Below are 53451 nucleotides of genomic sequence, written 5' to 3' on the forward strand. Positions count from 1 at the left end.
AAAGTTTAAGAAGCTCTATCTTAGAGAATACTTTCAACAACAAGCAATGACAAGGAGAAAAATGAGGAGGATGCAGAGCTTAGAAAAGTTACTTTTGAAGTACAACTCTAAGCTGGCTGTGTATTCTGAGTGTTATAGTTCAAAACATTTTTTCAAGCCTTGCAGACTAGGGATCTGAAGGGATTGGCAATATGCAAGGCCAGCCCCAGTCTTTAAGCACATACCTGCTTTTATCTTTGGTGACTTTGAGCTACATAAATCTTGAATAGAATGTTTTATTTTTTCCTGCCAGATCAATGATGAATGATGGCAATATTGAATTTACACGGGAACTAGAAATTGAGATTTCAAGAGAAGAATAGGACATTCAGTTGTAGAGAATGTCACAGTTCTCTTTTAAAAAAATCAAGAAGCCAATATTGTATAAGTGGCTTATAAAGGATTAATATATGCAGATACCTTACTGTGTTAATCTACTTACAAATGTTTTGCATAAAACTCTGCACATTGCTACTTGTGGAAAAATCTTGACTGACTCCAGTAGGCTCACTACATTTATCAAAATCCTGACTTCAGTTGGATTATGATGGTCACAGTTTCTCAATGAAGAAATGGCTCCATTTTTTTGTACCAGAGGATGTTGTGTATGTTTAGCCACAAAATACAGGAAACACCTCACTTTTGAGGTAGATGCTAAATAGCTCCTTGAAGCTCAACTAGGACATTAAAACAACTACTATATTTTTTCATTTCTAAGATGCAGTCTCTACCACCAACTCAATATAAACATCTTTAAAGATGGGATGTGTCTATGGCTGGATCTACATTGCCAAATAATTAAAAAGTAACCTTTCCAGGCTCTGAGGCTAATATCAACTTTTCAAGTCCTGTCTAAACAATCTGCCGAATGTACTTTACTGGAAGATGAAGATTAGAATAATCCAGTTCTAATGTATTACCAAAATGCAGGAAGAGACATCTTTTCACTCTTCTCTCCACATAAATCCTGTGAAAGTATCTTCCTGTTTTCATTTTGAGATTTCAGTGCTTAAGATCCCAAACTGCATGCAATAAAAGGAATCCTACTTTCAGACAAACTGGAAAGCAAATGTTTACCTTGCTTCCATATAGTACCAAGATAGCCACATTGAAAGTACCAATGGACACAAGAAAGCCTGTTTTATTACATTGTCTTGTGGTTAATGAGTTCGGGAAAGGACATCCCACTTCTGTCCATTGGGAACAGGTGCTTCCATTTAGCTGCATTTATTATTAGGACCATTCCCTTGTTTATGCCAGCCCAATAAACACCATAGAGCAAAGTGTTCAACTGTGCATGATTCTTAAGTGGACTGTTATTCTGGTCGGCATAGAAAAGTGGCCTGTTTCCAACATAAAATAGAAAGTATGGTATGTATAATCCATAGCCCATTCAATCCTTCTCATGTTTTCAATAAATATTTATACTTCCACTTAAGGGCCATATCCACTGGATTCACAATACCTGTTCAAATTACTTTTCCTAGTCAAGCACCCAGGTAAGAGGGTCACTCCCCTGTTGCTGTGACAAAACAGAATAGCCACAGCAGCAGGTGATTCATAGAAAATAAATTGAGTTCTCCCTATGCACTTGAAATTGCAAGGATGTGTGAATGGCATTCATGATTCTGCCTTGCATTATGCTTTCAAATTTTTCCAAGCATCAATCAGTTATAGTAGAATATTCAATATTCTGCTATAATATTTTTAATATTTGTATATTTCTAAATTGTATACTGATGCTTTTATATCAAGCTGCTTTGAGTCTCCTTTGGGAAGTTAAAGTGGAGTATAAATAATAATAATAATAATAATAATAATAATAATAATAATAATAATAATAATAATATAATCATGATTACTTCTAACTCTGAGATGTTCAAAGAACTAGGCACATTTCCATATTATTTTTGCAAATCAGCACATAATGAGGATTAGAAGAATGCAGCTGGCCAAGTTAAGGATTTGCTGAAGTCAGCGGTTTAGTGCTAGCCCAAAGTGTACCCTAGATATTTACAAAAATATTATCTGCAGGAAGAAATAAAGCTCCCATGGAATCTTGCACTGGCTTTCTAAGGTCCATGGCAAGTAGTTATAAAGAAGTACAACAGACAGCTTTTTAAAATAGAAAAATATACATTACATAAATTGGTTAATTTTTACTCTTAGAATCCACCAGCTCCTAGTAGCCACAGGATGTTGTTACAGATCCAGTGAGGGGTAAAAGTGGCTTCAGACATGATAGAATGTGAGAAAGGTGCCAGGAAATGGAACACCCATTATGCCGTCACATCCAGGCACCTTTTAAAGCTTTAAGATGTGCTTCTTCCTTTGCCCAGGTGAACTGCGGGCAGAGGCGGTCCAACCATAAGGCGAAATAGGCATTTGCCTGTGGCGTCATCGTCCCGGGGGCACCATCGTCCTGGGAGGAGGGCACCACTCTCCACCTCCTTCTCTTTCGGGCCTTCCAGCGGCCGCGCTGGGCCTTCCGGCCGGCGCACACCCACCTTCGCACCACGCAAGCCCACCTTTGGGGTCTTCAGAGATTGTGAGGTCTGTAGGAACTTGGAAGATAGGTATGTGGGGTTTATATATCTGTAGAAGGTCCAGGGTGGGAGAAAGAACTTTTCTTTGAAGCAGGTGTGAATGTTGTAATTAATCACCTTGATTAGCATTTAATGGCCCTGTGGCTTCAAGACCTGGCTTCTTCTTGCCTGGGAGAATCTTTTTTTGGGAGGAGTTAGCTGTCCCTGATTGTTTACTGTCTGGATTTCTTCTGTTTTCAGAGTGTTGTTCTTTATTTATTGTCCTGATTTTAGAGTGTTTTTTAATACTGAGGGCTATCTGGGTTATCTAAGTCCACACTGCCCTATATCCCTGTTCAATGTTTAGTGTTAAATTTGCAAATATAGTAATTCCTACATAACATTACCATGTATTGAACTGCTTTTTCTATTGATTTGTTGTAAAACATGATGTTTTGGTGCTTAATTTTTAAAATCATAATGTAATTTGATGTTTTATAGGCTTTTCCTTTATACTTCCTTATTATCCAACATTTTCGCTTATCCAACGCTTTTATTTTTCAGTGATTGGTTTGGGGGGGCACCAAAATTCTGTTCGCCTACACTTGAAAAATACCTAGGGCCGGCTCTGACTGCGGGGGCCTTATTTAGAAGCTCTGGAAATCCCAGTAACCAAAGGCACTTCAAGTTGAACAATCAAACAAAATTTTATTTTCACAAAGTCCTTGGCAGACTTGGCACACGTAATTAAGGTTGCAAATATAAACAGTCACCTTATAAAACCTTGCAGATGTTCCTTTCTTGCTTTTCCCCTTTAGTTGCTGGGTTAACTTCCACCAAAGGCAAAGAGATCCTGAGATCCTCTTTACCCTAGCCCTGAGCTGCTATCAAAAAGGTCTATAACTATCTAAGCTCAAAGCTAGTTTTTGAGGCAAAGTTGGTAGGGCTTCTTCCAGTGGCAAAGAAATCTGGAGATGTTCTCTGCCCCAGTGCTAAGCTACTATTTTTAGAAAGAACAGGTCTTTCCCTATCTATGCTCGGCACTGGTTTTAAAGGCAGGTCAGTACCTACGATGGCCTTGTCAGAGTTGGCCTGGCTTGGCCACACAAGCACATCTAAGTTGTTTCTTCTTCGGACTAGAAGGCAGACAAGGCTTCTCAAAATGGAGCCTTCTTTCCCCAGGAAAAGGGGCGGTATCCAGAACAAAAGCATACATTTGCAGGCTGCCAGCAGCAAAGCTTTGCAAACAGGCTACAAACTCTGCTAATGGCTAAACTATCATGTTGCTGCAGAATCTGCAACAGCCCTGGAATAAATGCAAACAGGTGCTATTCCTGCAACTATGGGCAACTTGTAAAATCAAAACCCTGGGAGACGGAACACTCATATTGTATGCTCCTACACATTGTACTTCCATGTACTTCAGTATCTCTATCAATAGATTCTCATACCTTATAGCAGACAGATGCATATGTTTTCCACGAATGGACAATATGAGATATGTGAAGGTTCAATGTCATACAATATGGGAAATGCAGATGAATTGTGTGACACTTAAGCTTTTGGGTTTTCTTTGAATCCTCAACAGCTAACGAGACCATAAGGGGCAAAAAAACAAAACCAAAAAAACTGGCATTGCTTCTCAAAGCTAAAAAAAATTGACCATTTTGTCTAAGAAATATCTTACAAAGAAGTTGGGAATAGTAAGTACCTAGAAGACAGGTTTAGTATCAACATCTGTATAGACGCAAGGCCGCTAGGAACTCAGAGGGGCCACAGCTTTGGACGTTCACCTCCCATGTGTCTTTTCCTCATTTTTTGCTTTTTTGAAGTTTGTTCAGCATTTTTATGGAGGCATAAAGAATCGTACAATCATGGAATCATAGAGTCATATAGTTGGAAGAGACCACAAAGGCCATCCAGGAAAATACAATCAAAGCATTCTCCTTTTCATTGAGTTGGAGAGAGTCAAGGGAGCCCCCTTTGCCTTGCTGATTGGTAAGCTGGCTGCTTGGCTCCCTACCACTTTGGTCACCTATCTCTGAGTCCTCTTCATAGAAAGAAAAGCAGCAGTACGGTGGGAGGAGGGGAGGTCCAACCGACAGATTTGGTTATGGGACCCTAAATAGGGTCAAGACCCCCTTTGCTATAAGGAAGCAAGGTCAGAAATGACAGAGAGGTGCTCTTGTCCTCTGCCTCTGGGAGAAAGTGCAAGTTGACAACAGGTGGAGAAGCCATCAGAAAGCCAATGGAAAAAATGGAAGGAGGTAGAAATATTCAGAGAGCAAAACCTTAAAATCATGTCTATGGGCCTTTAAAACATGAAACTGCCCGCTGCTTTAAATGATTTAGCAGAATCTTCCACATTTTGTTGGTGTCCAGATATATCAGATTATAGCACACATATGTTCAGAGATTTTATTTGAAATACCCTCATGTATAAGTCTAGAAATGTTATTTAAAAAACCAACCCAAAAAACCTGGGTTGACTTATTGAGAGGTCAATGTGAGTTCTGTACTTTAAACAAAAAGGAACCATCCCATTCTCTGAATAGAATGATGAAAAACAAGAGCTTTAAAATGAATTACTGTAGCTTTGTATTGTAGAGTTATTAATTTTATTAAAGATTAATGTATGTATGTATAGGTAAAGGTAAAGGTTTTCCCCTGACGATAAGTGAACGACTCTGGGGGTTGGTGCTCATCTCCATTTCTAAGCCGAAGAGCCAGCATTGTCCATAGACACTTCCAAGGTCATGTGGCTGGCATGACTGCATGGAGCGCCGTTACCTTCCCGCTGGAGCGGTACCTATTGATCTACTCACATTTGCATGTTTTCGAACTGCTAGGTTGGCAAGAGCTGGGGCTAACAGCGGGCGCTCATTCTGCTCCTGGGATTTGAACCTGGCACCTTTTGGTCTGCAAGTTCAGTAGCTCAGCACTTTAACGCATTGTGCCACCAGGGGCCCGTATGTATGTATGTATGTATGTATGTATGTAATTGTTGTTCAAGTATGTTTATGTGTATTTATGTATGTATTAGTATATTAGTACTGTTGTTTCTTATGTTTTTCTCTGTTAAAAATTTGAATAAAAATAAATAAATAAAATAAATATTGCCATACCTGGTGCTACACTGATGCACATAACGTATTTAATACCAAGGACATTTAAAAATGTAAAAGTGGTCAAATTTAATATGACCTCTTTCCCCATAATTAATCAAAATATACTGTTACTCCCTATCCAGTATTCTGTTTTGCCATCTTTATTGACCTTATTAATCAAGTAAGACTCATTCATTCTGATAAAAAGGTAGAGGGTGATTCATTAGTGGAGATTCAGTGGATTCTGGCCCTAAAGGTTGCTAAATTGGCAATTTTCTCCCAAAGGCTATGTCACAAAGTAGCTTTTTTTTGACAGCCAAAAACAAAACTATGAATTTTTATTATCAGCCAGGTTCCTCTGCGTAAGATGTTTCTGCCACTAACTGGGGAGCAACATTGTTGTTACAAAGTACTGGATTAATGCACATACTTCATATTTTGGTGACAGATGTAGCAATTCCAGGTCCCTGATCTGCTCAGTTCTCAGGTCAGCTAAGGCCTGAGGGTCTGTCAAAAGGGAACCAAGTCACAGGTGCAGCAACATAATGGTTTATTGATTGTATAAAAATATTAATGGAGATGTAGCAATAAGGGAAAGAAAGCTTGTTTTTTTTAAGCTGATGGAAACTGGTCTTTATTGCAGTTGACCATCACCAATGCCCAGGCACAATGAATTCAATTGAATTCCTGGGCTGGACTATGACTAAGGACATCTCCTGAGGACCTGGCCTGATTTTTTCCTATGCTTTTTTCCTTCTCTCTCTCTCCATTGTTCTGAAAAATGCAGACACTTTTACAGGCAAAGGGGAGGAAAATCACTTAATTTTAACAAAGGAATAGCTTACCAGGCATACCAAGATAGAAACATTCCTACCACTCTCTGCAGCTTGAGCTGATATTTTACAGCTGGAATTGATCTGCTATAGAAATTGGAACTACAGGCAGTCCACAAGTTACAAACAAGATTGTTTCTGTAGGTTTATTCTTAAGTTGAATTTACATGTAAGTCAGAACAAGTACATTTTTAAGCATAACTCCAGTCATACATACACATACACACACACACACACACATACACACACACACACAACCTTTGGATAGCATAGGGAAGGATTAACACCCTGTGGTGATTGTTTTGCTGTCTGTGCCCCTACTCAGAAGATTTCATCTCACTTTCTGTCCCTGTAATAATTGGATTTTGAAAAAATTGGCTTGTTGAGGAAACAAGAATTGGTGAAAAAACTTCAGTGGAGACACCTTTCCTCCATGATAACTCTTTCAGGGGTGAATTTCCCATCCTACGGGTAGATTTCTCTCATGTCCTGTTGTCTCAGCTCTGTTCTTTAACTATGAGTTGTTTGTAAATCTCAAGTTTATAATTAAGGGGCTGCCTATACTCAAAACTGCATCATCATCATTATTATTTACTCAAGGCTTGCTTTATTGATGGTAAGGTCCAGTTACCATGTTGTACTCCCAATGTAAAGGTAAAGGTTTCCCCTTGACATTAAGTCCAGTCGGGTCTGACTCTGGGGGATGGTCCAACGGGCAGCAGCCAGGCTGCTCACCAGAGCGGCATACAGGGATCACATAACTCCCCTGTTGCATCAGCTCCACTGGCTGCCAGTCTGCTTCCAAGCAGAATTCAAAGTGCCGGCTTTAGCCTATAGAGCCCTAAACGGTTCCGGCCCAGCTTGCGTGCCCGAACATATCTCCCTCTATGAACCATCTTGGAGATTAAGATCATCTGGGGAAGCCCTGATCTCAGTCCTGCCTGCTTCTCAAGCTCGGCTGCCAGGGTCGAGAAACAGGGCCTTCTCCGTGGTGGCCCCGTGGCTGTGGAATTCCCTCCCTAATGACATTAGAACAGCCCCCTCCTTCCTAGCCTTCAGAGGGAAAATAAAAACCTGGCTTTGGTATCAAGCTTTTAGAGAATAGCTTAGTGCAATAATGGATTCAGCACATGTGCAATGATTATGGAATGGCCTCAGACTATGATTTTTGGATGACGTGATTTTAATATTGAATGTAATGTTTTTAAATATTAATATGTATGAATTTTAATTCATAGAATCATAGAATAGTAGAGTTGGAAGAGACCTCATGGGTCATCCAGTCCAACCCCCCGCCAAGAAGCAGGAAATCGCATTCAAAGCACCCCTGACAGATGGCCATCCAGCCTCTGTTTAAAAGCTTCCAAAGAAGGAGCCTCCACCACAGTCCGGGGGAGAGAGTTCCACTGCCGAACAGCCCTCACAGTGAGGAAGTTCTTCCTGATGTTCAGGTGGAATCTCCTTTCCTATAGTTTGAAGCCATTGTTCCGCGTCCTAGTCTGGAGGGCAGCAGAAAACAAGCTTGCTCCCTCCTCCCTATGACTTCTCCTCACATATTTGTACATGGCTATCATGTCTCCTCTTAGCCTTCTCTTCTGCAGGCTAAACATGCTCAGTTCTTTAAGCCTCTCCTCATAGGGCTTGTTCTCCAGACCCTTGATCATTTTAGTCGCCCTCCTCTGGACGCTTTCCAGCTTGTCAACATCTCCCTTCAACTGTGGTGCCCAGAATTAGACGCAGTATTCCAGGTGTGGTCTGACCAAGGCAGAATAGAGGGGGAGCATGACTTCCCTGGATCTAGACGCTATACCCCTTTTGATGCAGGCCAAAATCCCGTTGGCTTTCTTAGCAGCTGCATCACATTGCTGGCTCATGTTTAACTTGTTGTCCACAAGGACTCCAAGATCTTTTTCACATGTACTGCTATCTAGCCAGGCGTCCCCCATTCTGTATCTTTGCATTCCATTTTTTCTGCCGAAGTGAAGTATCTTGCATTTGTCCCTGTTGAACTTCATTTTGTTAGTTTTGGCCCATCTCTCTAGTCTGTTCAGATCGTTTTGAATTCTGCTCCTTTCTTCTGGAGTGTTGGCTATCCCTCCCAGTTTGGTGTCATCTGCAAACTTGATGATCGTGCCTTCTAACCCTTCGTCTAAATTGTTAATAAAGACGTTAAACAGAACTGGGCCCAGGACGGAGCCCTGCGGCACTCCACTTGTGACTTCTTTCCATGATGAAGACGACGCATTGGTGAGCACCCTTTGGGTTCGTTTGCTTAGCCAATTACAGATCCACCTAACCGTAGTTTTGTCTAGCCCACATTTTACTAGTTTGTTTGCCAGAAGGTTGTGAGGGACTTTGTCGAAGACCTTACTGAAATCTAGGTACGCTACATCCACGGCGTTCCCTGTATCGACCCAACTTGTAACTCTATCGAAAAAAGCAATCAGATTAGACTGGCATGACTTGTTTTTGGTAAATCCGTGTTGACTATTAGCAATGACTGCATTTGTTTCTAAGTGTTTGCAGACCACTTACTTAATGATCTTTTCCAGAATCTTGCCTGGTATCAACGTATTCAATCTTTTTAAGCTTAATTTTGTATGTGTTAAGACTTTGAATAATTGCCATATGTAAGCTGCCTTGAGTCCCTTTCGGGGTAGGGAAAGGCAGGGTATAAATGGGGTAAATAAATAAATAGTGCTCACCTTCATTTCTAAGCCGAAGAGCCGCTGCTGTCCATAGACATCTCCTGCGTCATGTGGCTGGCATGATTGCATGGAGCACCGTTACTTTCCCGCTCAAGCGGCACCTATTGATCTACTCAACATTTGCATGTTTTTGAACTGCTAGGTTGGCAGAAGCTGGGCCTAATAGCGGGAGCTCACTCTGCTTCATGGATTTGAACTGCCGACCTTTCGATCAGCAACTTCAGCAGCTCAGCGGTTTAATCCGCTGTGCCACCACAGCCCCTTGTACATCTTACACATTAAAAAAAATGTAGGCTACATGTGACAGCTAATAATCACTCCTCATCGACTCTTCTGGAAATTCTGCAACAGAGGTGGTCTCTTTTTTGGCAGGCAGAACTTACCTCTCAAAATACCCTGCAATAGTATTTTCTATACCTGAAAAGCCAAATCCTTTATTCCACTGTAAAGGAATGATAACAATTTATGTCATAACCAAATCCAGTATATCTATATCAATATCTATAGGTATAGCTATAAATATATCCCCATTTCCCATTTCAGTAAGAAAATTATGTTCACCTTTATTATTAAATATCACTATTCAAATGTTATATTCAAACACATTTTTGTTATTCATATTTGTGCTGTTATCTGTGTGCATCTCTAACTGTATATACACATGTGCTGCTACCATGCCCTGGAGAAATTGCTACTTTTAAACTTGAAAGACCTAAAAACATGGAGTTGCTTGAGGAGTGTCTCCTTTCATACTGACCTATTCAGATTCTTGAGTAGAAAGATAGGAAGAAGAGAGCCTTTTCAGAGGTGACAACCTTTCTGTAGAATGCCCTATCCAGAAATCCTCTTCTGATATTATGGGCTTTTCTTTCAGTTCCAAGTTAGGACGTTTTTACCCTCCAAACCATTTCCAGAGGTTGGGCTGGCACCGCCTGGATCATTTAAAGCAGGGCTGGCCAACATGTAGCTCTCCAGATGTTATTAGATATCTCTCATCAATCCTGTGGTGAGAATTGCAACCAAATTACAACTGGAGAGCCCCGAGTTCAAGTTATAAGCAATATTTCCAGTTAAAGATTGGGCAACCAACAATCCATGAGACAACAACTTAAGCAAGAGTCATTGGGATGTGTGATGTAACCCTAGGAATATCCTCTGTAGATCAAAGACAACAAATTGATCCTCCTATGCAGGTTTATGAAAGTTGTCATTTCCAACAAATATAGAACAATATTCAGAGAGTTATCATCATGAAGGCTTAAGTATCTTGTTGTATCATGCCATGCAGCTGAGTTGCCTCTTAAAATGCTCCATGCAAATTCACAATATAGCCAATGTTACTATATGAGTATGATGTTTCACAGTTTGATAAAGCACTGCAATAGAGCAGTGATGGACAACTTGTAGCTATCCAGATGTTGTTGGGCTATAATTTCCATGAACTCAAGTTAGCATAGACAATGATGAGTATTATCATCCAGAAATATCAGGGCCCTAGTTTCTGTGTTTGAGTCCTATTTATTGGAAATGCAGTCCTCTTCTTTTCCTACTATTCTGCTAAGTGTTATTGTCTTTTCTATAGAGTCATACTATCTATGATATGATCCAAGCATGACAGTCTCAGTTTAGACATCTTGGCTTCTAAGGAGAATTCAAGTTTAATTTGCTCTATTTGTGTTTTCAGCAGTCCATAATATCTCTAAAGGTCTTTTCCAACACCTTATTCCAAAGAAGTCCATTGTTTTCCTGTCAGCTTTATTCACCTTTCAGCTTTCACAACAATATATATAAATGGGGACTACAATGGTATAAACAATCCTAACTTTAGTATTGAAAAATATTGGGAACATTGTCTAGTTCCTTCACAGTTGCCATTTTAAATTGTAGTCTTATGATTTCCTTACTGCTGTCCCCATTCTGATTAATGACTGAGCCTGAGTAGGATAAATTAATGTTTTTATATTGACTTTTTTCATGGACTGATGATGGTCTGTTTTGAAGGGCAGTGTGTAAATTATTAAACAACAAACTCTATTCTGTAATTGCAAAATATCTGCTGTTTCAGCTCTGCCAGCACCAAAGATCTTGGAAACACCTAGTCAATATGGTCACTGAAGATTTCACAAACAAAAAGGGAAAACGACAAGGATGTGAGATCATGCTCGAAATTACATGGTGATGACCTGATGATAAACAACAGCAGTAACCTTCAAAACAAAAAACCAGGTAAAATTGGTGACTATGTTGAAAGATAGATCTGAACGTCTGTGATTTAATTTCTCAAACAGTAATCCTTTAAGTTAAAGTTCAACTTTCCCAGGAAACAAAATCCTCTAATACAATACCCCTTTCTCTGAATGCCAGGTATGCCGAGCTTCGTTACTTAGTGGTGTAAGAAAAATACTCTGCACATGAGCAAAGGATCTTTATTCTTTATTGCTTTGTGGGTTCCAGAACTGCCATAATGGTAAGGGGAGGTGATTGGGGAGCAGTCCCTTTCAGGTATGAACAGAAGAGAACAATTTCTAGAAATAGATAGTCACACATTTGGGGATCTAATCTGGAATTGCACAATATTAATGTCCATTCACAGGCTGGACTTCGGAAAGGATAATCTGGTTATGAAGAAGTATTGTAATGGGTTTTTGTGCATTTTCTGGGCTGTATGGCCATGTTCCAGAAGCATTCTCTCCATGTTCTGGAACATGGCCATACAGCCCGGAAAATGCACAACAACCCAGTGATTCCAGCAATGAAAGCCTTGGATAGTATTGTAATGGATGTCACACTTGGCTTGTCCCAATATTGTTGTTGTGTGCCTTCAAGTTGTTTCCGACTTATGGCAACCCTAAGGTGAACCCTTCACAGGGTTTTCTTGCCTTCTTGTTCAAAGGCAGTGGGTTTCCATGGTTGAGTGGGGATCTGAACCTTGGTCTCAGGTTGTAGTCCATTGCTCAAACCACATACCATGCTGGCTCTGTTGCTGTCCCAATATTAGCGCCCGGGCAATGTACTATTCTGTATGCCAGGTGCTTATATTCATTCTTATGAGAACATGTATAATTCTACTGCAAGCAGCTAGCATTATCCTAATACCCCTAACAAAAGGTGAAAGTTGGCAGTGCTGAATAGCTGCAAGGAAAGTGAGTGGCCTATTTGGCACTGAGCTAGTGACTTCCCTCTTCCTTTCTTCCTGAATACCAAAGTGATAAAGCTCCCTGGCTTTTCTTGTCAGGAAGTACAGAAGAGATTTGTCAAACAGATGCTTGATTGGAAAATGAAAATCAGAGCCATCCATTTTAATGTCTCATCCTTTCCTTATTGCAACACAAGAGGACCCCCCCCCCCCCCGCCCCCCAAAAAACCACATGGGAAGATTAAATGCCTTCTTCATGTGCAGCCAGAAAACTTTGTAGATTATCTTTTCCTGTCACAATCACAGAAGAAGCTCACTGCTTTTTTGGGAGGCTAGATGCTTTTGACATTAGGTTCTTAGCAGACAACACTGCCTTGGAGAAGTTCTAAAAATAGTGCAGGTATGAGCTATTATAGGTACAGTGCTATAGAAATTAAATAAGTGAATGAATCAACAATAAAATACAAAATGCAACGGCAGCACAAAACTTTTCATATGTGAACTAATTTTCATCCACTCATACGATTCACAATTTGTACCAGCTGAACCATTGGTAAGCCAGATCTGTTGGCAGGCCATGTTCCCTGCCCTGCAGGCCTCTTTCAAGGTGTCTTTTACTTGAAGGACTCTAACTCAAGCCCAGTATACATATGGAGATTGACATTCCGTATGGCAGTTTTAGATCCGAAGACTAGTTATGGATCTGATATCATTCCATATTCACTCACCCTACATCAGGAGCCCCCTGTGGCGCAATGGATTAAACCCTTTTCCTGTCCGGAAATGCTGACAAATCTGCTGACCAACAGGTCGGTGGTTCAAATCCGGGGAGAGTGGGCGAGCTTCCTCTGAGAGAAGCCTCCCACAAGGATGGTAAAACATTAAACATCGGGGCATCCCCTGGGCAACGTCCTTGCAGATGGGACAATTCTCACAGACCCCTTTCACTCTACGTGGTTGCTAAGGTGGGCTGGGGATGGCGTGACATTTCTGATTTACACATTTTTAGCTCAACCAATGTAGAATATAAATGGAAATCCCTAGAAAATAAAGGAAGCAGTGATACATGTTGCTTGAGGTTAACCAGTAGCATGCACCACATGGATGTCTTTTCAAATATGGTGACATGTATTGTACTTCTTTTTAAATAATGATTTCTATCTATAAATATGAAGTAGCACATGCAAATATTATGCAAGGCTGTGTCAGTTGTTGTCCTCTCCTTTCTGTGATGCACAAGTAGCTTATTCAAAGTTATTGTGTTCTACTGACTTCCCTCAAAATCAGGCCAATGGGAATTCTCTGTTTCTCATCCGTGCTGCCCAAGACATGTTGCTGCTTACAGCAAAGCCCACTTGCCACCACCCTGAATACCAGCAAAGGCCAACTCATTATAAAATTTCACCATTGTATTCAGATATTTACTTCCTGCCTTTAGCAGTCATCCCAGTGATAGTGCTCTGTTCCTCCTTGATTTTCAGCAAAATGGATTGAGAGTGTACGTAATACAAATAGAAAGCATGAAATTCTTGATCCAATCAGAAGAGAGAAAGGATATATGACTGTTATCCCATAGCCATGTGTCATGGGTCTCCTTGGGTTAGGTATTGGTTAAAAGGCAATCATAATAGTGAATGGTGTGATAAAACTCATATTACGTTTGGTCCACACTTCTCTTCCTCATAGATAAGGGGTGAACCACCTGTAGCTCTAGGGCAGGGCATCCATCATCATTGGCTGTGTTATCTGGGGTTAAAGGGAGTTCCAGTTCAACCTTATTTGAAGGATCCACCCTGCCCAAGGATCACATGTCCTTCAGCTTGATTACAAAAACCCTCTGTGAGAGATCAGTTCAGACTGCTCAGTTTAACAGACACCATCATAATAGTCCACTGGGCAGACAGGCAGAAGAAAAGAGAAAAGAAAGTAGCAAAGAGGAACAGAAATAAAAACACAGCCAGCATACCCTCCCCCTGGAAAGACAGCCTGCAAGGGAATGTAGCCCCTGAGAGAAAGATGCTTCTGCATCTATGTCAAAGAGCTTGGAAAATTTATTTTTAGGACTAGATCTTCCAGAATCCCCACTTTCTGGAAGATATAATACAAAGAAGTCACTTTTCCAAATTTTGGATAGAACTAGAATAGGCAAGGAATGGATGCCTTCCAGGAATGATGTAAGGCATTTGAATTTAGGTAGCGTTTTGAATTTAGGTAGTGGTTGGGGATAAGTGTGGGTTATTTTAATTGTATATATATTTTAGCAATATCCATCCAGTATTTATACTGTTTAAACCTTTTGGTTGCCTAGGTTGACCCTGGTTGGTTAGACAGATTAGAATCTGAGCAAATAAGCGCTGAAAATATTCTGTGTCTCCTTTCAGACATCTATGGATCTCACTGATGACACAGTGAAGTCCTTTATCTTTGCTACTCTGTGGCTGCGTATGCATGTCCAGTGTGGAATACATCTCACCATGTTAAAACAGTGGATGTGGCTCTTAATGAGACATGCCGCATTATCACAGGATGTCTACCCCTCACACCACTGGAGAAATTATACTGTTTAGCTGGCATTGCACCACTTGACATCCACCGAGAAGTAACAGTCAGGAATAAAAGGACTAAGGCAGTCCTCTGTTCAAATATCAGCCAGCACGCCAATGCCTTAAAGCAAGAAATAGTTTTCTAAGATATACAGAGATACTTGCAGGAACATCTCAGCAAACGAGAGTCTAAAAGTAGCAGACTAAAACTCGGAACCTCAAGCCATGGCTGATACTGATTGAGAGACTTCCTCCTGGGCACACAGAAGACTAGGCGACTTAGAAGGCGCTGAACAGATTGCACTCTGGCACCAGAGCTGGGATATCTAGAATCCATATGGAATTTCTAAGGACTTTATTGCACTTAGGTGGTGAACCAGCACAGTAGCAAGACAATTTGTGTGGAACCCCATTGCCAGTTCATCCCTCCCTGCGATTAAGCCATCAGGATCTATTGATGGAATGAGCTGGTTAATTCATCTATAGCCAAATCCCCAAATCACAGAACTGTTAACCAAAATTTATGGATGACATCAATGTACTGTATGTGTGGGGACTTTTGTCATGTATCATACCATTCAGTTAATTATGAACGTTGTACACAAACTATTCCTACTCTAATGTGGTTCAACACAGTTGGGCAGTTATTATTATTCACCTGTTGTTGCTCATCAATATTATTGGGGGTAGGCATGACTTCTAGAATTTTTAGGCAGGGAGAAAAATGTATCAATTTTCTGTATTATACAAAAATTTTATATAGTTCTGTCATTGTCCCATTTAGCCATATTTCTAAATTCTAACCCCCCCCCCCTCCCCAATTAGCCTTTCTTTGTAAGGAACAGAAGGCATGGAAAGAAACAGACATTCATATCAATGTTGATGTTACATTCGCATTTTAGACATAATTAACAAATCCCTATAAAACAGTTCACAAATTTAAGTCTCATATACAATACAACTTAAATAACCCGCATATACAGTCCCATGAATATCAGTCATTAAATTTGTCCTATCATTTATTTCCCTTCTTCTTTTGCACTTTGTTAATTACTCATCTTAGTTCTCTATAAGTCTCCAATAATAAAATATGTCATCTCTAATGTTCTGCCAAACCTTAAAACAATGTTTAAAAAGGCGCATTACATGAAAGGGATCTAGAAAATAAACTTATTTCATACCCCGTCATCTGTTACATGTTTTCATGTTCAAGTTGATTCCATTCCATGTTCATTTCTATTATATAAAATAGTTTTTTAAAAGTTCCCTTAGTATTTTCTATTGTCACTGTACATTGCAAAATTCCCTTTTGAAATAGGCATTACTCCCATTTAGGTCAATGGGGACATTCACACATCTAAATCTGTGGGTTTCAGCCTCAGTATTCAACATCCCATTGCACAGATTTGTCTAGTACTTGTGTCAAGGTGAGTTTCCATTATTTTTATAACACTGAACAAGTGGGATGCAATTTAAAGCAACTTGTGGAAATCCCTCATTGAAGTGACAATTTCTGTGCATGCAGGATAAATCCTCTTAACCAAAATATGCCAGACAGAACCAAGTTAAACTCCCTAGGAAAATCTCCAGATTTTGATGTGCTAGGCGAATTTGCAAATCTGCTCTTACTTTCTAAGAATATAAACTGAAGAATGCAAACCCAAACACAAATTGCTTGGATTGCATTCTGGAAATTTAGCAATCCACCTTTTTGATAATTAAAACAGTCTGCCCTGATACTAGACATTTCAAGCTGCTTGTGTCATTACTTCACCCTTTGTACATTTAGTGAACAAATGTGAACTTTTTGAATGTCTGGACCAAAATCACTGCATGCAGCTGAGGATTATGTTTGCAAGGGAGGAAACTTGAGGACTGTGCCTTCCCTTATGCCATCTCAAGTTGGGCTACTTTTCAGGAATGTACTTTATATTCCAGTCAAGTGCCAGAAGCTGTTCAGAATTCTCTACTGTGGCACAATCTCCATTATGTAACAAAGTGTAGAAGACAGAAGCCAAATCAGACCAGGTCAATTAATCAAGTCATGTCATAGAGGTATTTTGATGAATGGGTCTGAGTTTCGAAATGGCATCTCAGAAATGCTTGAATGAAACAGCAATGGGCAGATCCATGAAGTGATTCAGCTGTTTTAACATTATCTGGAGACTTCAGGTGATTTGCATGTCCAGTCATTATCTGTCGTCTTTTAATTTTTTTTCTGCAACATGGGATGAGATTCCTTCAGTTATTCCGCCATCCGTGATGGACAAGGCCCAAAAGGGAAGTTGTTCACAGTTATGCCTGTTCTCTGTCCCTTGCTGCAACCTTTGGATTGAATGGAAATGCCTCATCTCTCCAAATGGCATCTCAGCAGCACTTTTTCTTGGGCCCGTCTTCGGGAGTGAGTTTTATAGAATCCGTTAGGTAGTTCTCAATGATCCCTTTGTACTGAAAGGAAAAATATAAAAACAGCGTAAATGTGGATCTGAAATCCCAGAATTTCTCAGTAAGGCAAACACTAAGCTATAAGTTCATCAAGTGCACTCAAGACTGTCCAGCCAGTTGACTCAGAAAAACTGACAAGTAGAGCAAGATGGCCCTTGTGGTCTCTTCCAGCTCTATGACTCCATATATAAGACACAGTCCAGGAAAACATGTGGGAGTGGATCAACATCTGGAAGGCCACATGTTCCTCACCTCTGTAAAGCCCGTCATTATGTGTCATCTGCATGTAATCCACTACGATAGGCTTATCTTTAAAAGGGCTAGATAGGGCCAGTTAGAAACAGAGTGAGGACTAGGAATGAAATAAATCTTGGGAAGATCAGTTAGAAAGTGTCAGTTAGGAAGGAGGAAAATCTGAATAGGGTTTGGGGGTATTAAAAGAGTTTAGGGGAAAGCATTACTTCACTGAAAACAGTATTAGTGTCTATAGAACTAATATAAGGCTAGATATTTTATTTATAAAGATTTAATCGTTTATTTTGTATTCCTGTCTAGATGTTTTATTTGAGTAATTACATAAGGAGGGCTGTCCATGCTTAATCACATTAAATGTAGCCACCAATACATCCACCTGTCCAGTACGGTGGTCATATCAGGACCCGAGTACCAGATCCCAGGAAGAATGTTAAAGCTTAAGGGCTAGAGCTGCAGGGAATCATCACAGAGGTGATGGTGTAGCAAATAGTAATCTGGCACTTTTGCACCCATCCTTTGACAATGAATTAGGGACGATGCCGGCTAAAACTATTATTTCACTGAAAGAGAGCAGCAACACTGTCATCCACTATCACCCCAAACTTAAAAAGTATTGCTATAATATTAACATCCTTGCCTTTTTAAAAGCAATTTGTTTTGCTGTACTGCACAAGAAGGCCTGCCCTGGTCAGAGATGGGAACTAAATTGTGGAATTTTAGTTCCCTTTCAATTGCCTTACTCCATACAATAGCCTGAGTAGACAGTGACACCTTATGGCTAGAAATGGCTATCACATTCACTGTGCTTCAAGATTAAATGTAAGAGGATAAACATAAATCTCTCAGGTATAAAAGGGGGAATGTTTTGTTTGTTTGTTTGTTTACTGAATGCATTTGCTGCCTTTCTCCTGGGATGAGATGCAAGGCAGCTGTTAATTCTATGATTAACAATACCTAAGCATTACATTCATTTTGCAAAACCCTATTACTTCAGACCTACCTACACATGGGTTTACCAAAACATTTAAAGGCAATCACCATTTGTAAGTGCTTATTATTACACTATGTAATAAAATTTGAAAAATATCTGTTCCTGTTTGGAAAATGTTATTTCCTGTTTAATTGTGCGGTTGTTATACTTCAGAAACTTTGTTTTTGTGGCTGCCATAAACTATGTTGAATTGGATGAGACTTGATGAGATATTCATTGAAAAACTATAGCAAAATGTGCTACAGGATGTCCCACAAAAACAAAGTTTTTGCAGCTTAATAAACCTTTTCCATATTTTTATAATAGAACAAATTAGGAAATGACATTTATAACCCTGGGACAAAAACATTGTTAAGTAGCATTATTATGTTTGTTTATACCCTACTTTTTCTCTCTACAAGTCTCAAAGTACATATTTCTAGAACAGCAACAACAGCAGCAGCAGAGTTTTTGAAAAACAAGGACTTCATCATGCCTTCTGTTTTTGTAACCTGTCTTATTTCAAATATGTGTATAACATTATTAAAAAATGCTCTAATTTTTCCATTATCCCACTTTCATTCTGACTACCACAATTTCTGCATAGAGTTCTGCACTCTTAAAAAACAACACAGGCCCAAATATATTTGCATTGGACACCAAGGGAAATACCCAGATAAAAGAGTCTGCTGCTAAACTGCAGAATCACGCTTACTCTTAGTCCACCTTTGCTATTATTTTACTGATCACAAGAGGGCACCATTTACTTTCAATGTTGAAATCTAGCTGTTCTCTCTTGCTCTTAAAGGCATTCCTTGAAAAAAACCCCATCATTTGCTTGTCCTATTCCATATGGAAGCTACAGTTTCAAAGCTAGTTGTGTTGTTTCTTCCAGTCCCACAGGGATCTCTCAGAAGAGAAGTATATTTAAGCATTTTTAAAATGCAGAGCTCTTTGTAGGAGAATAACAGAGGGAAAGCAAAAAGAGTTCTGAGATGCTACAGTAAAGATATAGCTGTCAGCTAGATTTTTTTCTAGGAAAATTGCAGCTGTCTTTAGTTTTAATGAGCTGTGGTTTTATTGGAGGATGAATTGGTTCTTTCATATTATATTCGATAGCCTGAAGATATTAAATGTCCAGTCCAGGATAATTAAGCAAACTCCCCAGCTTCATTTGCCAAGAAACACACGATCCAGCTTGACCAAAGGCCTGGATGAGCTTGTAGTCAGCGCTATATAAATCTTTATTTTAAACAGATTATAGATGTTCTTTGCCTTACTGTCACACAATTCCCTTCTTTCTAGGGTTTGCATCTTAGAAGACTGAAATATAGTAACGGTTAATACAATCTTTGTTGCAAAAAAAGTAAAATTCAAAATAGGCATCAGAAATGTTTTCCTCAGTGCTGTGTTGCTGCATAGCAAAGACTGGAGGAGAGGGCCCTGTGTCATAAATACTAAGAAAGTGATCAAACGTTTATGATAGTTTTAGATGAGTTTCAGATACTGTAATTTCTTCCTTGATGACTGCATTTTTCAGAGGTTTCCTATGACATTACTCACCATTTTTATTCCTCATTTTCTTCACTACAACTTACGCTTTTTTTCTAGAGAAATTCTATTAAAGAGTAAAGGGTGCAATTCCTGCAAAGCAAGGTCTAAAAGAGCAAGTATGGGATAGTTGTTTTAGTATTGGACTAAGAGATCATCTACACTGACCATTTAATGAAGCTTCAAAGTTGGATTGAAGAAAATCTTTTCAATGTGCAGATGATTGCATAGGAAATTCTGAAACCAGTTTGAGGCCTGGATGGTGATTATATAAACTACAAAGCACTGATAGGCATTAAGGGCTTTCTTTCAAGCACTTTTGAGGAAGTTTTGTTGTCTGGCTGCTACAGTTTGAAGTTAGCCTTGAACTGCATTAAATAGTCAGTATAGATGGGGCCTAAGACTCTGAGAGGCTACAATTCGAATCAGTAGTCAGACATGGAAACCCACTGCATTACCTTGGACTAGTCACCCTGCTTCAACCTCAGAGGAAGGCAATGGCAAAACCCCTCGCCATAAATGTTGCCCTCCCCCTCCCCTCAAAACCCTTGATGGTTTCTCTTAAATCAGAATTGACTTGAAGGTCCATAATAAGAAATAAGAACAACACCTTGGTTGTAAAGCATGAGGAGACCTGGATCTACTTCTACTCTCAGAAACCTCTGGGATATCATATATGAAGATGCCAAGGATTGAGAAGTGTCATGATTCTTTCTTAACCATCACCCTTTATTTTTACCAATGTCTAGAGCAGCACCTATGTCAATCTCTTGTGACAAAAACAACTGAAGTTCTTTAAGCAGCTGAAAGCCTAACATTTACTAAGGCAAAAGTTAACAATGACTATACTTGGCTTCATGGATTACAGGTAGTGTTTGACGGTAACGTTTTTTATGGGTGGTGCTGCCACTTACCCTTGATAGAGCTTGTCTTGCCAATGTGTCAAAGGCATTCACTACATTGATGTCATTCTTGGCACTAACTTCAAAGTATGCAATGTCCTTTTCTTTGCACCACAAAGAAGCTGTCTCTTTGGACACCTGCAAGATGAAAAAACGTGATGAGGTGATCCAAACCTTTCTTTATTGGGAGGACCTTTCCTTTCAATAATTACTAGAATCAGGATATTCCCATCTGCTCTCATTAATGAATTGAAGGATAGGTAGCTACAAGGGGACAGTGCCATTTGATGGATAACTTTATTTATTTATGGAGACTCTATCTACTCAGTGTTGCCTGGGAGTTGGTGGGGCGCTGCCCCGCTGCTTTCATCCCTTCTTTCACTTTCCCTTCCTCTCAAAACTTTTCTCCTTTCCCTTCTCTTCCTTCCCCACAACTCCCTTCCTTTGCCTTTCCCTTCTCTTTCCTTCCTGGCATAGCCTTGCTGGCAACACTGCTTTTATGAGGCCACAAGAAGGTCCCCAGCAAAAGCAATGTCACCTGAAAGGCTTTGCCAGGGAGTTCCTCCTTGCCAGTGACATATAAACATTGGATCATGCCACACCTCACAAATACCAGGATCACTCCCAAGATACCTGAAATTCTATGAGTTGTCTAGAAAATCTGAAGCAACGAGGAAAGATGGATCAACAGTCTAGAAGAGGGCTGGAAATACTTCTGACATAGCTATCCAGATTCAGGAATGATCCCATCCTGACTTGCAAAATTGCCAAGTAAATAAAGATTGCTCCCTCCCATTCCCTTCTCTTACCTGGCGGTCATTCAAATCAATTTTATTCCCCAATACGACCATTGGGAAGCCTTGCTCCGTAGGGATAACCTTTTGCAGAAAATCTTCCCTCCAATCCTCCAAACATTCAAAGGAATCCATATCTGTCACATCAAAGGCCAGCATACATCCATCTGAACCTTTGTAGAATGTAGATACCATGGACCGGAATCGTTCCTGCCCGCCAGTGTCCCAAATCTAAAAGAAGGTGAGCAAATAAGTGTTATTATTGGTAATTTCAGTACCATATCAGATGTGTTGTCGTGAAATGAAATAGTTTCCTGTTTGTTAGTCCTGTGCCGTCCGCCGGACAATAAAAAACTATAAAACTGAAACGTGCTGTCCTTTATCCGGGCGAACTGCAAATCCCTATAAGCTGTCCTATAGATATTGAACGACTGAGTCTGGATAACTTCAAAAAAGGATGTTTATTCATACAAGGTTGTAAACCTGGCACAGATCTTAAAGTTGCAAAAAATGAAACAAATTTCTATAGGTTTTAGGTACAGAATTATCCCTGGTTCCAGAAAGCAAAGGTGATTATAAAACCACTATACCCTAATCACGCTGCCTATATTAGAAGGAGAAACTCTTTCCTTCCCTATCTTTACAGCAAAGATTAGTTCTAGAAGCGACAGAATAACCCTGCTCCTCTAACTAGATTTCTTATTCCAGATCAATATAATTCAATACTTATCTAATTTGGATAGGCTTAGATTGGCCTGGTTTTGAGGATGATTTGTCCCAGTTAGCCTTGCACAGCTCCAGCACGTTGGAAAACTATAGCCAGAATGAAGCTCCAAAATGGAGACTAGACCCTGGTAAAAAGGGCGGTCCTAAGATGTTGCACTCTTTGACCAATCACTGCAAAGAAAACTGCAGCCAGCTTTTGCAGATTCCAAGCCACTTTTCCTGGGCTTTGCAGCCAGAGGCTGAAACAAGATGCAAAGGAGGGAAAACAAACAAACGACCAATAGGTAAGGTAAACCATCGTCCTGGGGGACGGAACACTCCCCGCTAAATTCCCAGGATGTGGGAATTTACCAATCAAAAACATACAAACACCTTTGTATACACAACAATAAAACAGTATAAAACTTACACACTTTGGACAGGCAACACGAAATTGCTGGTTGGTCTGTCCAGGACAGACATTTTGTCCTTACTATGAGTCTTTACCTGAACTTTTCTAACCTTACCGTCAGGGCAAGGAAAGGTCTTTAGTATAATGCCCATAGGCCAGGCATAGCGGGGCAAGTCTTTGTCCTTTAGCAACACAAGGTTTCCCACCTTGAAATTGTCCTCTGGGGTTTGCCAGAGTCTTCTGGTTGGAAGCTGGCTTAAGTATTCGGCCTTCCACCTCTTCCAGAAGTGGTTGGCTAAGGTCTGCACATGCAAAATTGGTGCCACAGTCCGATCGAATTGACTTAATTGGCCCTCTGAGGGCTATGAACCTTTTCAATGCATTTAAAAATGATGAAGTGTCCATCCCTTCTATGACTTCTATATGGACAGCTCGTATTACTAAACAAGTAAACAAAACTGCCCACCTCTTGTTATTTACAACACCACCCCTGGTTTTCCTAGTGACAACCTCCCAAGGACCAAACACATCGATTCCCACATGGGAAAAGGGTGGGTCTGTCAAAGTCCTATCCTGAGGTAGTTCTGCCATCAACTGACTTTGACAGTTTCGTCTGAGTCGCCGACATTTGGCACATTTGAAAATACAACTGTTGACCAACCTTTTGGCATTAACTACCCACAGACCTTCATTTCTAAGGGCTGCCTCAGTTAGAGTTCTACCCTGATGATGGATCCTTTCATGGTGATGCCGAACGAGCAGCAATGCAGTGTGACTATTAGGGGGTATGATGATGGAGTTTTTAATGCACGCCTTGAGTTTAGCTTTGGCTAACCTTCCTCCAACTCTCAAAATACCCTCCTTGTCTAGAAATGGGTTTAACTCATTTAGAAGACTTTGATTAGGGATGTTGAGCCCTTGCTCTAGCCTAGCTATTTCCTGCTTGAAAGCAGATCTCTGTACTGACTTGAATATGACGCTCTTAGCCTTTATCATATCCTGGACCTGTAAAGGCTCACTATCTTTGCAAGCTAAACGATGTATAAGCCTAGCTACTGCTCTAAGAAGACTGTGCCACTCCGAAAAACGTTCAAAACGGTGTGGTTCCAGGCAAGATCTTTGGCCCATCTTGATTTCTGTGGTCATCTTGCAAACTTTCACCTCTGCACTTCGTGAGACTTGAGCATTCATAATGTCCGAAAACCTTTGCTCATCTTTCGAGAGCGCTGTGGCTTCGTCTCTCTCAGAGACTTTGAAGATGGAGGAATACTCTGGAGTTATTGCTTGGCAGTAGACTGAGATGTGACTTAGGCAACTGCGCACAAGTGTAGGACGTCCACCTTTAAGCACCTGTGCTTGATTGGAGTCCAACGACGATGGTGGGTGCATCTTGTTTATGCACACTGGGCCTGTAACTGTCCAGCCTAGTGGTAGCAGCTGAGCAATGGGCGCCCCTGGAGGTCCCTTAACTTGGTCGTTCACATAGAACAAGTTCGGACAGTCCGCACCAAGCAGAAGGGCAATGTCCACATCTGGCTGAAAGGCTGGTATGGCATTCTTTAACTGTCGCAAATGTGGATGAGCCTCCACAACTTCTCTAGTTACAATTTGTTTTTTGTTCCGAGGGATGGCGGAACACTCAATCAGGTCTGGCAACTTGAACTGTCTCTTCTGGTCGCAAGAGGAGACAACAAAGCCAGATGCTATGCGACCCTGCAACTTCTTTTTTCCTGCACATGTAGTCATGGTGTAATCGACCATCTTGGTTTTAAGGTCAAACATGCGGAAGAACTCTGGAGTAGCTAGGGAGGCATCGCTCTGTGAATCTAGGGCCACATAGAGTCTCTTTTTAAGCCAAGGGCTCTTGGATGGATATACATCCGCTAGGCAGATAGGATGGCAGACTCTGAACTGGTGCACGTCAGAGCATAGTTCAGTACAGGCGACCGATGGAGCATCCTCCTGCATCCGTGACGCGGTCTGCATGTTGGTGGCTTCAGTAGATGACCCTTCTTTGGAAGACGTGTCCCCTTTGGCGCGGGAGACAGCGTCAGAGTTGTGCATCGCGGTGCAATGCTTAAGGCTGTTACACCTTGCGCATTTGACGTCCTCTTTGCAGTTGGATGCAAAGTGAAGAGTTGCTCCACAGCACCTAAAACATATGCCCAGCTTCTGTACAATCTGTTGTCTTTCTTTATAAGGCTTCTTGCCAAATTCCCGGCAGTTGGCCAAACTGTGAGGCCTTTGGTGAATGGGGCAGAGCACCTCCTTCACCTCTGACTTGGATTCGTTGGCCCTGTGCTGAGTTTCGACTGCCTTTACGCTGACAGGTCTATTGGCCTCTCTAGGTGGTTTTTTCTCCACTTTAGGTGCCTTCTCTGGCTGGGTCCCTTGGTATAAGGTGGGGAGGCCCGTCTGCGGATCATTCCTTTCTCTGGCCGCCCTGGTGATGAACTGGACCAAATGAGAAAATGGAGGGTATGCCTGGGAGTGGGCCTCCTTGTAGTTGAAGACCTCCTGTCCCCAGCGTTCTTGCAAAGTGAAGGGCAGCTTGGTCAAGATCTGCCTCTGGGACAGGTGCTGATCGAGGCACTTCAAACCGGGCAGTTCTGGATTCTCCTTGGCCGACTCTAATTCCGTAAGGAGATCGCTGAGGTCCCACAAGAGTTTGAAGTCTTTGAGTTTCAAAGCTGGGAACCTTTGGAGCTTGTCCATAAGAGATGCTTCAATCTCTGTGCTGGCCCCATACCTCTGCTGCAACCTGGCCCAGGCCTTTTCCAGGGCTTTGTCGGGATCGGCTACGTGGGCTGCGTAGATCTTCTTAACTTGTGAGGATGAGGCTGGGCCCAACCATGCAGCCAGAAGAGTCAGTTCTTCCTCAGGCAATAACTTTAAGTCTCTGATTGCTCTCTGGAAGGTGGCCTTCCAGAGAAGAAATTCCTCAGGCTTGTCCGAAAACTTTTCGACACCCTTGTCCTTAAGATCTCTTCTGGGACTTCTGATGATGGAGACAAGCTGGGACTCCGGCGTCGAAGGGAACAATTGAGGAGTTTGCTGTTGTGGAGTGGACTCCCACCGTGTACCTTGCGTCAACCTTTGGCCTCTTGGAGGGATGACATCGACCACTGACGAATCGATGGTTCCCTGTGCAGCTGTCTGTAGGGGCCAACTAGCGCTCGGCCTTGAGGCCCTGATTGACTGACCTAGGGTTTTAGCAGGAGGCACAGGTAGCTCGAGCAAGGGTGAGCTCCCCGCTATGACGCTCTGCTCTGCAGGAAACTCAAAAGTGACTTTGGGGCCCTGCTCTGGGTAAGGAGAGAAGTCTCCCTGTTCCTCATCCGAAAACTGGCTGTACATGCTGCCAAGGTGCGCAAACACTTTGGCAGAAGGGTCCTGTATTGGTAACTGGCTTACATTTTCTTCTGTGAGTGGCTCAATTAGGGCCTTGGCCAAAGTCTCAGCCCTTACCCTTTTGGCTGCGGCATCCATCTTTATTCTAAGCATCTCTATACGAGCCTGTTCTATTTGCATTTCGCTTTGTCTACGGGCCTGTTCTATTTGCATTTCGCTTTGTCTTTGGGCCTGTTCCATTTGCATTTCGCTTTGTCTACGGGCCTGTTCCATTTGCATTTCGCTTTGTCTACGGGCCTGTTCTATTTGCAGTCGTTGCTCTTCTTCTTTAAAGGGAAGGGTGAGATCAGCTACCTTAGCATCAGCCTCCGCCCCCGCTACTTTGCTCTTTAGCTCCAGACGTGCAGCCTCCTTAATGTGCAAGGCAGCTAGGGAAGAGATGGCACTCCCAGCAGCAGAAGACTTGCTAGAGTGGCTGTGTTTAGACGATGCACGCTCCCTTAGTTTAGATACCTGGCTAGAGCGGTTGGACTTAAGACTAAGTGCCACAGCAGGTGATTTCAAAAGATTGGTCTCATGGCTGCATAAGGAAGCTAGGATTGCCCTCACCCTATTTTCTTTCTCATTAGTGTCAGCTAAAACACTCCCTATTTCTAACTCTGAATCCTTGGCGTTAATGCGCTCGAGGACCTGGACTATCTTAGACACTAAACCCCTCCAAAGACCGAAGGCTTCTTCGAGGTCTGTCTGTAATATGGCTGGCACCCTTGTGATACCCAAGCTCTCTATTCTGTCCATTAATGTTACAATTCGCTCCCATGCCGAACCTAACCTCACATGGAGGAGCTCCTTTTCATCTATTAGATGGGCTAGCATCTTGGCTGAAGGGTGCTTTATCCTTTGGGGCCTTTCATTCCTACTTTCAGCCTCAGAAGGAGGTACGCCATCTGTATCATCTTGAAATTGCATAGACATTATGTATTCTTAATAGCAAGTAAATTTACAATAAAAGCAAATTCAATATATAATACAATTCACAGCACTTAACCATAGCAATATATATCACTAAGTAACTATACTTTACAAAGATTGTGACCTTTGGCGCCAGACTTTGGTGGGCAAGCTGCAAAATGTCAACTGACAGCAACTTGCCACTTGATACCTCCCTTGCCCGAGTGACGTAAACTGCCAAAATGGCGACTTCGCCAAATTTTCAAGCACCTCGTGCTCTGCGGCTCGAGGCCTGCCGCCGAAGGAGCACCGAGGCTGGCTTTGGAAAGGAGGAGAGAAAAGACGCCTCCTCCCCGCTGTGAAGGGAGGTCACCACCGCAGGACGATGAAGCAGGTCACCACCGCAGGACGATGAGGCAGGTCACCACCGCAGGACGATGAGGCAGGTCACCACCGCAGGACAATGAGGCAGGTCACCACCGCAGGACGATGAGGCAGGTCACCACCGCCAGGCGATGAGGCAGGTCACCACCGCAGGACGATGAGGCAGGTCGCCACCGCAGGACGATGAGGTAGGTCGAAGCCGGCCGAGTGCTCCGGCCGAACTCGCAGCAGCGTTGCCAGGCCTGTCCAGGTTCTAGCCTGGTTCTGGTGGGCTTCACGCCTCAGAGCCAACCAAAGAACTGTCGCTGGTGCTCCGCGGCTCGAGGTCTACCGCCGAGGGAGCCCTGGACGTTGCTGGGAACTGCACAGCCTGTGCAAACCCAGAAAGCCACTGGGCCACGTGCGCACACGCGAGCCAAATAGCAAGGAAATAGAGCCCCACTATTTGACTCCTTCAGGTCTGAGAGTGGGCTCCACTGCCTCAGACGCTGGTAGAGTCTTTAGGTATGCAGACTGAGCTCAGGCGGAAAAGCCGCGGCCTAAACTAAACTTCCTAAACTATAAAAAACTATAGGCTGTGCAAGCTAGCTCAAGCGGAAAAACCGCTGATCTACCTCAAAACTGTGCCGTCCGCCGGACAATAAAAAACTATAAAACTGAAACGTGCTGTCCTTTATCCGGGCGAACTGCAAATCCCTATAAGCTGTCCTATAGATATTGAACGACTGAGTCTGGATAACTTCAAAAAAGGATGTTTATTCATACAAGGTTGTAAACCTGGCACAGATCTTAAAGTTGCAAAAAATGAAACAAATTTCTATAGGTTTTAGGTACAGAATTATCCCTGGTTCCAGAAAGCAAAGGTGATTATAAAACCACTATACCCTAATCACGCTGCCTATATTAGAAGGAGAAACTCTTTCCTTCCCTATCTTTACAGCAAAGATTAGTTCTAGAAGCGACAGAATAACCCTGCTCCTCTAACTAGATTTCTTATTCCAGATCAATATAATTCAATACTTATCTAATTTGGATAGGCTTAGATTGGCCTGGTTTTGAGGATGATTTGTCCCAGTTAGCCTTGCACAGCTCCAGCACGTTGGAAAACTATAGCCAGAATGAAGCTCCAAAATGGAGACTAGACCCTGGTAAAAAGGGCGGTCCTAAGATGTTGCACTCTTTGACCAATCACTGCAAAGAAAACTGCAGCCAGCTTTTGCAGATTCCAAGCCACTTTTCCTGGGCTTTGCAGCCAGAGGCTGAAACAAGATGCAAAGGAGGGAAAACAAACAAACGACCAATAGGTAAGGTAAACCATCGTCCTGGGGGACGGAACAAGTCCACTGGAATATTGAATGCTGAGTCAGCACATAAATCAGTCCAATTGATTGAATGTATCTACTCTATTCAGGACTCACTATAGGATTTCAGTCATTATCTCTCGGATCACTGGCAAGAAGTCACCCAGCTCCACTACAGGTTTCCTTAATTGGGTTCGGACTGCTTGTTAAAAAAAACAAGAATCACTGTTGCCACCCCTTTGTCTTCAGCTGCAAAGAGCAAAGAAAAAAACTGCTGGACCAATAATTTTCTTTGTTCTTTTCTGACTCAAACAGGACAACAAAGGAATCATGATGCTGTGCGTGTAAGTTTTCAGCTTACAGAGAGCAGGGAGCAAGGAGACAATTGAGAAGAGTTGTTAGCTACCTGCAAAAGCTTATAATAAGTGGTGCAGGTAGGCTTCCACACATGTGGTGCTTTGTCACAGAAGCAGGATGATAATGGTATTATACCAATTAGATTTCCCTTTGACTCTCTCCATGAAGACGTTTGCATTTTGTCCAAGGCAAGGGCTTTAGATGTCATGCAAAGAAAAATTCTTCTGAAATTCATAGGGTCACCATGAGTGAACAGGTGACTTGAAGGCGCATATAAACAGTGAGAGATGGCAGTTGTACAAAAATAAACAGGGAGAGTGCATGTTTCCCAGAGAGACCCCAACCTGGAGGGTAAGAAACTTTAACTTCACCTCCATTCTTTGGTCTCAGCAGGGCTCAACCTTCCCCTGCTTGCAATGAATCATTTTAAAACAATGATCTAACTGGTCTTACAATATTTTATAAAGGGAATCCAACCCAGATTCTGCCTGTAGCACCAATGAAGGAAGATTACAGTGGTTAAAGAGTAAGGGGGTGGTGGTGATAAAGGGATGTGTGCTTTTGTGCTTACAATAAGGAGGAAATAAAACGACAGTTGCCTTCTTTGAGGCAGGGGCAGAGAGAGCGGATCTTTGAGCTCTGAAAAAATTAACAGTGCCTTGCAGATACAGATGGTCTCCTTGGAGGTCTGACAACAATTGCTCATTGTATTTTAGTTCGCTCTCTCACAATCCTCAACATAAATATTTGCAAATATACCCTGTTTCCCTGAAAATAAGACATCCCCAGAAAATAAGACCTAGTAGAGGTTTTGCTGAATTGCTAAATATAAGGCCTGCCTCGAAAGTAAGACCTAGTAAAGTTTTTGTTTGGAAGCATGTAGGATCGGTAAATGTACATACCATAGATTGTAGATACATGGAAATAAAGGTAGTAACAAGAAATAATAATAATAATAATAATAATAATAATAATAATATAATAATAACTTTATTATTGTATCCCACCTCCATCTCCCAGAAGGGACTCAGGGCAGCTTACACAGAGATAAGCCCAACAACAACATAAATGTACATACAAACAGAAATTTAAAACAGTAATTTTAAAACAGTATAGCAATAAAATATAATATAGAAATTCTTTGGTTTGGTTATGCTGTTTTGTGATGACAACTACTGTACAGTAGATAATAAATTTTCATTTTTAAAAATTCTACCATAAATGTGAATTCGTCTTTGTGGAAAAATAAGACATCCCCTGAAAATAAGACCTAGCGCATCTTTGGGAGCAAAAATTAATATAAGACACTGTCTTATTTTCAGGGAAACAGGGTATGATGTATTACTAGAAAAGTCAATAAGGCATCATTGATCTCCTTTCAAAAGAGAACCAAATTTAGGATAATGATAAACCTTTTGAAGCCTCACCAGTAACAGAAGCAAGAGGCATAGAAGACTATAACTCACTAACAAAGCAAGAAAAACCTAGTTAATGAAAGGTTAGATGTTAGTGCCACATCTGGGAAATTTGCTGTCAACAGAGAAATGTTAACAATCACTTTCATTTCATAACAGTATATGAGACTCGGCTGTAAATCTCTGTCTGAAAATACAACCAGAGATAAGAAGCATTATTTTATTCTTTCTCTCACCTGCAATTTGAGTGGCGTGCGGTCCACAGCCACCATTTTTGTCAAGATACTGGCTCCAAGGGTAGTTCGATAGTCTTCATAAAATTTCTTGTGAACATACTGGTGGAGGAGAGAGGTTTTCCCTACACTAGAGAGAAATCAGAAACACAGAAAAAGAAGTGCTATTGCAGGTCCAGTTACTATGGCTGTTTATACTTTTCAACTGTGGGTATTCCAAGGCAGCTTGAAACATGAATTAAAGCAAGGTACATGAATTAAAGAATACTAATACATTTTAAAAACAATTAAATAAGCTACTATACTAAAATTAAAGTTTAATATAATATAACATTATGTGACCATTTATGTTCTGCGTCACCAGAATAAATGAAGTTGTTATTAATTGCCCATCGTTGTGGCATAACAGTTGCATTCAACTTCCAAAAGATATGCCAGTGGATCATAGGCTCTGGCAGGCTCTGCCATGCTTGCAAAAGTCTAAAAAACACATGGCTCCAGCGGCAAACTGCTTGTCTGCTATCCAAAAACCACCCTTGTATGAAAAGGTATATATGAAAAAGCTCAACACCAGAAATTATTTGGTCACAACAATTATGAAACCTGTGATCCCAGCCATGAAAGCCTTCAACAACACAATTATGAACACAGTTTTCATGGGGGCAGCCAGTAGCTCTGTTAGTTTGCTAGAGTATAAACAAAGACTTGTGATACCTTAATATGGGACTACTTTTATCTGACATAAACTTTGGGAGACTGAAGAAATGGGTTGGAATCTACAAGAAATGCATCTCTAAGATACAGCAAAACTCTGCACCTTAAGTTTGAAATAGTGCAGATGCCACACACACCAAAGAAATCATGTATCTTCAATGTATCATGTTTCCAAAACCAAAGGCTTAACCACTGAACATAATAAAACAGTTCTGTTCAAATGATAGTACTGTTCACTTAGTTTTTGTAGGTATATTAACTAATCCAGTTTTCTCAGGATCTATAGCTACTATTTTTGGGTTTGTTCCACAGACTAGTCTAAGCTTTTGTCCTGATTTTTTCTGGTTTAACTCTCTTGAACTTCCTGCATGTTCTCTCTGGGACACTGAAGGACAATTTGCAAAATTATTTGCAAAATTATTAGAGGTTTTTCTAAAACTAGAATTTTTAAAACCATGGTGAAATTGCCCTTGTGTGGCTCAAATGGAATAGGGAGCCATTCTGAGTTAATTTGTTAAAAAAAAAATCCAAGCATGGGGCATGGCATGGGAATGTAGCTTCTACAAAAGGTCCAGAATGAGAAATACGGGATCTCAGTCCTTGAAAATGGGCTAACCTTGATCTAAACCTTATGACAGTCTGATGACTCTGCCTTATATGATAATGTCACAGTTGCTTCTGATAACATCTCCTGCTTTGTAGATGGAAGAAACAGGTTAGAAGTACATGAAGCATTCAAACATCTTGGGCTTGGGCAGGCTTCCTATGTGAAAATGATAAGTGCAATCTTTCAAAGCCCAGGTTCATTAAAACACCTTCAATCAACTCGTACAACTGACAAAAAGCAGACATTGCTCTTTGGTTGGAAATGCTATTAGTTGGTCTTTAGGTCTCACTGACATTGTGCTTCAGCTTGCAAGGGCAAAGACAAGAAAAGTGACATTTTGAAAGGTTTGTGCACCTTTAATCTTTTCCGCTGTCTGAAATGTATTTCCATCGCTTCTAGTTATCCATTTCCTGCAGCATTAAATTTCAGATAGATACTGCCCATGTGCCAACATTGAACAGCTCCCTAAATTTAGCAGGTCTTCATAAGAAAGAGCAACCACTGGGCTGTTTTGCCTGTAGATAATTATGGCTAGATATGGCATAATGAAATTCATAGTCTGAATCAAATCTTTGAATGCAGACCTTGACTGTGGGCTATTGTCAGATGTATGTTATATGCCATGGCTCATTATAGATCAGTCAATCAATTTGTTGCTGAATCATTAGGCAGTGACAAAGGGGAAAACAAATACATCAATTTCCTTTTTAAAAATCTGTAAACATTATCTGAAAAAAATCACTAGTAATGTGTCATTTCTACCAAAGTCAGGAAGCAGAAATTCAATTTTCTGCCAGGCTACCACACTACTAATCATGTGAGAGCTGATTCTAATGGATGTTTTCATAATGAGACTTATACAATACTTAAGTCATAGGAATTTTCCCCGACTGGTCAACCAATGCGAAGCCTTAGAAAGACTACATTGCTGCATCCAGCATTGTTCCCAATAACTTACTATTTTTTCATCATTACTCTATGGCTCCCATATATCAGCACCAAACACAATCTGAGATGATACATTAACTCCCAATGTTTGAGAACAGGGCAAACTAACTGCACTAGGTTTTGGAATGAATGCATTGTCTTGCTATTTCCCATTAGTTTTATTGATTCTTGGCTCATATTGTCATGACTTTTATTCAGGTTTTAAGGATAGGAAATTTACAGTTTCATCTAAAGAATGTCCAATTCTCAAAACTAAAATATGATTTAGGCCACAATATGTTATTTGATTATATATATCATACTCTCTCAAGCTTCAGAGGAAAGCAATGGCAAATTCCTTCTCAACAAATCTTGTCAAGAAAACCTCTTGAGAAGTTCACTTTAAGGTTGCCATGTGTCCAAAATGGCTTGAAGCCAACAATACATTTCAGCTTCTTCATTAAAGGTTTTTAAGGATAGGGATCCCCTCCTCATAGACAATTCTAAGAGCTAATGCAACATACAGCTGGGATGGCTATTTTTATTGAGATGTGAGACTGGACTATGTAGCCTCTCTTTCTCTCACTTTTAGCCTAATCTACCCCAAAGGGATGTTATATGGGGAAAAATGGATAGAGAAATTTCTGTTTCCTGAGTTCCTTTAGAGCAGTAGTTCCCAACCTTTGGTCTTCTAGATTCTTTCAGATTTTAGACTTTAGTTCCCAGAATTCCTAACTGTTGGCCATGCTAACTGGGACTTCTGGTAGTTGAGGTCCAAAACATCTGGGAAATTAAAGGTTGGGAACCAGTGCTTTAGAAAATACAAATGTAATCAGAACAAGTTTGAATATTGGATGTTGACTAGATACCAGGGTTTGACTCCCTGCTTGGCCATGGAAACCCATCAGGTGACATTCTCCAAGTCACCTTTTCCCAGGTTCAGAAGAAGGCAATGGCAAACCTCTTCTGCTCCCAAGATAATCTGTGATAGGTTTGCCTTGGAGGTGCTGATGATAAGCTGTAAACAAATTGAAGCCATACAGCAATAGAGATATAATCAGCACTATGCCATACAAAGGTCAACCAGAGAAGAAAACAATTGTTATTGAGAGAGGAAGTAAGTCTCTCCTGAGGAATCTCTCACACTATCAAAAACAAAGAGTGCTGCTTACCCCAAAGCTCCAATGATAATGATCTTCAAATCCACTCTTTTACTTGAACTCATGAATGGAGACTAAAGGGAGGTGAGAGACAAGAGTAACAGGAATCAACATCTTGTGTCTGAAGCACACACATAATCATAATATACAATACCACAAATGCACATGATGCCAACTGGTCAACCCTCTTTCTGTGCATCACTATGAAAGAAGCAATCATCTCTTCAGGTAAATATAACAAAACTGTTTCTATCTATAGATTTTAAGAACTCTCTTAAGGTGTGTGGGACTTTTTGTTCATAAATATGACAATCAGTTTTCTATCATTTGTGATCTGGTTGACACAAGTCTAAAAAGGCACTAGATCCTATCCGGTCTTGAAACCTAAGTAGGGTCAGGCTGGGTTATTATTTAGATGGGACACCACCAATGTATGTCAGATGCCATAGACTAAATTCCAGAAGCCATGTCAAACCAGTTGAGCATTTCTTGCCTTAAAAATCATTTGAAATTAATAGATCTGTCATTTTTGTGTGAGTCAGGAGTGACTTGATAAATTGCAAGTTGCTTCTGGTGTGAGAGAATTGGCCATCTGCAAGGACATTGCCCAGAAGACACCCTGATGTTTTGATGTTTTTACCATGCTTGTGGGAGGCTTCTGTCATGTTCCCGCATGGAGCTGGAGCTGATAGAGGGAGCTCATCCGCGCTCTCCCTGGGTTGGATTCGAACCAGCAACCTTCAGGTCAGCAACCCAACCTTCAAATCATCAGTCCTGCCGGCACAAGGGTTTAACCCACTGTGCCATCAGTGGCTCCATTGACAGGCCACTTAAATGCATTTATACATACAAAACACACTACCTAGTGGACCGAATTTGTTTTCCAGTTTGGTCAGTTCTTCTTCCTAGGTGGGTTTCAGAATTATGCATAAGGCCAACCTTTAATTCCACCATGATTTTTACATTTTACAACTGATTCTAGAGTTACAAAGTTCATAGCATACAGTACGAGTTGAGTAACTTCTAGTAAAAGAGCCTTTTCCACAATGGGACCCTGAGAGTGGAATATTCTTTCTAGGGAGGCTTATCTGGCATCCAAGTAATGGCACAATTAATTGTAAAGGTCACCCCATTTTCTTTTTAAAGCTGTCTTGAAATGTTTATCAAAACTTGGTTTGGCCTAAGAAACTATTTTGGAGATCTTATTCTTTGCTTATATGCAAACTGTCCTCCACTCCATTCAATTGTTGACTGCTGTGCTTTAATTCTGTATTTTATTCTTCATCTTTTAAGTTGAAAAATGGCCAGAGGTCCTTGGTTACAATGAAGTAATGTATAAATTATTAAAATAAATAAATGTACATCTGTGCCTTTCTCCCACTTGCTTCCCCATGGTCAATAATTCCCACATTTATGCTGCTGCAGTGAAAGGAGAGAGGACTGGGATCATCTTTTATATAGAGCTGAGAAGGAGATAATTGTCACTAAAAGAACTCTAAAGAAACCTATTAACGCTGCTGCTGCACACAAGAGAAGGCACCGCATTGCACTATTGTTTAGCTATTAGCTAAAGGCTTCTCTGTTGATACATCATTGCTCCTATTTCTTCTTGGGCCTGAGCCCTTCACTCACAGCTGTATCTTGCATTCTCTTGCCCATCCCTGAACTAGAAATAATAGAGAAAGAAGTTGGCATAGTCTTGTCTTCCCTGTAATATTTTATTAGGCTACGTGAGTGCCAGTTATGAATTGTTTTATCTTGGACCAATACATGCATAGACAATACTAGATATTAGGATTCACTATAACTATCACCTAGGTTTCAAATGAAACTATTACCTACAACAAAGATTTTTGGGGCATCTTTAAGACCTAAAACAAATTCACAAAGGTACATGCTAAAATAAGCCTCTTAGTCGTAATAAGGCTGAGAAACTTGTATTATTGTATTACAAAAAGCCAGCATGAGTCTTTCAAAACCAAATCATTTTAGAATGAATGCAGTTTGGCACCACTTTAATTGCAGTAGCTCAATACTATGGAATACTGGGAGTTGTGGTTTTACAAGATCTTTAGCTTTCTTTGCCAAAGAGTGCTGGTGTCTCACTACACTACAAATCCCAGGTTTCCATAGCATTGAGCCATGGCAGTTAAAGTGGTGACAAACTGCATTAACTTTATAGTGTAGATGCACTCTAAGCTGCTCACCTTTTTCAACTTTTTAAAAAGAGTTAAAAGCTGGTAAATCAGGGAAATGCTGTGAATGCAGTAGATCCTGATTTCAGAAAAGCAGTTGATAAGTTCCCCCATGATTAATCTTACAATCAAGTAGCAAGACAATAAAGGGTCTAGAAACCAAGGCCTATGAGAAACAATCAACAAGTTGGGCAGGGGAATATAAGGTGGAGATTTGAAGTGATTGACATCTTCAAACACCTGAAGAGCTATCACGTGAAAGATAGCACAAACTTGTTTTCTGCTGTTCTAGAGAGAAGGGAATGAACCCATTGCTTCAACAGGCAAGGAAGGAGATGCTAATTAAACATTAGGAAGAACATTGGTGACAGTACATAGTAAGTACTGTTTGCAGGTGAACAGATTACTGGTACAGTAGAGTCTCACTTATCCAAGCTAAATGGGCCAGCAGAAGCTTGGATAAGCAAATATCTTGGATAATAAGGAGGGATTAAGGAAAAGCCTATTAAACATCAAATTAGGTTATGCTTTTACAAATTAAGCACCAAAACATCATGTTTTACAACAAATTTGACAGAAAAAGCAGTTCAATCCGCTGTAATGTTATGTTGCAATTACTGTATTTATGAATTTAGCACCAAAATATCACAATATATTGAAAACATTGACTACAAAAATGGCTTGGATAATCCAGAAACTTGGATAAGCGAGGCTTGGATAAGTGAGACTCTACTGTACTTCAGAAGGTAGGTAGATTCTCAGATTTTGGATGACCTTCTGTCATGAATGCTGTAGATTCCTGCACTGTTGGATCCATTCATCTTTAGGGTCCTTTCCAATACTACAACTCTGTGCTTTTCTTAGCCATTTAATTATAACCAGGGATGAGAGACCTCTGACCATAGGGCCTCACATAAGACAACCTTCCAAAGTCCCTGAGAATGATATTGGAGTGGGAAAAGTAGGGAACTGTAGGGATCATGATAGACATAATGTAATACTATGGACAATAAAGACCAACATGAATAAAGTACATTTCCAGATTTCATGGTAAGAAATGCCCTGAAAGCAGAAGTAGCTGGTGCATTTAGATTGTGAAAGAAGGAACACTCATAACCACTGCATGGAAAAATGCCGTCACTACTATTTAATTTTGTAAAAATTGACGTCACTATCTGACAAGGCTTGGTTGACAAATGTAACTACTATGGCTGCACATGATGCTACCCAGATTTCATCTACTATCCATCACAATTCAATGACTCCTACCAGTAATGTTCCATTCATTCATTAAGTGGGTGGATCCTGAAATCTTCTCACAACATCACTATTTTTAGCAATGGGATTTATGTGAAAATGGGTTATATGAAAAGTTCCAAAAGGAAGCAGTCAGCTTTACTGCATGGTACAGGGCTTCCTTTCACTGAGGTCAGTTGCATTAGGGTTCCCCTTTCTTTTGCTTTAGCAACACCCTTGTGACTTTGACAGCTGTCTAATAGTTGGATGCCTTTGGCGCACAACCTTGTTCCCATGTACTGCTGTTACTCAATCTGTAATTCAGTGAATGCATATGCAGCTCATTCCACTTGTATGTTCCTTCTTGGTTCATCCCCAAGTCTGCTTCATTCCTCTATTTCTCTTTCCTCTACTTCTCTTTAAAATATAAATTGCTTGAGGCAGAGATTGGTCTTGTATTCTTCAAAGGATGAGGCTATATAAATACAAACAAACAAATATGTAGGGATGGGGAAGCACTGTCTGTTGAATTTCTGCTCAACATGAATAGTAGCCACAGCAGAGAGAAAAAAGGAGTAACCCTCTAGTCATGACTAATATTTCTAGCTTGGATTAAAAGAAAGCTCAAGCATTTCAAGATGCTGCTATTTAAATTAAGACCTTTCAACCATGTAACGTAATGGGAGGGCAATTTAGTCATTGAACAAAGAACACTGAAACCTGCTGTGCATGCATAATTCTGGTTATTCAAATTGTCCTCTTCTTGTGCATGGCTGCACAACACATGCTGAAGAATGGAGCTGTGGTTTGGAAGGAAGGGTAAAACCCATTTAATTCTGTGCTTTTTAACATTTCTAACAAGATCCCCTACTTCTCTGTGTAAGTTAATCAGGTCAAGCATACTATAATCTTGAATGCATATATACACTGATTCTGTGAACATTGATAGAGAGAAGAAATTCCCACTGAGTTCAATAAGATCTGCTTCAAAGGAAACATGGTCCAGAGAGCAGTCTTATCATCACAAAACTCCCATGGAATAGGAATGTGCTGTTGTATACACTAGGCAGAGACAAGAGGAACACATTCATAGAACAAATGGCCTCAAGTTATTGGCAAAACAAAACAGGATTCAAGCAGCGCTAAGCCCAAATTTCAAGCCAGTCATCGACAGTTTCTAGATTCACTTGTAGTCTAGCATAACGGAGATAATTCTTTTTAAAATATGAACCTATGTCATTGAAGGGGTAAACAGTCAGGAGTTAAGTCCTCAATAACTTATGAGTCAAAGAAAGATGTCTGAATAGAACAAGGCTGCCATTGAATAGGAAAAGGTACTCTATTTTTAAATCCCACCTTCTGTCACAAACAACTTAGGCTGAATCTACACTGCTAAACAATACAGTTTGAACTGCATCATATGGTCAGTGTAGATCCATATAATGCAGTTCAAACTTGATTATATGGATCTACATTGACCATATAATGCAGTTCAGACCTCATTATTTGGCCGTGTAGAGCCAGCCTTGGTGATTATTTATAGCCATAAAATCAAATCATAATGCAACATCAAACAGCAGGGATAAAAAGCTACAGCCAAAAGAAACACAAAACATCATCACAAAGATTTCAAGTATTATTTAAAAGCTCGGTGTAAGGAGAAGCCTGCGTGGTGTATGTGTTTTGGGTATTGGGCTGCAACTCTAGAGACTATTTGGGTGTGAATCCCTGCTCAGGCATGAAACCCACTTGGTGATTTTGGGCAAGTCACATTTTCCCAGCCTCAGAGGAAGGCAATAGCAAATTTCTTCTGATCAATTTTTATCAAGAAAACCCATTGGTGGGAAACAATTTGGAAGGTATACAAGAACAATAAGACAGACCTTGACTGCCTGGGTCCAAAACGATGAGAAGATGGTACATGAGCAATTTGAAGGCGGGAGCTCCATTGTCTGGGGATTATGACCCAGAGAACTCTATTTCCCATAGCCAGCTACCATGTTTTTTAAAAAACAGTCCTTATTTTGTACTTCGTTTATTTATATTGTTTATTTTTTACAACATTGGAGAAAATGAAAGCACCTGGAAAATGACTTCTGGTGAATTTCTTATTTGTTAGTGGGAAAATTGAGTCATTTAAATGCACTGACAGTGGATGTTTGGCCCATGAACTAATCTGGAGCATTGGGGGATGGGGGGGGGGGGGTATCATTTGGCTCACAAGGATGCTTAGTTATACCAGTAAGGTACAAGTTGTATGAGAAAAGACCCTCCGCCCTATTACTCCCAAAACCCTCTGTACATCACTCTCCCTATCAATGTGGAAGCTAAGTGATCTGCTACGTGGCCACCATCAGTTGACATTTGAAGGTACAGTTTTTCTTTCTTTACCTTTCTAGCACAGGGAAGAAGGTTGAAAATCAAAGATGGAAGCCTGGACGAAGTATTGGATCAAGAAGCTTCAGGTGGTGCTTTGATCAAAGAGGGTGGATGGCCTCATCCAAACCATGGAGAGTTTATAAAGAGTGTACATGCCCCATGCAGATTCACCTTAGGCTCCCCAGATATGGTTCTACAATCTCAGCATCTGTAATATTTAGGTCTTTAGATGTAGTTAAGTAACAAGTGGGAGCTCATTATTATGTCATATATTTATTCATGCCATAGTGGGTATCAATTAATATAGCTACCTTTCTACAATAGTGTTTCAGAGTGCTTTACAAAGTCAGTTACATGCACACCACACGGTTTTGGAATGGTATAGCCGAAATGTTTCTAAAACATAGATAATTATGACCAGACACTAACATAAGTAGGACAGTCTTGAGAAGGCATTATGAAGGGCCCCATATTATTATTATTATTATTATTATTATTATTATTATTATTATTTTATTGTATGACATAGCAAACAAAATAGACATGCTGGATTTCATATCACAAAATCACAAGTCGAACACTTCCCAAGTGTCTAGGACTGTGTGATGTATTTTCGGATGATGCGTGCAGATCCCAGTAGGGTGGCCTTTTGCAGTAGGGTGGCCTTTTGCAGTAATTTTGTCAATGTCTATTGTTTCCAAATGCCGGCTGAGTTCTTTTGGCACGGCACCCAATGTGCCCATCACCACCGGGACCACCTGTACTGGTTTCTGCCAGAGTCTTTGAAGTTCAATCTTGAGGTGCTGATAGCGGCTGAGTTTTTCTTGTTGTTTTTCGTCAATGCGACTGTAACCTGGGATGGCAACATCAATGATCCAAACCTTTTTCTTTTCCACAACTGTGATGTCTGGTGTGTTGTGTTCCAGAACTTTGTCACTCTGGATTCGGAAGTCCCACAGTTTCTTTGCGTGTTCATTTTCCACAATCTTTGCATTATTATTATTATTATTATTATTATTATTATTTATACCCCGCTTGTTCTCATAAACTAGCAATGCCGGCTGTGTATCCACCTGCAAACTGAAGTTATAAGAACAGAATAATCATTTTGTCATCACTTCAGTTCATACTCTTTGGTATATTTGAGGTGGTATCTTCCTTTACTGTTCATTACAACAGCTGCAATCCCTTGATGCTGGGGAAGGTATGAATTTGGTACTAATTTGAGAAGTAGTGTAACTAATAGACTTCATACAAGTTTTTTAACACACCATCCTGTCTTTTTCTCATGTTAAGGTTGTTGGCTGTACTAGGAGTTTTCTGATAAGTTGAAAGGAACATGTGCAGGCCAGCCTGTTGACTAAGTTCAGTATTATTTACTGACAATAAAGATAGTCTAAAGATTTCACTCTGCGAGATCTCTTCTATCACTTGCAGCAATACTGCAATCCTTTGAGTTCACCTGCAATTTGCATAGCAGCTGGAAGGGAAACAGCTTTCCCAGCAACAGTGTATTGTTACAAAGAATTGTAATACAAAGTGTTTTGGATTGGGTTGGAAATATCCATTAACACTACAAAAGATAGCCACAGGGAAGGGATTAAAATGGCTAGAAACTGGCCCTGTTGCTCCCTGGGAGTAACATCACCACCTGAGTTTTTAATCTTTCCCTGAAGGTGTAATTATAGGGAATATCATGATGAAAGCCTGCACTACTCAGTTTATAAAGTTATCAATTTTCATCATGCATTTTTTAAAAATTGACTTACTAATGTGAGTGATCAAAGAACACCTCACTTCACCCAGACTGGTGAATTTGCTCTGGGTTTTGGTCTGAAATTTAAAGGAGCTATACAGGAGCTATACAAAGTCCAGAATGCTACCATCCAAAATAAATTCAGCAACTTAGATGGCTCCTTTAATATCAGGACTAAAACCCAGAGTTAATGAAGTACCCCAGTGCCATGGATGCCACCAGCCAGGAGCAAGGTAGAGCGTAGAAATTATAAGATATAGGCAGTTCCCAAGATACAAACATGTTAGGTTTTAAAGGTTTGTTCTTAAGTTGAACTTGTATGTTGGAACAGGTACATTTTTAAAGTGTAGCTTAAGCTTTGAATAGCATAGGGAAGAATGAACACCTATGTGGTGTTTGTTTTGCTATCTGTGCCCCGTTCAGAAGATTTCACCTCACTTTTTCTGTTACTGTGATAATTTGATTTTGAAAAAAATGGCTTGTTGTGGAAACAAGGATTGGTGATAAAGCTTCGGTTGGGACACCTTTTCCCATGATAACTCTTCCAGGGGTGAACTTCCCTTCCTAGGGGTTGATTTCTCTCACTGCCTGTTTCTCTCACTACCCAAGTTCTAAACTATGAGTCATTTCAAAGTCAGATGTTGTAATAAACTTTGGAAGTTCCACCAGAGTCCTTCCCAAATACCTTTTAAAACTTTTTAAAAAGAAGTAGGCAAGGTATTCACGGTACTAATAAAATACCCCTTGCTCATTTTAATACATAGCAAATATAACCTGGTTGTGTCCCCATTGCTACCATCACCATAATAATAAAATAAAATGTATGTAGGTAACTTCATTAATTGTAACTCATTTTTCCAAATGTTAGTGCCACTTGAACCTTGAACTGGAGACCGCATATGGAAAGCAGGTGCATCACCACTGAGATACAGTGTTACACTAAATGTGTCCTCTTTATACTGCATGAAGGATAAGTGTGTAATAAATCAGTAAAAAAAACAATAAGCAATAAAAGCCGTTCTTGTCTGTAAACTCTGGGCAGTTGGTAGTCCAGAGTTGGCAAGCTTTGCCCCAGCTTTCCCTGAATTACTGAGTTCACCATTCAGAAACGCAGCACTATGCCCTTGGTTGGATTTTTATCCAGAGAACTGTATACACAACTAAATTGTTTCAGAACCAATCCTGATCTTTAAATTTTGTCATCAAAATATGCTTTTTTCATGTCAGGAGCAACTTGAAAAATAGCAAGTTGCTTCTGGTGTGAGAGGATTGGCCATCTGCAAGGACGTTGCTCAGGAGATGGCTGGATGTTTGATGTTTTTACTATCCTTGTGGGAGGCTTCCCTCATGTCCCCACATGGGGAGCTAGAGCTGACAGAAGGAGCTCACCCGCTCTCCCCAGATTTGAACTGTCAACCTGTTGGTCAGCAGTCCTGTCAGCACAAACGTTTAACCCATTGCACCACTGGGGGCTCCTTCAAAATCTGCTGAAACTCACAGAAACTGTGCAGAAAAACTGTCTGATTGACTGCATTGAAGTCCTATTAAGACAGACAAAAATATGAGACAGGCATTAAAAATAAGCCAGTCTAAACAACTTTAACCTGTTATGACAATTCTGGATGGTAATTTGTCTGTTCTCATATTAAAGCACGGGTGGAGAAATTCAGTATAAATATTGCTCGTATTATCAGTTTTTTCCAATCTGGAAGGCCTCCACTATTATGAATGCAATGACATTTTGAGAAGTTTCTCCGACCACTTGGAACTTTTAAGTTCTCCAGCTTCTGGATGATCAAAATGCTCATGTTAGATTTTCATTAAATGTCATGACATTTTGAAAACATTAAAGTTATATTCCTTTTGCTCCTCCTGATTTTTCATATTAGATAAGTGGTTTCCAACCTTTGGTCCTCCAGGAGTTTTTGATCTCAGCTCCCACAATCCCTAACAGTTGGTAAACTGGCTGGGACTTCTGAGAGTTGAAGTCCAAAACATCTGGAAGACCAGATGTTGGGAACCATTGTCTTTGATAGTAATGTGAGAATTAGAAACATATCTTCATCTAATGTGAGTTAGAATCTTGAAATGGTACCATGGCAGGTTTGACAGTCTTTATTCTGTCCCCAAAGTTTAGAGATCAGCATTATTATTTATTTCTGAACATCACCTTCCCAATGACTCTTTTTCTTTTGGAAAACTGTACAGGAGTTCTACTCCAGACATTTGTATGCGATGTATAATTATCTTCTAATAAACTGAAAATGAGAGTGTGCTCAAACTGCAGAATGAATGCAGTCTGACATCACTATCACTTCCATAGCTCAATGCTATGGAATTCTGGAAGTTGTAGTTTTGCAAGATCTTTAGCCTTTTCTTCCAAAGAATACTAGCACCTCTGCAAACTACAACCCAACATAAGACAGTGCTCATGGCATCGTTTCTCATGGCAACAGAAACAATGGCCTAGAAGTGCTATCACTCATGTTTCTTCACTGGAAGGAGGAAAGTCACTGCCATGCATTCATTTTATGTTGTTGTTTATGTTGTGTGTGGATATCTTTCAGTTTTGCATCACTGGGGGGAAATCATAAAATTGCAGAAACCGCCCCTCCCCCACTGCAAATAAATGTGTGTACTTCAAGATGTGCGTCTTTGAAAATGGCACTCAAAGCACCCATTGGCCACTGGGAAAAGTCTATACCAAAATGTTTTAGTTGAAATGAGAACTCATTCACACAAAGGCTGGATCTACACAGCCATATAATGCATTTTCAAACTACATTGTATGGTCAGTGTAGACCCATATAATGCAGTTCAGTAGTTGAACTGCAATATATGGCAATGTAGATCCAGCCAATGTCTCACAATCTGATGTGAAGCAAAGGTGAGAAGAATGTGCAGACAGAGTTTTTAGAAACACGGTGAAACTGAGAAAGGTTGATTCTTTGGTTTTCAGGTTCTCATTCCCAAAACTACCTGCTTGTCTTTCCAACCACATCTTTCTTTTCCGTAAACTATAACAGCTTTCAAGGCCTCAATACCCTGAAGGCATTAAATCTTATCTGATATTGTAAGCCAGGTTGAGCTCTGGTTAGTACCGGATGGGAGACCAGCAATAAATACCAAATACAGTGGACTATATTTCTGAGGCAGGAACTGGCAAAATGATCTCTGTATATTCCTTGCATAAAACAAACTATATGAGATTCATTATAAGTCAACAGGTAACTTGCAGTTTCTCAAGTCGCTCCTGACACACACAAAAAACCTAATAACTTGAAGGCACATATATACACACTTAGCTTCCTATGCTAATTGTTCATCTTAACAAGGGATATGACTAGCGGGGAGAGTAAAACCACTGCTGCTAGATAGTTGTCTTAACAAAAGGTAAAATCAAAGCAATTTGACACCACTTTAACTGCCATGGCTCAATGCTTTGGAATATGGAAGTTATAGTTTTCCAAGGTCTTTTGATTTCACTGCCAGAATGTGAGCGCCTCACCAGACTAGAAATCCCAGGACTCCGTAGCATTGAGCCATATCAATTAAAATGGTATCAAATTGCAGTAATTCTGCAGTGGAGATGCACCCAAAGAAAGAGTCCTGCTTTTGTATTCTTAACAGAATCCAAATGGAGAAAAGAAAGCTACAATTCAAAATCTGACAGTAAGTTCAAATGCCTTCAAACACACACATAAACTTAGATCTCTTTCATCCTCTTTATCCATCACAGGTATAATTTACCCCTTGGTACTATAGGTCTGCTTTCTACCTTTAGTTCATTCCTTCAATCTTAATTGGCATCCTAGTAATCAATTTATTTATTTTTATATATTTTGCTTGTTGGGATCTTTTTCACACTTACATTTCTCTCCACACTACAAAGTTATAACATATGATAGAAGTTTAACTGTCATAGTGCTGTTCTAAAAAACTCTGGGATTTGCAATTTAGGTAGGGTTTTTTAAAACGCTCAGCAGGAAAGCTCTAGCATCTCACCAAACTACAAATCCATAGGGTGTAGCCATAACAGTTGAAGTGAATCCATAGTGTTTTAATTGTACAATATTAAATGAGACTGTACAGCAGGCACTGGCAAACTTTGGCCCTCCAGGTATTTTGGACTCCAACTCCCACCATTCCTATCAGCCTCAGGCCCCTTCCTTTTCTCCCTCAGCCACTTAGGCCAAAGTTTGCCAGTGCCTGCTTTACAATTTTTATGTCATAGATGAAATCTAGCCAGGTAATTCCCGGAAATAAGAGCTTGGGGGGGGGGGGGGGGGAAGCTTTTTGAACCACAACTTTGAGAATTCTCCAGCCAGCATGACCAGTAGCTATCCTAGCAGAGGAAAATTTAAAAACTTTCCAAAGTTTGTTATTGCCACAACAGTAAATTTGCAGAGAGGCAACTGCTGCAACACGCGAGAGCTGTACTCCAAAAAAAGAGGCAAGTTTCCCAAGTTCAGCAAAATAACCATTCTGCCAAATGGTAAACCCCGGGAAGGACGCAGCTTAGCCAGAAGAGCAGATGGAATTGATTTAAACATGAGCGAGGAGTCCTGCATTTATTTTTTTCCCTAATGTGTTTTTCTAAACTTTCCCTGTGTTAGTCACAGCTTGGAAAAATACCAGGCCTGATCCTTATTCATGTACCTCTAGGCAACCATTCAAAAAGAGAGAGATTCCTCCCTCTTTCTCTGCTTTGAATCATTGCCAAAGGAACCAGAACTATGGGGGGGGGGGGGGGGGGGAGTGGGAAAGAGATAGAAAGTCTGGGTTGCTGTGTGTTTTCCAGGCTCTATGGGCCTGCTTCAGAAGCATTCTCTCCTGATGTTTTGCCAACATCTATGGCAGACATCCTTAGAAGATGCCCGACATAGATGTGGGCAAAACATCAGGAGAGAACGCTTCTGGAACATGGCCAGGCCTGTAGCGAGGGGGGGGGGGGTTAGGGGTTCAAACCCTCCCCCGAAATTTTTCAGGTTATAAAAAAACCTGGTTTACTCATGAATTTTAACTGGTTAACCAAATCCCCATGCTAAATCTATGAGACGCAAAACAGTCCCTCCAGGCACTATCTCAAGCAAATATTGGCAGGTTTGTAGGGGGGGGGGTGCTAGGGGTTCAAACCCCCCTCCCCCCCGAAATTTTCAAAACCCCTCCGAATTTTTTTTCTGGCTACGGCCCTGAACATGGCCATACAGCCCGAGAAACTCGCAGCAACCCAGTGATTCTGGACACGAAAGCCTTCAACAACACATTATAATAATTTAAAAAAAAACTTTATTTGTATTCCGCCCTATCTCTCCAAGGGGACTCAGGGGGGATTCCAACATACAATTGGCAAACAAATACTGACATAAAATCCCAGAGAAACCCCGCATATTAAAATAACATTAAAACCAAACATTAAATTAAAGCCTAACATCAGTAAATTAAACCTAACATCAATAAATTAAACTACACGTAGTCAAACAAAATTAAATAATAACATAAAACCCAAACAAACATCCACATTAATTTACATCAGCCAACTAGAGTTCACAGTGTGAGTTGGTTATGTGGTCAAATGATGATCATTGGGCTGAAAGGAAGTCCTCTCTCCTCCAACTTTATCTATAGGTGCATCTACACGGTAGAATTAATGCAGTTTGACACCATTTTAATTCCATAGCATTGAAGCACAGCAGTTAAAAGTGGTGTCAAACTGCCTAAATTCTAGTCTAGGGCCTCATCACAGTAGAGCTTGGATCCACTTTAAATCCACTTTAGGGAGGGGCCTTTAAACAGCTCAGCCAGACAGGCCCTGCGCCTCACCAAACTACAAACCCCAGAATTCTGCAGGAATTAAAGTGGATCCATGCTCTGGTGTGATGAGGCAGCAGAAGGGCTCTCTGACACTTTGGTGAAGAGAACGAGTGCCTCTACACCGCGGAATTAATGCAGCTGAGACCACTTTTAATTGCTTTCACTCAATGCTATGGAATCGGGGGATTTGTGTCTTGGAGAGGCCCCACCATTCCTTGGTAGAAGACCAAACTCTCCTATAGCACTGAGCCATGGCAGTTAAAGTGGTGTCAAAAAACGTTAATTCGACAGTGTAGATGCTCCACTTGCCATTTCTGGAAATCAGGCTGAAATGGAAAGTTGCAAACTTACCAGCAGATTGGCACTTGCTTTGGGGTCACACCCGGATTTATTTTGAAGATGAAACAGGAGAGAAGAAAAGAACAAAAAACAAAAAACACTTACTGATATCCTTTAGGAGCGACCCGGTCTGTTAGCTTGAGCTGCAAGCGTCCTTCTGTCCAAAGTCTGGCTGAACTCCGAGCAGCTCTTCTTTGGACTGGGAAGCAAATCAAGTTTTCAGGAAAGGACAGGAGCAGGACTTGGAGGATGAGCCTACCACATGGCATAAGAGAGAGAGAAAGCTCAGATTGCCCTTTCCCGGCCCTATCTTTTCCCTCGTCCCTGAGTGGGAGGGCGGGGAAGGAGGCTGTCCCAAAGTGACATCATGAGTGGGGGAGGATTGTTTTGTTTTTCCGCTTTGAGGAAGGAACTTTTCTGTAACCCAGTTGCTAAGTTTATTGCCTCCGAAATCCTTCATAAGCCTGCCCACTTGGAAGGAAAAGAAGGTTTCAAGGAAAGGAAAAGAAAGGCAAGGAAACTGGCCAAAGAAGAGCAAAACTGAACTGCAAGACGCTCCAGTTGGAAGTTTGTGGGACTGCACTGAAATTAAAAGATTGAAGATTCCGGTCCTTTCTTTATATTCACATCTTCACCAGAAAGTTGACCTTATTGCAAACGTATTGTGGAGTTTCTTGGCAGGATTCATTCAGAAGTGCTTTTCTTCCTTTGAATGCGTGGACACTGTAGATTTAATGTAGTTTGACACTACTTTAATGGTCATGTCTCAATGCTATACTATGGTTTCTAGTTGCAGTTTTAGAAAGTCTTCTCTGCCAAAGTGTACTGGTGCACCACCAAACTATAAATTCAGGGATTCCTGAATAGTGTTAAGCAGTGGCACTTAAAGTGGTGTAAAACTATTTATTTATCATATCAGAAGCAAACAGAGGATACAAGTTGTAATGTATTTAAAAACACAAACAAAGTTAAAAACTTGGTAGTATACTAAATGTCCTTTGACTAGTAGCTGGCTACTTGGAGTGGCTCTCGTGTTGCTATAAGAAGGTCATCCATTGTGCATGTGGCAGAACTCAGACTACATTGCAGGTGGTCTGTGGTTTGTTCTCCACACTCGCATGTCATGGACCCCACTTTGTAGCCCCATTTCTTAAGGTTGGCTTTGCATCTCGTGGTGCCAGAGCTCAGTCTGTTCAGCCCAGTCTTCTGTGTGCCCAGGAGGGAGTCTGTCATCCGGCATCAGCCACTGATTGAAGTTCCGGGTTTTAGCCTGCCACTTTTGGACTCTTGCTTGCTGAGGTGTTCCTGCAAGTATCTCTGTAGATCTTAGAAAACTATTTCTTGATTTAAGGCATTGGTGTGCTGGCTGATATCCAAATGGAATGGGCTGAAGATGTCAATGGCTTGGTCCTTTCATTGCTGGCTGTTACTTCCTGGTGGATGTCAGATGGTGGAATGCCACCTAAACAGTATAATTTCTCAATTGGTGTGGGGTGTAGACATCCTGTGATAATGCAGTATGTCTCATTAAGAGCCACATCCACTGTTTTAACGTGGTGAGATGTATTCCACACTGGGCATGCATGTTCAGTAGCAGAGTAGCAAAGTGCAAGGGCCGATGTCTTCATTGTGTCTGCTTGTGATCCCCAGGTTGTGCCAGTCAGCTTTTGTATGATATTATTTATAGCTCCCACTTTTTGCTTGATAGTCAAGCAGTGCTTCTTGTAAGTCAGAGCACAGTCCATGGTAACTCCCAAGTATTTTAGTGTTCTGCAATGCTCCAGTGGGATTCCTTCCCCGGTAATCCTCAGAGTGAGTGAGGTGGTAGTCCTTTGTGATATTATAAGTTTTTCACAGGAGAAGGTGATGATTTACAGTGTTATAAGCTGCTGACAGGTCTATGAAGACAGCTCCAGGTATCAAACTGAATTCATTCTACGGCACCCTTTGTCTTTCTCTGAGGCTGAGGGAGTGCAACTTGCACAAGGTCACCTAGTGCATAGGCTACCCACAGCCAAGGAGAGATTGAAGCCTCAGCTACAGTGGTGTAGTCCAAGGGTCAAATCACTACACTTTTATGGCTGTTTAATTATTACACTGCCCCCATTTTATTTTAACTGCAATGGCAACATCCCACAGAGTCCTGGAATTTGTAATGTAGGATGAGTTGCTTAACATTCTCAGCCAAAGATTTACCAGTAATTCCCCAAAACAAATTTTGGGACTAGGTAAATTATGCTGCCCTTTAGCCTGAGGCAGTGGTGTATATTGTTTAGAACACTAGCACTGGACTGAAGAGACCAAGATTTGAATCTGGACTCACTGGTGAACCTTGGTCCAGTGGCATGTATAGACAGCTCTCCATATCCACAGATTCTGTATCTACAAATCCCACCCTCTCAGATTTGAAAATATCGTTCCTCTCAAGCAAAATAAATCAAAAAGCAAACCTGGATTTTGCCATTTGATATAAAGGGCACCATTTTACTATACTATTGTATATAATGAGACATGAGTATCCATGGATTTGAGCTATCCCCAGGGCTTGGGTGGATGTCCCCAGTGAACACTCAGGGTGTACATGCAACCTTGGAATAATTCATCTTGCCAGATTGTTGTGAGTGGGATTGGGAGAATTATGAGCAGAAAAGCATGAAAAAATGAAAACATCTGGGAAGAATAGTGCCAAGTTTGCCACTTATGGTGATGAGAAAAGCCTAACCTGACAAACATGTGGACAATTTCAACAGAAAGGAGTAAACCACGAAAATGAATAGTAGCTGGCTAACAGTATTTAAAAACTCTAAAATCAGGATAATAAATAAAGAACAACACTCAGAAAACAAGGGAATTCTGGACAGGAAACAACCAGGGCCAGCTAACACCTCTCAACAAAGGATTCTCTCAGGCAGGAAGCAGCAAAGCTTTGAAGCTGCAAGGCTATTCAATGTTAATCAGGGAGGGAAATTGCAACATTCACACTTGCCTCTGATAGACAAGAGTTCTTTCTCCCACCCTGGACATTCCACACATATACAAACCTCCCTTGCCTCGTTTCCAGCAGATCTCACAATCTCTGGGGATGCCTGCCATAGATGTGGGTGAAGCGTTAGGAGATAATGCTTCTGGAACATGGCCATACAGCCCAAAAAACTACAGCAACACAAACATTAATTTAGTTTGATACATTTATTACTTACTGTATTTCATAGGCCAAACGTATGACCATTTCACCAGTATCATCCAATACCAAAATAAGGTTCCAATGCAAAGAGCAACCAAGACAGAGACGAGGGCAACAATATGTGTATTACTTTAACAACTGAAGGAATTTTTGTTTGCCTGCTCATTTGCCTTGGCAATACATTTCTTGATAATAATAAATTTTAGTTATTTAGCCCTTTGCCCTGTAGGGTATTTAAAATCATAAATACTATATGAGGAGACAAGGAGCAATCTCTCTCCTTCCAGCACTATTTGGTCAAATGTGCAATCTGCCATGGCTATTATTAGAATTTCAAAAACAGTGAAACAGTTGCTATGCCCTTAGATGAATTGAGGAAACAAAATAAGAAAAACAATACTATTTGGTTGAATACATTCTTTCCTCCCAGATACAACTCTTGCAATGTACATTTTGTTCCAATTCTGAACTTTTGCTTACTTCTTAAAGGAACAGGAATGCTTTCAGGTAGGTGGCATATTATCTCATTGCCAGTGGTTACAGATAGTGGCTATCCAGTAATCTAGGAAGCATTCTGTTCTCTTGAATGTATTTTTACTGATCCTTCATATTTTTTTCAGGGGAAAAGTCTGGTCCCTGTTTAGGTATAGAATCAGCCACACTTCTCAAGATCAAGGCTGAAATAGTGAAAATTTCGTACGGAAGATTCTTTTGTGTAATAGTCCTGGCTAGAAATTTGGGAAAGGAAATCTGTTATGTGAAAAGGGTGGAGTTGCCACCTTCTGAGTTGGCTCTGTTAGTTGACTCTGTCATCTGAAGCAGCAATGAGCAATTAACACACTGATGTGTAATGAAAAACTTTACCCGATGATTTCTGTTAATCAAACATCTGTAAAAGCAGTTTCCTCACATTTACCATGGATGGGATTGCCATGACGGTAATCATTATGGTAATCATATTAAAAGAGGAATTATGCTTGTTTTGCCAGTAATAGTTGGTGTTACATGCTATATACACTCTCTCACAATGAGCTCCTGCTCTTCAGCATTTGCCAGCGGATTCCTGCTAGTTAGTTAGCTGGTAATCCTCTGCACAATTGCTTACACAGCAGAAGTAATAAACGGGTTTTGCAGGAATCTAATTAAGTGCTGAATGAAGCAGGGAGTGGCCCATACACCTGAGGCATTCACTTCGATAAAAACATGAAATTACCAATAAATTCCTTTCACCTAGTTTCATACCTGAGTGAGTTCCAGGCAGATGCCAACGGGCCTCGTCTGTCTTTTTGGGCTTTTGGAGGGAGGTGTCTTATCAGTTTCTTACACTCTTCTTATGCTCAGTAAAGTGATTCAAGAAAAGCAAAGCTCCATGTATTGTAGCCTCTAAGGGGCGCCTGACAAGAACAGACCAATAGATTTGATTCTGGACTTCAGAGAAGGATAGGGCTATGGAATTTATAGTTTGGTTGAGGAGGGTAGAAAAACTAAGGAAGGAGTCTGGAGGCAGCTGGGGATGACAGTTTAGCATCAAGGGGACAGCAAGGTGAGTCAAAGATTATACAAAAAGGCAAGAATAGGTAGAAAGAATATATTTTGGATTTGAGAAGTAAAGGCAAGATTCTAGGATACACACACACACACACACATAAACACTTGGCCTTTTCCTTGCTAGCCTTTAGCCTAGCTGTGAGGGGAAGGCATAGGGAGGAGGGAGCAAGCTTGTTTTCTGCTGCCCTGGAGACTAGGATGCGGAATAATGGCTTCAAACTACAGGAAAGGAGATTCCACCTGAACATCAGGAAGAACTTCCTCACTGTGAGAGCTGTTCAGCAGTGGAACTCTCTTCCCCGGAGTGTGGTGGAGGCTCCTTCTGTGGAGGCTTTTAAGTAGAATGGCCATTTGTCGGGGGTGCTTTGAATGTGATTTCCTGCTTCTCGACAGGGGGCTGGACTGGATGGCCCATGAGGTCTCTTCTAACTCTATGATTCTATGATTCTAAAACCTAGAAATGTAAATTTTCCTCAGCCCAGCTTCAGACAAAAGGCCTTTGAGTTCTTTGTTTGTGGGTCATTGACTGGGGTAGGAAACAATTAGCAGAGTCCTTTGGCCCTTTGCTTTAGGTTGAGCAAAGGTTAACTGCCTTTTGTACCATGGGTTCCAGTACCTATGTTACCTATGCATACCTGCTATAAATATATAAAATATAAAATACAGAATATAAAA

At 40.8% G+C, this 53451-nt stretch overlaps 1 protein-coding gene across 1 annotated transcript; it reads right to left on the reverse strand.

The window, feature by feature from the left end:
* Window positions 1-15209: 15209 nt before the first annotated feature.
* On the reverse strand, window positions 15210-48391 carry rab7b (RAB7B, member RAS oncogene family). Its single transcript, XM_062978581.1, has 6 exons — window positions 48150-48391; window positions 34338-34399; window positions 30921-31047; window positions 21824-22039; window positions 21027-21152; window positions 15210-17339 (listed from the first exon to the last, which is right to left on the reverse strand). Exons 2-6 carry the CDS (start codon window positions 34388-34390, stop codon window positions 17259-17261), a joined length of 603 nt encoding a protein of 200 aa, XP_062834651.1. The 5' UTR covers window positions 34391-34399; window positions 48150-48391; the 3' UTR covers window positions 15210-17258.
* Between the last annotated feature and the right edge of the window lie 5060 nt (window positions 48392-53451).

The sequence above is a fragment of the Anolis carolinensis genome, chromosome 4 (assembly GCF_035594765.1).
Source record: "Anolis carolinensis isolate JA03-04 chromosome 4, rAnoCar3.1.pri, whole genome shotgun sequence".
Classification (NCBI taxonomy): Eukaryota; Metazoa; Chordata; class Lepidosauria; order Squamata; family Dactyloidae; genus Anolis; species Anolis carolinensis.

Bases quoted from the DNA above. Each gene is read 5' to 3' on its own strand.
- rab7b (XM_062978581.1), bottom strand. From the start codon at position 34,390: ATGAGTTCAAGTAAAAGAGTGGATTTGAAGATCATTATCATTGGAGCT. The intron at 31,048-34,337 runs GTAAGCAGCACT...ATTTCTCTCTAG, and splicing joins ATTATCATTGGAGCTTTGGG to TGTAGGGAAAACCTCTCTCC. The intron at 21,153-21,823 runs GTAAGAGAAGGG...TTCATCTTGCAG, and splicing joins TTGATTTGAATGACCGCCAG to GTGTCCAAAGAGACAGCTTC.